This window comes from Triticum urartu, chromosome 7A (assembly GCF_056163025.1).
Source record: "Triticum urartu cultivar PI428250 chromosome 7A, HENAU_Tu73, whole genome shotgun sequence".
NCBI classification, from domain to species: Eukaryota; Viridiplantae; Streptophyta; class Magnoliopsida; order Poales; family Poaceae; genus Triticum; species Triticum urartu.
Window position 1 is genome coordinate 293,226,809 of NC_141879.1, and position 72,089 is coordinate 293,298,897.

At 45.4% G+C, this 72,089-nt stretch overlaps 1 protein-coding gene across 1 annotated transcript; it reads right to left on the reverse strand.

Annotated features, from left to right (window-relative positions):
• Positions 1-31,529: 31,529 nt before the first annotated feature.
• Positions 31,530-33,287, reverse strand: LOC125520480 (BAG family molecular chaperone regulator 2). Its single transcript, XM_048685421.2, has 2 exons — positions 32,528-33,287; positions 31,530-32,409 (listed from the first exon to the last, which is right to left on the reverse strand). The coding sequence occupies exons 1-2, from the start codon at positions 33,014-33,016 to the stop codon at positions 31,927-31,929; spliced, it is 972 nt and encodes a 323-aa protein (XP_048541378.1). The 5' UTR covers positions 33,017-33,287; the 3' UTR covers positions 31,530-31,926.
• Positions 33,288-72,089: the final 38,802 nt, after the last annotated feature.

The following is a 72,089-nucleotide window of genomic DNA, read 5'->3' on the forward strand; positions in this document are numbered from 1 at the left end:
TTCCAATACTTCTTGCAGGTCCTACGTGTTACCCCGGGCCTTGGTATTTTTGTTTGACTGGCGACGGGGTGCGGGCTGGACTTCAGCCTGATATGCCGCTTTGTCTCGGCCACGAGGTGGTCGGTCAGCCGCATCATACGCTGGGAGCGTAGGCTTTAATGCTTCCTCCTCGAGTTGGGGTAGCAACCTGCATTTTGGGTAACTTTTGGTTGGGCGCTCGAGTTCGTATTCCTTGGCTACCAGCACCTAGGTCCATCTATTCGCTAGCAGATCTTGATCAGCTTGAAGCTGCTGTTGCTTTTTCTTCACGCTTTTTGTTGTGGCTATAAGCCGGCGCTTGAAGCGCTCCTGCTCGACGGGATCCTCAGGCATGATAAATTCTTCATCGCCGAGGCTCACCTCGTCCTCAGAGAGGGGCATGTAATTGTCATCCTCTGATTCTCCGTTTGCCACTTGTTCCTTAGTGCTAGCTTGCCCATCCTCCCGCTCGAAGCCTGGCTGGAGGGGATTGTCTTCGTTTTCGGCACTATCCGCAGCGTTATTGTCTCTTGTGTCGGTATTGCTGCATTTGCTATGGCGGGGCTTAGAGCGGCACCAATGACGCCGGTGCTTAGATTGCTTCTTGGGGGGATTATCCTCCGTTGCCTTATTGCCATCGCTTTCTTTGGCGGTGTCCACCATGTATATATCATATGATGAGGTGGTTGTCCAGCGCCCTGTGGGCGGTGGTTCCTGTTCTTCTCCTGCATCGTCATCCATATCGTCGATGTCTTCGGAGTCGAAATCAAGCATGTCGGTTAAGTTGTTGACAGTGGCTATTAAGTGGGTGGTGGGTGGGGAACGAATTTCTTCGTCGTCCTCTTCCCACTCCAGCCGGACATAGTTCGGCCAAGGGCCTCCTGACAAGGAGAGAGACCTTAATGAATTTAGCACATCACCCAAGGGTGAGTGCTGAAAGATATCCGCGAAGGAAAACTCCATGATTGGCGCCCAATCAGATTCGATAGGCACAGACGCAGGTGGTTCGGAGCCCGTGGCCGGGGACGAATCCAAGGATCCGGCAACACAGGTCTCATAGGAGGTGAAGTCCGTATCCGGCTCTATCGCCGCTGAGTGTGCGGCCTCCATGGCGGGGTCCATCCACCGTCCTCAGACGGCATGAACCGCTCCAGATCGAGAGCCGGAGTTGCCACAGGTGTGATCTCCTGAACACTGTCTGGCGGCAGAGCTCAGTCATGCTCGTCGTGACTGTGCGGCGCACCTGACACGGGCCCGAATCCGTCGAAGATCAAGTCTCCGCGGATGTCTGTAGTATAGTTTAAGTTTCCAAACCTGACCTGACGGCCAGGGGCGTAGCTGTCGATCTGCTCCAAATGGCCAAGTGACTTGGCACGCAGTGCGAGAATACGAAGATCTGTCCGGGGAGAAAAACCTCACCCTGGATCGCATCGTTGCCAATGATCGAAAGAGCCATCAAGCCTTATGGTGACGACACAGTGGAACTCTCAATGAAAGCACCAATGTCGGTGTCAAAACTGGCAGATCTCGGGTAGGGGGGCCCGAACTATGCGTCTAAGGCAGATGGTAATAGGAGGCGGGGGACACAATGTTTACCCAGGTTTGGGCCCTCTCGATGGAGGTAATACCCTACTTCCTGCTTGATTGATCTTGATGATATGAGTATTACAAGAGTTGATCTACCACGAGATCGTAGAGGCTAAACCCTAGAAGCTAGCCTATGATTATGATTGTTGTTGTCCTACGGACTAAACCCTCCGGTTTATATAGACACCGGAGAGGGCTAGGGTTACACGGAGTCGGTTATAAGGGAGGAGATCTACATATCGTAATTGCCAAGCTTGCCTTCCACGCAAAGGAGAGTCCCACCCGGACACGGGACGAAGTCTTCAATGTTGTATCTTCATAGCCCAACAGTCCGGCCAAAGGATATAGTCCGGCCGTCCGAGGACCCCCTAATCCAGGACTCCCTCAGCGCCCTCCACCCTGGTGGACCCCTTGTTGCTCCACCGACCTACTTCTTCCTCCTATATATATTGACATACCCCGAAAACATCCAGGAGCACCACGAAGCCCTATTTCCACCGTCGCAACCTTTTGTACCCAAGAGATCCCATCTTGGGGCCTTCTCCGGAGCTCCGCCGGAGGGGGCATTGATCACGGAGGGCCTCTACATCAACTCCATGGCCCCTCCGATGATGTGTGAGTAGTTTACTTTAGACCTTCGGGTCCATAGTTATTAGCTAGATGGCTTCTTCTCTCTGTTTGGATCTCAATACAAAGTTCTCCTCGATTCTCTTGGACATCTATTCGATGTAACTCTTCTTTTTGCGGTGTGTTTGTCGAGATCCGATGAATTGTGGGTTTATGATCAAGTTTATCTATGAACAATATTTGAATCTTCTCTGAATTCTTTTATGTGTGATTGGTTTATCTTTACAAGTCTCTTTTCAAATTATCAGTTTGGTTTGGCCTACTAGATTGATCTTTCTTGCAATGGGAGAAGTGCTTAGCTTTGGGTTCAATCCTGTGGTGCTTGATCCCAGTGACAGAAAGGGAAATGACACGTATTGTATTGTTGCCATCGAGGATAAAAAGATGGGGTTTATATCATATTGCATGAGTTTATCCCTCTACATCATGTCATCTTGCTTAAGGCGTTACTCTGTTCTTATGAACTTAATACTCTAGACGCATGCTGGATAGCGGTCGATGTGTGGAGTAGTAGTAGTACATGCAGGCAGGAGTCGGTCTACTTGTCACGGACGTGATGCCTATATACATGATCATGCCTAGATATTCTCATAATTATTCTCTTTTCTATCAATTGCTCGACAATAATTTGTTCACCCACCATCATACTTATGCTATCTTGAGAGAAGCCACTAGTGGAACCTATGGACCCCGGGTCTATTTTCCATCATACAAGTTTCCAATCTATTTTATTTTGCAATCTTTACTTTCAATCTATATCATAAAAATACCAAAAATATTTAGCTTATTATTATCATCTCTATCAGATCTCACTCTTGCAAGTGGCCGTGAAGGAATTGACAACCCCTTTATCGCGTTGGTTGCGAGGTTCTTATTTGTTTGTGTAGGTAGGAAGTGACTCGCGCGTGGTCTCCTACTGGATTGGTACCTTGGTTCTCAAAAACTGGGGAATAATTACGCTGCTTTACTACACCACCCTTTCCTCTTCAAAGGAAAACCAACACAGTGCTCAAGAGGTAGAAGGGTGTTAATCACATAGCGATGTGAACTAGATTATTGACTGTAGTAAACCCTTTGGGTTTTAGTCACATGGAGATGTGAACTAATCACATAAAGATGTGAAATATTGGTGTTAAATCACACGATGATGTGAACTAGATTATTGACTCTAGTGCAAGTGGGAGACCGGAGGGAATATGCCCTAGAGGCAATAATAAAGTTGTTGTTTATATTTCCTTATATCATGATAAATGTTTATTATTCGTGCTAGAATTGTATTAACCGGAAACTTAGTACATGTGTGAATACATAGACAAACAGAGTGTCCCTAGTATACCTCTACTTGACTGGCTCGTTAATCAAAGATGGTTAAGTTTCCTAGCCATGGACATGTGTTGTCATTTGATGAACGGGATCACATAATTAGAGAATGATGTGATGGACAAGACCCATCCCTTCGCTTAGCACTATGATCGTTTAGTTTATTGCTATTGCCTTCTTCATGACTTATACATGTTCCTATGACTATGAGATTATGCAACTCCCGAATACCGGAGGAACACTTAGTGTGCTATCAAACGTCACAACGTAACTGGGTGATTATAAAGATGCTCTACAGGTGTCTCCGATGGTGTTTCTTGAGTTGGCATAGATCGAGATTAGGATTTGTCACTCTGATTGTCGGAGAGGTATCTCTGGGCCCTCTCGGTAATGCACATCACTATAAGCCTTGCAAGAAATGTGACTAATGAGTTAGTTGCGGGATGTTGCATTACGGAACAAGTAAGGAGACTTTCCGGTAATGAGATTGAACTATTGAGATACTAACGGTCGAATCTCGGGCAAGTAACATATCGATGACAAAGGGAACAACGTATGTTGTTATGTGGTTTGAACGATAAAGATCTTCGTAGAATATGTAGGAACCAATATGAGCATCCAGGTTCCTCTATTGGTTATTGACCGGAGATGATCTCGGTCATGTATACATAGTTCTCGAACCCGTAGGGTCCACACGCTTAACGTTCGGTGACGATTGGTATTATGAGTTTATGTGTTTTAATGTACCGAAGGTAGTTCGGAGTCCCGGATATGATCGCTGACATGACGAGGAGTCTTGGAATGGTCGAGACATAAAGATTGATATATTGGAAGGCTATGTGTGGTCATCGGAATGGTTTCGAGTGAGTTCAGGCATTTACCGGAGTACCAAGGGGTTACCGGAACCCCCCGGGGAGCATATGGGCCTTAGTGGGAGAGAAGAGAAGGCAGCCTAGGAGGGGGCGCCCCCCCCCCCCAAGCCCAATCCGAATTGGGAGGGGGGTGGCCCCCCTTTCCTTTCTCCTTCTCCCTCTTCCTTCTATTCCTAGTTGGACTAGGAAAGGGGGGAGTCCTACTCCTACTAGGAGGAGGACTCCTCCCCCTTGGCGCGGCTAGAGAGGCCGGACGGCCTCCCCTCTCCTTCCTTTATATACGTGCGGAGGGTGGCACCCTAGAACACACAAGTTGATTGTTTAGCCATGTGCGGTGCCCCCCTCCATAGATTTCCACCTCGGTCATATCGTTGTATATCTTAGGCGAAGCCCTGCGTTGGTAACTTCATCATCACCGTCATCACGCTGTCGTGCTGACGAAACTCTCCCTCGACACTCGGCTGGATCTAGAGTTCGTGGGACATCACCGAGCTGAACGTGTGCAGATCGTGGAGGTGTCGTGCGTTCGGTGCTAGGATTTGTCGGATCATGAAGACGTACGACTACATCAACCGCGTTGTCATAACGATTCCGCTTATGGTCTACGAGGGTACGTGGACAACACTCTACCCTCTCGTTGCTATGCATCACCAAGATGGATCTTGCGTGTGCGTAGGAAAATTTAGAAATTACTGTGTTCCCCAACAGTAGGCACCACGGGAACAGTTTTCTCTGATGTGCTACTATCCAATTCGAGAGAAGGTACAATTACCTCATCAAGTTCTACTTTTCTCACACTCACTTCTTTCGAGAAAAACTCCTTCTCTTAAAATGTTCCATTCTTCATGTAACATCCCAAATTCTCAATTTGGAATGTTATACATTAGATCATCACTGCATATCATATTTTATTGCCTTTGACCTGATCCAGAAATTCTACGCCACTCAAGGACCCACGGAGAGAGTTGGGGATATTGTTATATTCATATTTGAGTTTTCTCAAATTTTGAAAATAGGATCATTTGATTTTATTTATTTTATCTTCAATTACTTCTACTATAAAAATATGAGAGAGGGAATAAAATGACTTTCCCAAAATGAAGAAATATTGAGGATTTAATGAAAAGAAAATAAGATTTTTATTTCAGAGTTTTTGGCTAGTTTTATTTGAATTTAGGATAAATTGCACGTTTTTCAAAACTACATTTTTGGGCCAAGAAAATGTTCATCTCGTTCTAAATATTTTGTTTAGGCGGTGAAAATTTATTTTGGCATTTTTAGAATTTTCTTTTATTTTCTAGAATTTTTCTTAGTTTCCATGGGATTTGTTTATCTTAAATAAATAAAAAAGTATCGCGCGCCCGAATGGGCCGAAGGCCCAGCCGAGCCAGGCCAGGCCCGCGCCGCCACCGCCTCCCCCCGCGGGAGTCCGATCCGCCGCCGCCGCGGAGTCCGGCCGGGTCATGCCTCCCGAGGCCGACCCCGACCCGGCGCCCCCTTCCCCAAGCCACCGGCGCCCCCCCCTCTTAAATACCGCCCACCGTCGCTGCCTCACCCCGCCACCCCGACCCGCCCCGCCTCCCGCAGCAGCCTCGCCGCCCGCCGCCGTGTGCCGCCGCCGCCGCGTGCCGCGCCTGCGCCGCCCGCCGCCAACACCACCCCACCCCGCCGGAGCCCCGAGTTCCGCCGGTTTCCGATGAGGTAGCCGCCGCCCGCCGCCGGTTTTTTGAAGAAAACCAATTCGTTTTTTTAAACCCTAGGTTTTATTTTTTTTATTTATTTAGATCAGTTTTTTTATTTTTCTCGGTTCACTTATTTAGCGAGCGTTCGCTCGTTCGTTCGTTTTAACGGACGAGTTCACCATTTAGTTTCAGTTAACAAACGTTCGTTCGTTAATATGTTCGTCAGTTTTCTTTTTCTCGGATTTTCCGTGATTATTTATGATCACGATTTCTGATCCGATTTTCGTTTTAGTATAACTTTTTGCTCGTTTATCAGAATCAGGCGATTCAAGCGCCTAGAGTTTCGTCTCGAAACCCTCTTTCTGTTTAACCAACTCAAACAAGTTTTTGCTTCTGTAAAATTTGACTTAAGTCCAGATTAGTAAACGAAGCTTGTTTCTTTCGCCGTTTGACTTTCGTTGTTCCGTTCGATTTGCTTATTTTTGCAAACCGGAGTTCTTAAGTTGAACTTTCTGGTTAGATCTCTTATTTGACTTTTACCTGTGCATTAGATGAGTGCTTATAATATGCTTGTTTGTTTGCGATAGAGTACCCGGAGTGCGCCGCTTGCTACTTCGAATCCCTACGTTTCACGGATCATCAGCAAGGCAAGTAACACTTTGATCATAACTCTTTACTACCCAGTTTTATTGCATTAGATCAATCCTCAAACAATTGCATGGTTAGGATCTGAATAAATTGTGGGCTGGGAAGTAGATGAGGTAGTACCTATACACCTGTTTATTATCAAACCTTTGGGAGTTACTTCTACGTTTTCTTGTGCCATGCTATGGTAGTAGACGTGGATTGGGTGAGTGTATCCATGACAGATGTGAGATTATTATTTAATGGTTTACTTAAGGTGGAAACTTTAACACACATCTGGGTGGATTGAGGCACCTGGGTATTCCAGCGATTGCCTGTTTTTCTTTATGGACCGCCACACAGGCTCAAAGGGATCATGAGACTATTCATGCTAGAAACTTCCGTGTGCAGCCACAAGCTACTATGGGCTCTAGCATAGTTGATTAAGTCGTGCGAACTCTTACAGTGGTAGACTAGCAGATGTAGGGGAAAGTAGGTGTAACTGTCTACTCGATCGTAAGGTGCTAGCGCTTCTGAAAGACTATGTCTCGGTCATCCGTTTCTCAAACACCATGTAGTGCGAGAATCCCAACGGAGGAGATCGAGTCTTTGGAAAAAGTGCGCAAACCTCTGCAGAGTGTATAAACTAATCATGATTAGCCGTGTCCCCGGTTATGGACGTTTTGAGTATCTAGTACTTGGATTATCATGTGAATCTCATCATGTGACTTTAATTAATTTTGTTGGGTTTTAATGATGATGCTTAATTGGGATTGAGAGGGTGTCAACACTCTCAATGTTTAACAACCACCATGTTAGTTAAATAAAATTTATTCCTTTGCAGTAGGGAAAAATTGGCTTTATGCAAAACTGTAACCATAGAGCTTTCCACCAGCCATATATGCATGTAGTATAGCCTATTTCTGTTCATTACTCTATGTGTTACATTGCCAGCATATTCCATGTGCTGACCCATTTTCGGGCTGCAACGTTCATGTTGCAGATTTTTCAGACGACGAATAAGGTGCCTTAGGTCGTGGTTCTATACTTAGTGATGTCGTTGGAGTTGATGGACTCACTTATCTTCCAAGCCTTCCGCTGTTATCTTTATTAGCTGGCCTTAAGCCATATTATTTGTATTAAGTTCTCTTTGGAGACATTCGATGTAATAAGTGTGTGATTGCTACTCTCTTATAAATCCTTCAAGTACTGTGCGTGTCAGCATTACTGATCCAGGGATGACACTGAAGCATAGAGATCGGACTGTTTGAGGTCTGGTCGCTATAAGATGGTATCAGAGCACACGCTAACTGTAGGACACGACCACTAAGGTAAAGCCCTAGATCACTACTCTCTTCTCATTTCTGACTCATCATCTTTTCTACTCTTTTAGGATGGCGGATGCAAGGAACAAGTTCACGCAACCAGATGAAGATACACCCTTTGGACGCCACCTGAAGGAAGTCACTAAGTACCTGAACATCGGAGTACCAAACTTCACCGGGACCTACAACGCCACTTTACCCAAGGAGGAGCGTTGGATGATCCAAGCTCAAGTTCCAGGAAGGACATTCGCACCAGTCACTGAGCCTATAGAGTTTTCCTTTGATGCACCAACCTGGAGTCTAGGAAAGAGCATGGCAGCCCACATCACCATGGGACGTATTGGAGAAGTTTACCACAATGATCTCAATGATACTATCTACCAGATTTGTGGGCGCCGAGATAAGCAATGGGAGACGATCAGCACCAGGAAGGATAGATCAATTGCAGCTTTCATCTAGGAACTAAACCAACACATTCGACGCCAGGAGAATCAGATGTGCGCCAGCATGATAGATCTGAAGAAGGCAATGACTAGGATTGTGGAACTGGAGGAAGAACTCAAGGCTACACGTTAAGATTATGAGGAGGAAATCGTCGTACTAGTGGAGAAGAATGATGACCTGATTAAGAAGATCAGAATATTCATGGGAGACCCCACACCAGTATAAGAAGACAAAGAACCCAAGGAGATTCGCCTGGAAGACTACATCATCATCGACGACACCGACTCTGACCTGAACGATCATGACTTTGAAGACGAAGCTGGAGCAGATATCATGGATTCTACAACCGAGGAATATTTCTAGTAGACCACCACATCAGTAGTAGTAGTCCACCATGTAAATAGAGTAGTCCGAGCACTTTTGCGATAGTTAGACCGATTGTATGACTTGATTGATTGATTGAGTGAAATGTTTGTGTTTGTCTCATGTGTATATGGGTAGTGCTTTCTCATTAGACCTCATTCTATTCTAATCTCTCCCCTCTAAACCCATCAGATGCCTCCGAGACGTGACAATGGATTTGCTTTCCCACCGGAGCTCACTTAGTTGATCCAGCAGCAGAATGCGTTGATGCAGTTGCTAGTCCAGAATCAGAATCAGGGGAACAACAACCCACCACCACCACCACCTGTTGATCACTTAACCCGTTTCCTTAGACTGAATCCGCCGGTGTTCTCCAGTAGCGCCGAGCCTATAGTAGCAGATGATTAGCTCCGCAAGATTGGAAGGGGGTTAACCACTACAGGATGTACTAACGCTGAGAAGGTGCGTTTTGCCGCACATCAGTTGGATGGACCCGCAGCATCATGGTGGGAAAATTTCACAGCCACTTATCCTATCGACACTGTCACATGGGATCAGTTTCAGCAGGCTTTCTGTACTACCCATGTTTCAGCAGGAGCTATGGCCATGAAGAAGCGTGAGTTTCACAACTTGCACCAAGGAGGACGGACAGTTGGCCAATATGTGGATGACTTCAGTAAGTTAGCATGTTATGCCCCGGATGACGTTGCTACTGATGCAGCTAAGCAGGAGAAGTTTCTGGAAGGACTGAATGATGAGCTGAGCATGCAGTTGATGGTAGCAACTTTCAACAACTACCAGGAACTGGTAGATCGTGCTCTTATGATTGAAGGGAACCAGCAGTAGATTGAGAACCGCAAGAGGAAGTATGGACAAGGGAAGTACAATTTAGGAGCTCAGCAGAATCCACGTTTTACCTCGAAATCGGGAGGACATTTTCAGCATACCCATGGAGGAGGGAATTCGCATAATCATAATGGCCCCAAGAACGGTAATGGGAATAGGGGAAGCAACGGTCAAAACCGTACCAACCCATCAACCCCAGCCAAGAGAGACCTGAGCCAAGTCACTTGCTATAAGTGTCAGAAGACTGGACATTATGCCAATGAATGTCCTGAAGCCCAGAATGGAAATGGCAATGGAAGCTCTGGGAAGAAGCCGAACCCTTTCAACAGGGGACAGGTGAACCACGTTAATGTGGAGGAGGTTGAAGCCCAGCCAGATGCAGTAATAGGTAAGTTTTTGGCTAAGTCATTTACTGCAATCGTTCTTTTTAATACTGGTGCATCGCATTCATACATATCAGGGGGATTTGTGGATAAGTATAAACTGCCCACCAAGGTTCTTAGAACACCTATGTTAGTAAGCTCACCAGGAGCGGAGTATATGGCCAGTAGAGGATGTTTTCAAATGCCATTGAGTATAGGTAGGCATGTGTTCCCCTCGGATTTAATCATTTTGGAATCGCAAGGTCTGGATGTAATTCTGGGTATGGATTGGCTATCGATGTATGGGGGAAACATCGATTGCGTCAGTAAGTCGATTTTTCTTACCACCCCGGAAGGGAGAAGGATCAAGTATGTATCAAGACATGAGCCGAAGAGGACACAAGTAAATACCTTATCAGGAGTTGTGTAGGAGGAAGTACCAGTGGTGAAGGATTTCCCTGATGTATTTACAGAGGAGTTGCCAAGCATGCCACTAGATAGAGACATTGAGTTTTTGATTGAGCTTTTGCCAGGCACAGGGCCGATAGCTAAGAGACCGTACCGGATGCCCGCACAAGATTTGGAGGAAATTAAGAAGCAGATTAAGGAGTTATTGGATAAAGGCTATATTCGCCCAAGTTCTTCACCTTGGGGATCACCAGTACATCTGGTGGAGAATAAGGATGGATCATTGAGGATGGTTGTTGACTATCGAGGATTGAATGAAGTAACAATTAAGAACAAGTACCCACTGCCGATGATCAATGATCTGTTTGACCGATTGCAAGGAGCTAAGGTATTTTCCAAGATCGATTTGCGATCAGGATACCATCAGTTGAAGATTAGAGAGCAGGATATACCCAAGACGGCTTTTACCACCAGGTACGGGCTGTATGAGTATACCGTTATGTCATTTGGTCTAACTAACGCACCTGCCTATTTCATGAACATGATGAACAAGGTGTTTATGGAGTTTCTGGATAAGTTCGTCGTGGTGTTCATTGATGATATTTTGGTCTACTCAAAGAATGAAGAAGAACATAAGGAGCATTTGCGTTTGGTACTGGAGAAGCTCAGAGAACATCAGTTATACGCCAAGTTCAGCAAATGTGAGTTTTGGTTGAAGGAAGTTGGATTCCTCGGACATATTATATCCGGAGAAGGAATAGTAGTAGATCCCACCAAGGTGGACACTGTGACAAATTGGGAAGCCCCAACAACAGTTGGAGAGATCCGGAGTTTTCTTGGACTCGCAGGATACTATCGGAGATTCGTTGAAAATTTCTCAAAGATTGCAAAACCTATGACGGAGTTGTTGAAGAAGGATACCAAGTTCAAATGGACTGAAGAATGTGAGGCCAGTTTCCAGGAGTTGAAGAAACATTTGGTTACATCGCCAGTGTTGATTCTGCCAGATCAGCACAAGGATTATGAGGTATATTGCGACGCTTCACGTCGAGGACTTGGAGCAGTGCTTATGCAGGAGGGAAGAGTTGTTTCATATGCCTCACGACAGCTTAAGCCCCATGAGTTGAATTATGCTACACACGACTTGGAGTTAGCAGTCGTAGTGCATGCATTGAAGACGTGGAGACATTTTCTCATCGGAAACCATTGTGAGGTGTACACGGATCACAAGAGTTTGAAGTACATCTTCATGCGGAAGGAGTTGAATCTCAGGCAAAGGAGATGGTTGGAGCTCATCAAGGATTATGATATGAGGTTGCATTATCATCCCGGAAAGGCTAACGTAGTAGCTGATGCATTAAGCCGCAAGAGCCATGTCAACACACTAATGACTGGAGAGTTACCAAAGGAGTTAGCCGAGGATCTTTGTGAGCTATGTTTGGAGATAGTTCCGAGAGGCTATGTAGAAGCATTGGAGATTCAGTCTACTTTGATGGATAAGATCAGAGAAGCTCAGAAGACTGACAAGGAGATTGCCACTATAAAGGAGAAGGTGAGCAAGGGAAAAGTTAAAGGATTTTGTGAGGATGAATACGATACCTTATGGTTTGAGGACCGCGTTTATGTGCATAATGACCCCGGAGATCAGGAAGTTGATTTTGCAAGAGGCCCATGATTCGTCGTACTCGATTCACCCAGGAAATACCAAGATGTATTTGGATTTGAAAGACACTTTCTGGTGGATCGGAATGAAGAAGGATATTGCGGAGTATGTAGCAGTTTGTGATGTATGTCAGAGAGTGAAGGCAGAGCATCAGAAGCCAGCAGGATTGCTACAGCCATTGCCGATACCCGAATGGAAGTGGGATAAGCTAGGCATGGATTTTATCACGGGATTACCCAGGACCCGTTCAGGCTATGACTCGATATGGGTTGTAGTCGATCGCTTGACGAAGGTAGCTCATTTCATCCTAGTGAAGACCACTTACACCAGTGCTAAGTTGGCAAAGATATACATGAACAGGATCGTATGTCTGCATGGAGTTCCGAGGAGCATTGTATCAGATAGAGGAACCCAATTTACCTCAAAGTTCTGGAATCAGTTGCACAAAACTTTGGGTACCAGATTAGAGTTCAGTACAGCTTTTCATCCGCAGATAGATGGACAGACCGAGAGAGTCAATCAGATTTTAGAGGATATGCTGAGAACTTGTGTGCTAGATTATGGATCTAGTTGGGATGACAACTTGCCATATGCGGAGTTCTCTTACAACAACAGTTACCAATCCAGTTTGAAGATGGCCCCTTTTGAAGCCTTGTACGGAAGAAGGTGCAAAACACCATTGTCGTGGGATGAAGTTGGAGACCGCCAGTTGTTTGGACCAGATTTAATTAAGGAGTCTAAACAGAAGGTGAAGTTGATTCGTGATAGGCTCAAGGTAGCCCAGTCCAGGCAGAAGAGCTATGCAGTTTCTAAACGCGAGGAGACAATTTACGAAGCCGGAGATAGAGTTTATCTTCGTGTATCTCCACTTCGAGGAGTTAAGCACTTTGGAGTTAAGGGAAAGTTAGCGCCACGTTTTGTGGGACCATACAAAGTTTTGTAACGCATGGGAGAAGTTGCTTATAAATTGGAATTGCCTGAGGGATTGTCAGGAGTTCATGATGTGTTCCACGTTTCCCATTTGAAGAAGTGCCACGCAGAGATGGCGGATATACCGGTGAGAGATACAGTGCCGCTGAAAGCGATTCAGTTGGATAGTGATTTGACCTATGAGAAGAAACCAGTCAAGATTCTCGAGTATGCCAGCCGAGTCACCCGCAGCAAGGTTATCAAGTTTTGAAAAGTTCAGTGGAGCCACCACACCGAGGATGAAACCACCTGGGAGCGAGAGGAAGATCTGCTGAAGGACCACCCTCACCTATTTTCTAGCCAACCCGAATCTCGAGGGCGAGATTCATCTTAAGGGGGGTAGGTTTGTAACATCCCAAATTTTCAATTTGGAATGTTATACATTAGATCATCACTTCATATCATATTTTATTGCTTTTTGACCGGATCCAGAAATTCTACGCCACTCAAGGACCCACAGAGAGAGTTGGGGATTTCGTTATTTTCATATTTGAGTTTTCTCAAATTTTGAAAATAGGATCATTTGATTTTATTTATTTTATCTTCAATTATTTCTATTATAAAAATATGAGAGAGGGAATAAAATGACTTTCCCAAAATGAAGAAATATTGAGGATTTAATAAAAAAAATCAAATAAGATTTTTATTTCAGAGTTTTTGGCTAGTTTTATTTGAATTTAGGAAAAAATGCACGTTTTTCAAAACTGCATTTTAGGGCCAAGAAAATGTTCATCTCGCTCTAAATATTTTATTTAGGCGGTAAAAATTTATTTTGGCATTTTTTGAATTTTATTTTATTTTCTAGAATTTTTCTTAGTTTCGTCGGAATTTATTTTTTTAAAAAAAGTACCACGCGCCCGGCTGGGCCGAAGGCCCAGCCGAGCCAGGCCAGGCCCGCGCCGCCGCCGCCTTCCCCCGCGGGAGTCCGACCCGCCGCCGCCGCGGAGTTCGGCCGGGGCACGCCTCCCGAGGCCAACCCCGACCCGGCGCCCCCTTCCCCAAGCCGTCGACGCCCACCCCCCTCTTAAATACCGCCCGCCGCCACCGCCTCACCCCGCCACCCCGACCCGCCCCGCCTCCCGCAGCAGCCGCGTCGCCCGCCGCCGTGTGCCGCCGCCGCCACATGCCGCGCCCGCGCCGCCCGCCGCCGACGCCAGCCCACCCCGCCGGAGCCCCGAGTTCCGCCGGTTTCCGACGAGGTAGCCGCTGCCTGCCGCCGGTTTTCTGAAGAAAACCGATTCGGTTTTTTTTAAAACCCTAGGTTTTATTATTTTTATTTATTTAGATTGGTTTTTTTTATTTTTCTCGGTTCACTTATTTAGCGAGTGTTCGCTCGTTCGTTTTAACGGATGAGTTCACCATTTAGTTTTAGTTAACGAACGTTCATTCGTTAATCTGTTTGTCAGTTATCTTTTTCTCGGATTTTCCGCGATTATTTCTGTTCGCGATTTCTGATCCGATTTTCGTTTTAGTATAACTTTTTGCTCGTTTATCGGAATCAGGCGATTCAAGCGCCTAGAGTTTCGTCTCGAAACCCTCTTTCCGTTTAACCAACTCAAAAAAGTTTTTGCTTCTGTAAAATTTGGCTTAAGTCCAAATTAGTAAATGAAGCTTGTTTCTTTCGCCGTTTGACTTTCGTTGTTCCGTTCGATTTGTTTCCTTTTGCAAACCGGAGTTCTTAAGTTGAAATTTCTGGTTAGATCTCTTATTTGAGTTTTACCTGTGCATTAGATGAGTGTTTATCGTATGCTTGTTTGTTTGCAATAGAGTACCCGGAGTGCGCCGCTTGCTACTTCAAATCCCTAGGTTTCACGGATCATCAGCAAGGCAAGTAACACTTTGATCATAACTCTTTACTACCCAGTTTTATTGCATTAGATCAATCCTCAAACAATTGCATGGTTAGGATCTGAATAAATTGTGGGCTGGGAAGTAGATGAGGTAGTACCTATACACCTGTTTATTATCAAATCTTTGGGAGTTACTTCTACGTTTGCTTATGCCATGCTATGCTAGTAGACGTGGATTGGGTGAGTGTATCCATGACATATGTGAGATTATTATTTAATGGTTTACTTAAGGCGGCAACTTTAACACACATCTGGGTGGATTGAGGCACCTGGGTATTCCAGCGATTGCCTGTTTTTCTTTATGGACCGCCAACCAGGCTCAAAGGGATCATGAGATTATTCATGCTAGAAACTTCCGCGTGCAGCCACAAGCTAATATGGGCTCTAGCATAGTTTATTAAGTCATGCGAACTCTTACAGTGGTAGACTAGCAGATGTAGGGGAAAGTAGGTGTAATTGTCTACCCGATCGTAAGATGCTAGCGCTTTTGAAAGACTATGTCTCGGTCATCCGTTTCTCAAACACCATGTAGTGCGAGAATCCCAACGGAGGATATCGAGTCTTGTGGGGAAAAGTGTGCAAACCTCTGCAGAGTGTATAAACTAATCATGATTAGTCGTGTCCCCGGTTATGGACGTTTTGAGTATCTAGTACTTGGATTATCATGTGAATCTCATCATGTGACTTTAATTAATTTTGTTGGGTTTTAATGATGATGCTTAATTGGGATTGAGAGGGTGTCTACACTCTCAATGTTTAACAACCACCATGTTAGTTAAATAAAATTTATTCCTTTGCAGTAGGGAAAAAATTGGCTTTACGCAAAACTGTAACCATAGAGCTTTCCACCAGCCATATATGCATGTAGTATAGCCTATTTCTGTTCATTACTCTCTATGTGTTACATTGCCAGCATATTCCATGTGCTGACCCGTTTTCGGGCTGCAACGTTCATGTTGCAGATTTTTCAGACGACAAGTATGGTGCCTTAGGTCGTGGTTCTATACTCAGTGATGTCGTTGAAGTTGATGGACTCACTTATCTTCCAAGCCTTCCGCGGTTATCTATATTAGATGGCCTTAAGCCATATTATTTGCATTAAGTTCTCTTTGGAGACATTCGATGTAATAAGTGTGTGATTGCTACTCTGTTATAAATCCTTCAAGTACTGTGTGTGTCAGCATTACTGATCCAGAGATGACACTGAAGCACAGAGATAAGACTGTTTGAGGTCTGGTCGCTACACTTGGCAACAAAGACCTTGCCTTCGGGTCTGTGGTAGAAGGTGTACTGATGCGACTTGAAGCTACGTTGGTATTTCCCCAAAGAGGAAGGGATGATGCTGCACAGCGACGGTAGATATTTCCCTCAGTGATGAAACTAAGGTTATCAAACCAGTAGGAGAACCAAGCAACACTACATAAACAACACCTGTGCACAAATAACAAATACTCGCAACCTCACGTGTAAAAGGGGTTGTCAATCCCTTTCGGGTAATGGTGCCACAAATTGGCAAATGGACGTGAGGGAGTAGTAAATATTGATAGATCAAACGCCAAATTCCTGCGATGTAAAAAACATGCAAAAACAGCAACTGGCACTTGGCAATATGTCAATAGGTTAGTACCAAAAATGATATAAAATGACTATAAAATGATTATGAAACATCCAAGAATGATAATATAACAGCATGGAACAATCAAAAATTATAGATACGTTGGAGACGTATCATGTACCCAATTGTTTCCTTAGGGTGTCCTATGAAGACGCACTTCTCCGATTAGGGTTCGATCTTATCAGGTTGAAGTCTTTTGACATAAGTGTCGCTAACCCCAAACTTTAAGAAACGACAACTTAGTTTTCTTGCCAAACCACAGTTCATACGGTGTCGTCTCAACGGATTTAGACAGTGCCCTATGTAACGTGAATGCAACTGTCTCTAATGCATAACCCCAAAATGATAGTGGTAAATCGGTAAGAGACATCATAGATCGCACCATATCTAATAAAGTACGGTTACGACATTCGGACACACCATTACGCTGTGGTGTTCCAGGTGGCGTGAGTTGTGAAACTATTCCATATTGTTTTAAATGAAGTCCAAACTCGTAACTCAAATATTCGCCTTCGCGATCACATCGTAAAGACTTTATTTTCTTGTTACGATGATTCTCCACTTCACTCGGAAATTCTTTGAACTTTTCAAATGTTTTAGAGTTGTGTTTCATTAAGTAGATATACCCATATCTGCTCAAATCATCTGTGAAGGTCAGAAAATAACGATACCCGCCGCATGCCTCAACACTCATTGGACCGCATATATCGGTACGTATTATTTCCAATAAGTCATTGGCTCGCTCCATTGTTTCGTAGAATGGAGTTTTAGTCATCTTTCCCATGAGGCATGGTTCGCAAGTATCAAATGATTCATAATCAAGTGATTCCAAAAGTCCATCTGCATGGATTTTCTTCATGTGATTTACACCAATATGACCTAAACGGCAATGCCACAAGTATGTTGCACTATCATTATTAACTTTGCATCTTTTGGCATCAGTATTATGAATATGTGTATCACTACGATCGAGATTCAATAAACCATTCACATTGGGTGTATGACCATAGAAGGTTTTATTCATGTAAATAGAACAACAATTATTCTCTGACTTAAATGAATAAACATATTGCAATAAACATGATCTAATCATATTCATGCTCAACGCAAACACCAAATAACATTTATTTAGGTTCAACACTAATCCCAAAGGTAGAGGGAGTGTGCGATGGTGATCATATCAACCTTGGAATCACTTCCAACACACATCATCACCTTGCTTTTAACTAGTCTCTACAACTCCTATTTCGAGTTGCTAATATTAGCAACTGAGCTAGTATCAAATACCCTGGGGTTACTATGAACACTAGTAAAGTACACATCAATAACATGTATATCAAATATACCTTTGTTCACTTTGTCATCCTTCTTATCCACCAAGTATTTCAGGCTTAGGTCTAGCTTGGGGCTTCTTCACGGGAGTGGCAACTTGCTTGTCATTCTTCTTGAAGTTCCCTTTACTTTCCTTTGCCCTTTTTCTTGAAACTAGTGGTCTTGTTAACCATCAACACTTGATGATCTTTCTGGATTTCTACCTTCGCCAATTTCAGCATCGCGAAGAGCTCGGGAATTTTTTCTGTTATCCCTTGCACATTATAGTTCATCACGAGGTTCTAGTATCTTGGTGATAGTGACTAGAGAACTCTGTCAATCACTATCTTATCTGGAAGATTAACTCCCACTTGATTCAAGTGATTGTAGTACCCATACATTCTGAGCACATGCTCACTTGTTGATCTATTCTTCTCCATCTTGTAAGCAAAGTACTTGTCAGAGGTCTCATACCTCTCGACATGGGCATGAGTCTGAAATACCAATTTCAACTCTTGGAACATCTCATATGCTCTCTGGAGTTCAAAATGTTTTTGAAGTCCCAGTTCTAAGCCGTAAAGCATGGCGCACTAAACTATCAAGTACTCATCATATCGAGCTTGCCACATAACGTCTGCATCTGCTCCTGCAATACGTCTGTCACTTAGCAGTGCATCAATGCAAATAATTCATCTGTGCAGCAATAAGGATAATCCTCAGATCACGGACTCAGTCTGCATCATTGCTACTATCATCTTTTAACTTAGTTTTCTCTAGCAACATATCAAAAACATAGGGGAGCTACAACGCGATCTATTGATCTACAACATAGATATGCAAACACTATTAGGACTAAGTTCATGATAAATTAAGTTCAATTAATCAAATTACTCAAGAACTCCCACTTAGATTGACATCCCTGAAGTCATCTAAATGATACGTGATCCAAATCAACTAAACCATGTCCGATCATCACGTGAGATGGAGTAGTCATCAATGGTGAACGTCTCTATGTTGATCATATCTACTATATGATTCACGTTCGACCTTTCAGTCTCCAGTGTTCCGAGGCCATGTCTGTACATGCCCGGCTCGTCAAGTTTAACCCGAGTATTCCGGATATGCAAAACTGTCTTCCACCCATTGTATCTGAACGTAGACCTCTCACACCTGATCATCATGTGGTGTCTCAGCATGACGAATTGTCGCAACAGTGCATACTCAGGGAGAACACTTATACCTTGGAATTTTAGTGAGAGATCATCTTATAATGCTACCGCCGTACTAAGCAAAATAAGATGCATAAAAGATAAACATCACATGCAATCAAAATTTGTGACATGATATGGCCATCATCATCTTGTGCTTTTGATCTCCATCTCCAAAGCACCGTCATCATCTCCATCATCACCGGCTTGACACCTTGATCTCCATTGTAGCATCGTGGTCGTCTCACCAACTATTGCTTCTACAACTATCGCTAATGCATAGTGATAAAGTAAACCAATTACATGGCGTTTGCATTTCATACAATAAAGAGACAACCATAAGGCTCCTGCCGGTTGCCAGTGACTTTAACAAAACATGATCATCTCATACAATAACGTATCACATCATGTCTTGACCATATCACATCACAACATGCCCTGCAAAAACAAGTTAGATGTCCTCTACTTTGTTGTTGCAAGTTTTACATGGCTGCTACGGGCTTCTAGCAAGAACCGTTCTTACCTACGCATCAAAACCACAACGGTGATTTATCAAGTTTGCTGTTTTAACCTTCAACAAGGACCGGCCACACTCAAATTCGATTCCACTAAAGTTGGAGAAACAGACACCCACCAGCCACCTTTATGCAAAACTAGTTGCATGTCTGTCGGTGGAACCAGTCTCATGAGCGTGGTCACGTAAGGTTGGTCAGGGCCGCTTCATCCAACAATACCGCCAAATCAAAATAAGACATCGGTGGTAAGCAGTATGACAATCACCACCCACAACTCTTTGTGTTCTACTCGTGCATATCATCTACGCATAGACCTGGCTCGGATGCCACTGTTGGGAAACGTAGCATGCAATTTCAAAAAAATTCTAACGCTCACGCAAGATCTATCTAAGAGATGCATAGAAACGAGAGGGGGAGAGTGTGTCCATGTACCCTCGTAGACTGAAAGCGGAAGCATTTAACAACGTGGTTGTTGTAGTCGAACTTCTTCTCATTCTGACCGGTCAAGCACCGAACGTACGGCACTGATACGTCTCCAACGTATCTATAATTTATGAAGTATTCATGCTATTATATTATATATCTTGGATGTTTTATAGGCATTTATATGTTATTTTATATGATTTTTGGGACTAACCTATTAACCTAGAGCCCAGTGCCAGTTTTTATTTTTTCCTTGTTTTTGAGTTTCACGGAAAAGGAATATCAAACGGAGTCCAATTGACCTAAAAATGTACAGAGAATATATTTGGAAAATATAAAAAATATTGGAATGAAAAGATACCGGAGAAGAGTCCTAAGGCCACCACAAGGGTGGACGGCGCGCCCTACGTCCTTGTTGTTGCCTCATGGACCCCCCTGGCTTGTTCCCGATGCCAACGCCTCTTTTAAATCCCCAAACCTCCATAACAGAACCTAGATCGGGAGTTCCGCTGTCGCAAGCCTCTGTAGCCAGGAAAAACCAATCGGGAGCCCGTTTCAGCACCCTGTCGGAGGGGGAAACCATCACTGGTGGCCATCTTCATCATCCCGGTGCTCTCTGTGATGAGGAGGGAGTAGTTCACCCTCGGGGCTGAGGGTATGTACCAGTAGCTATGTGTTTGATCTCTCTCTCCCTCTCGTGTTCTTGATTTGGCATGATCTTGATGTACCGCCAGCTTTGCTATTATAGTTGGATCTTATGATGTTCCTCCCCCTCTACCTTCTTGTAATGGATTGAGTATTCCCTTTGAAGTTATCTTATCGGATTGAGTCTTTAAGGATATGAGAACACTTGATGTATGCCTGGCGTGTGTTTATCTGTGGTGACAACGGGATATTCACATGATCTACTTGATGTATGTTTTGGGATCAACTTGCGGGTTATGTGACCTTGTGAACTTATGCATAGGGGTTGGCACACTTTTTCATCTTGGCTCTCCGGTAGAAACTTTGGGGCACTCTTGGAAGTTCTTTGTGTTGGTTTGAATAGATGAATCTGAGATTGTGTGATGCATATCGTATAATCAAACCCGCGGATACTTGTGGTGACATCGGAGTATCTAGGTGACATTAGGGTTTTGGTTGATGTGTGTCTTAAGGTGTTATTTTAGTACGAACTCTAGGTCTGTTTGTGACACTTATAGGAATAGCCCAATAGATCAATCAGAAAGAATAACTTTGATGTGGTTTCGTACCCTACAATAATCTCTTCGTTTATTCTCCGCTATTAGTGACTTTGGAGTAACTCTTTGTTGCATGTTGAGGGGTTGTTATATGATCTAATTATCTTATCATAGTTGAGAGAACTTGCACTAGTGAAAGTATGAACCCTAGGCCTTGTTTCCAAGCATTGCAATACCATTTTCGCTCACTTTTACTACTTGCTACCTTGCTGTTTTTATATTTTCAGATTACAAAAACCTATATCTACCATCCATATTGCACTTGTATCACCATCTCTTCGCCGAACTAGTGCACCTATACAATTTACCATTGTATTGGGGACACAAGAGACTCTATGTTATTTGTTTGCAGGGTTGTTTGAGAGAGACCATCTTCATCCTACGCCTCCCACGGATTGATAAACCTTAGGACATCCACTTGAGGGAAATTTGCTATTGTCCTACAAAACTCTATGCTTGGAGGCCCAACACGAGTCTACAAAGAAGAAGTTGCGTAGTAGACATCAGGCACCTCCGAGTTCTACACACGTTTAGCTCGATGACCTCCCTCGAACTCTTGATCCAGCAAAGTGTTGAGGGAGAGTTTCGTCAGCACGATGGCGTGGTGACGGTGATGGTGAAGTGATCCGCGCAGGGCTTCGCCTAAGCACTACGACAATGTGACCGGAGGCGTAAACTGTGGAGGGGGCACCGCACACGGCTAACAATTGTTGGTGGGAGGGGGAGGGGGACTTCCTTGGGGCGCCCCAAGTAGGAGGAATCCTACTTGGGGCCTAGTCCAATTCGCCCCCCCCCCCTTTCCTTTTACCGGAGAGGGGGAAAAGGGAAGAGAGGGGGGAGGAAGGAAAGGGGGCCGAACCCCCTCCTCCTTCTCCTATTCGGCCTCCTTACTTAGGGAGGGCGCACCACCCCTTGTGGGCTGGTGTGCTTCCCTCATATGGCCCATAAGGCCCATTAATCCCCCGGGGGGTTCCGGTAACCCCCCGGTACTCCGATATGTACCCGTTACACCCCGAAACACTTTCGGTGTTCGAATATCATCGTACTATATATGAATCTTTACCTCTCAGCCATTTTGAGACTCCTCATCATGTCTGTGTTCTCATCCGGGACTCCGAGCAGCATTCGGTGACCAAATCACATAACTCATATAATACAAAATCATCATTGAATGTTAAGCGTGCGGACCCTACGGGTTCGAGGACTATGTAGACATGACTGAGACACATCTCCGGTCAATAACCAATAGCGGAACTTGGATGCTCATATTGGTTCCAACATATTCTATGCAGAGCTTTATCGGTCGTACCGTAATGACAACATACGTTATTCCCTTTGTCATCGGTATGTTACTTTCCCGAGATTCGATCGTCGGTATCTTCATACCTAGTTCAATCTCGTTACCGGCAAGTCTCTTTACTCGTTCCGTAATAAATCATCCCGCAACTAACTCATTAGTCACATTGCTTACAAGGCTTCTTATGATGTGTATTACCGAGAGGGCCCAGAGATACCTCTCCGATACTCGAACTAACAAATCCTAATCTCAATCTATGCCAACCCAACAAACACCTTCGGAGATACCTATAGAGCATCTTTATAATCACCCAGTTACTTTGTGACATTTGAAGCACGCAAGGCATTCCTCCGATGTCCGGGAGTTGCATAATCTCATAGTCAAAGGAATATGTATATATATGACATGAAGAAAGCAATAGCAATAAAACTGAACGATCAATATGCTAAACTAACGGATGGGTCTTGTCCATCACATCATTCTCCTAATGATGTGATCCCATTCATCAAATGACAACACATGTCTATGGTTAGGAAACTTAACCATCTAATGAGCTAGTCTAGTAGAGGCTTACTAGGGACATTGTGTTTTGTCTATGTATTCACACATGCATCAAGTTTTAGGTTAATACAATTCTAGCATGAATAATGAACATTTATCATGATATAAGGAGATATAAAATAACAACTTTATTATTGCCTCTAGGGCATATTTCCTTCAACAACCCACCAGGGCACGGCCAGGAGCCCAGGCGTGCCCAGGGGGGTTGTGCCCCCCACGGAGCCCCCTTGCACCGCCTCTTCGCCCTATAAATTCGCAAATATTCCAGAAACCTTAGGGGAGTCGACGAAACACAATTCCAGCTGCCACAAGTTCCGGAACCATGAGATCCAATCTAACACCATCACGGAGGGGTTCATCATCCTCATTGGTGCCTCTCTGATGATGCATGAGTAGTGCACCATAGACCTACAGGTCCGTAGGCAGTAGCTAGATGGCTTCCTCTCTCTCTCTTTTGATTCTCAATACAATGGTCTCTTAGAGATCTATTTGTTGTAACTCTTTTTTGCGGTGTGTTTGTTGGGTTCCGATGAACTTTGAGTTTATGATCAGATCTATATCCATGAATATTATTTGAGCCTTCTTTGATCTCTTATATGCATGATTATTTATGGCCTCGTATTTCTTCTTCGAACCTTTGGTTTAGTTAGGCCAACTAGATTGATTTTTCTTGCCATGGGAAGAGGTGCTTTGTGATGGGTTCAACCTTGCGGTGTTCTATCCCAATGACAGAAGGGGCAGCAAGACACGCATGTATCGTCGCTATTAAGGATAACAAGATGGGGGCTATTCCTACATGTCCCGTCTACATCATGTCATCGTTCTTATTGCATTACTCTGTTTCTCCATGAACTTAATACACTAGATGCATGCTGGATAGCGGTCGATGTGTGGAGTAATAGTAGTAGATGCAGGCAGGAGTAGGTCTACTAATCTTGGACATGATGCCTATATGTTGATCATTGCCTTGGATATCATCATAATTATTCGATCTTCTATCAATTTCCCAACAATAATTTGTTTACCCACCGTGTGCTATTTCTCGAGAGAAGCCACTAGTGAAATCTATGGCCCCGGGTCTATTCTTTATCATATTTGCTTTTCGATCTATTATTTGCCTTCAGATGTATTTTTATTCGCTTTTTATTTTCAGATCTATTATTTCAAAAACTCAAAAATACCTTGCTGCACTTTTTTATTACTTATTATATTTTGCGTTTTATCGAGAGCAATTTATCCAATCTATCACAAATTTTCTACCATCAACTTGCCAATTTCTGGCGTCGTTACCTAGGAGGGATTGACAACCCCTCTTACGTGTTGGGTTGCAAGTATTTGTTCTTTGTGTGCAGGTACTGTTTACATAGTGTTGTTTGGTTCTCCTACTGGATTGATACCTTGGTTTCATAACTGAGGGAAGTACCTACCGTAGCTTTACTGCATCATCCCTTCCTCTTTGGGGAAATACCGACGCAATTTCAAGCGACATCAATCGGCCACACCGAACTATTAAATCTTAGGTGTGGCCGACTTTTGGTCGAGTGGACGGAAGTTGAGCTTGCTAGAGAGCATAGAACATACTCCCACATGACCATGTACTTAAACGGCTCCAAAATTCTCGCCGGACTAGGAGCAGGGGTGGTTCCCACCTCACTAGCTGGGGATAATATCAAGTATGTACTTCAAATTTTGCACACTGGTTCTAATAATGCAACAGAGTATGAAGCACTGCTACACGGTCTTCAGATGGCCATATCTATGGGAATCTGGCGTCTTGAGGTCCGAGGAGATTCGAACCTCACCATCTCTCAAGTTAATGGAGAATTTGATGCCAAGGACCCGAAAATGATGGCTTCATAGCAATTTCAGCCAGATTCAAGGGAGTGCAATTCCATCACATCCCTAGAGACACCCATCAAGCTGCCGAAATCCTTGACAAGATGGGTGCCAAGCATGACCTTGTGGCAAAAAACACTTTTCTGGAATGATTGTTTAAACCTTCTATGACCTGGCAAGACGACACGCAGGCTACCGAGCATTCGGTTCCCGAAATGATCACCCCTTCGGCTATTGAGCCAGATGAGGGGATAGTTGGGGGCTGGGCAATAGAAGAGACTTCATGAGATGGATGGATGGACATAAAGTCAAGGCTGCAAAGAGCCACCGACACAGTGGTGGCCTAGGAGCTCCTTGCGGCGACTGGAGATGGCCTTTGGCGAGCGGCTCGCCTCCGAGGCATAGGTCACTAGCGTCGGCGTCGGTCTCCTGCAGGGGGCGGCGGAGGTTGCAAGGCACGCCGATGCAGTGGACGAACTTGAGCGCATCCATCCGTGGCGGTTCAGGCGACGCCCGTGCCTTCTCGCACACCCTTCAACTCGGTCTCCTCCAAGGATGACGGGTCGGGAACGGTTCCATCGGCCACCGCCGCGCCACTGGGAGCGCCAGCCAAGCCATGACAAGGAGAGCACGAGGTCCGTGGGATTTGGTTCGGGGATGAGAGGAGAAAAAGGTGCTCCCTGTTTTCGCCATTCGTGAGTGTGGTGAACGCCTGCACAAAATGACGTGGCGACCACCATTGCTCCAAGATCACTATAACGCCCCGGACACACCCGCCGGTGGTCGTTACTCCTGCGGGATCTAGACTGGCCCCACAAATCAATACTAGTCGTTTCTGTGCACTTTGTCCTCACCCGTGCGCACCCGGGAGCAATTTCCCGGTCGGTCACCCGTCCTGAAATTACTCCAAGCTGAGCACGCTTAACTTTGGAGTTCTGTTCGAATGGGATTTCGAAAAAGAAGGAATTCCTTATTGATATGAGTAGTCTATCATCCCTATTAAGCCAGGCTATCACAATCACTACACTACATCCGACGGCACATAAAACGTTCGCTGGAAGATACTCCCTCCGTTTCTTTTTAGTCTGCATATAAGGTTTGGTCAAAGTCAAACTTGATGAACTTTGACTAAGTTTATAGAAAAAAATCAAGATTGACAATATGAAATCAATATTGTTAGATGCATCATGAAATTAATTTTCATACCATATAGCTTTAGTATTGTAGATGTTCATATTTTTTCCCATAAGGTTGGTCAAACTTTACAAAGCATGACTTTGACTAAATCTTATATGCAGAGTAAAAAGAAACGGAGGGAGTACCAAAAATCTAATTTCAGAGAGATAACATTTCTCACAAAAAAACATGCTAACCAGCGACGAAGTCAGGATCCTTTTGAGGGCACGTACAATGGTTCTATCTTAAGAGTGCCACGTAGGATAATTGGTGAGGTGGAAGAGAGAGAGAGAGACGCTATAAAAAATTGTTTGCCTTCTCTTAATTAAGAGATGATCTCTTAGCAACAATGGTCTCACTGTTATGAAAACAACTTGTATTACTAGGAGGCCAAAGCCACCATATAGATGATGTACATGAGGATGCCAAAAGGCAAGAATACAAAAGGCCAAAGGCCATAATCAATATAACTCTAACACTCCCCCCTCAAACTCATGGTGGATCCACAACACTGAGTTTGGAGAGGTGAAATCTATGTTGTGCTCTAGTCTGTGCCTTCGTGAAGAAGTCAGCTAGCTGTAACTCGAAAGGCGCATACTGAAGAGCAATAACATGATCCTGCATAGCAGCACGCACATAATAAGCATCAACACCAATATGCTTGGTAAGCTCATGCTTCATGGGATCCCGCGCAATACTGATAGCACCTATACTATCAGACAAGAGGGTGGTACGTGTAGTAACAAAAACACCAAAATTCTCCTGCAGCCATCGTAACCAAGTCACCTCTACCTTCAGAAAAGCCAGAGCTCTCAACTCGATCTCTGCACTCGAACGGGAAACTGCAGGTGTTTCTTCGTCTTCCAGACAATGGGAGAACCACCAAGAAAAACACAATAAGCAGAAAGTGAACGCGGATCCAAAGGATCACTAGCCCACGTAGCATCTGAATAGGCCTGGAGCTTTAAGGAGCTGGAACGGGGGAAAAGAGACGATGAGAGATCGTGCCACAAAGATATCATAGAACACGAAGAAGATGACTATAAGTCGAGTGAGAGGAGGAAGATGGCCCACCAGAAGTAGAGGGTCGTTAGTAGATTCATTCACAACACATGAACGCCGAGTATAATGAAACAGAAAGGACAGAAGAGGTCGAATCACTGGAGGGGGAGACGAGGAATGTATCAGTGATGAAGATGGAGAAGGGGTAGGTGTCGGTGATGAAGGTGGATATCCATGCGATGAGGAAGGAGAAGAAACCGTAGGAGAGGACGACGATGGATCTGCAACAGCGGGACGAGGAGTAGGAATACCGGGCACGGAAGGAGGTGTATCCGGAAACATAAGAAATGAGATGTCCTCCGTGGAAAAGGCCAAGGAGGATGGGCATGGGTAGAACAGACGAGATTCCTCAAAGGTCACATCCCGAGAAATACGCATCCAGCGACCGACAGGATCCCAACACCGATAGTCCTTATGCTCGTCACTGTATCCGAGAAAGACACACTCAATAGACTGAGCGGTTAGTTTGGTGCGTTCACGAGGGGCAAGAAAAACATAGCAAACGCAACCAAGCAAACGAAGCACCGAATAATCAGGAGAACGGCCAGAAAGACGCTTGAGAGGAATACCACCCTGTAGAGCAGCAGATGGTTGAATGTTGATGAGATAGGTGGAAGTAGTAACAGCCTCAGCCCAGCAGTGAGGCAGAAGAGATGTGGTGATCATCATTGCACGCGTCGTCTCAAGAAGGTGACGATGCTTGCGCTCGGCCACAGCATTTTGAGCATGAGAGCCAGCGCAAGAGAAATGAGTAAGAGTACCCTGATCAGCAAGAAATCCGCGCAGCGCATGGGAGATATACTCACCAGCTGAATCTGTGCGAAAAACACGATTAGGAGTGGAAAACTGGGTATGAACCATGGCAGGAAATTTTTTGTATATAGATAAGACCTCACTACGAGAAGACATGAAATAGATCCAAGTGTACCGAGAAAAATCGTCTATAAAGATAATATAGTAGCGATGACCCCCTTTCGAAGCAAAGGGATCCGGACCCCAAACATCAGAGTGAACGAGATCAAAAGGACGCTCAGACACTAACTCACTGTGAGGGTAGGGTAGCTGAAGCTGCTTACCAAGCCTACAACCCAGACAATCCAACGAAGCATTGCCGGAGACAGACCCCAGAACACCACGATGAACCAAAGACGAGAGACAAGAACCACATAAATGGCCAAGACGATGATGCCACTGCTGAAAAGAGCTGGTAAATGCAGCAATAGGGGTTGTGAGACTGGCGATGGTGGCAGCAGAGGGAAGACGAAGCCACTCAAGCTCCCAGAGACCATCAGAGCGTCGAGGGCCAGCACCAAGCAGAGCACTCGCGCGATGATCTTGAACGGAACATGAATCATAGTCGAGAATGACCCTACAACTAGAGTCAACAATGTGACCACCAGATATGAGCTGCATGGTAAGTCAAGGAACATGAGTGACAGAGGGAACATGAAATGAAGAAGTGCTAAGAGTGCCTCGACTAGCTACAGTGAGGGGAGTGACATGAACAGTAAGAACGTGAACAGGAGACTCGATAGGTCGAACGGAGGTCAAAGTGGAAGAATCATAAGTCATATGAAAAGATGCTCCAGTATCAAGAATCCATGGGGATGTACCTGAATGAGTAGAAAATGGTTTCTTGGTGCCAGAAGAGTCAGTCACGGAACCTGCAGAACCTGTCGGTGAAGAATCCCAAGCAGCAAGTAGGCATCGCAGCTGCGCAATCTCACGCACAGATAGGGACACGACGAAAGAGGTCGACGTAGAGCCGCACGTGGAAGCCACCAGGGAAGTCGGCGCAGAGCAGTCACCGCTGCGCGCGGAAGCCGTGAGAGGAGTCGAGGTAGAGCGATCACCGCCGCGCCCGGAAGCCACGAGAGGAGTCGACGTAGAGCGGTCACCACCGCGCGTGGAAGCCGCGAGAGGAGTCGGCGTAGAGCGGTCACCGCCGCGGGCAGAAGCCGCGAGAAGAGTCGATGAACAGCGACTAGCACAGCCTGTTGAAGACACCGAAGGGGACAACGTCGTAGACGGATGAGCACCAAGCACCGAGCAATGGTGTATGTGCGATATAGAATCAATATAGGGAACACCTTCAAAAGTCCGCGGGTAGCGACGAAGACGCAGGCCCGATGAAAACATCATACTTGTGTGTGTGTGTGTTGAAAAGGCAATAGCGGAATGATCATGCAACAGCCAAACGCATCAGCACGAGTTGCGTGTGTGGAAAAAAAGATATCTAAAGCTCTGATATCATGTTATGAAAGCAACTTGTATTATTAGGAGGCGAAAGCCATCACATGAGGATGCCAAAAGGCAAGAATACAAAAAGGCAAATGTCATAATCAATATAACTCTAACACTCACCACATATTTAGGGATATCTAGTTATTGAAGACAAGACTAAGAATAACCTATTGTACATCACTTTCTATGTCTTGTCACACAATGAGTATAAGATAAGACAACTTTATCGATCATTGTACATGCCGTGAGGCCTTCGCACTTGGGAAGAATATGTCGGGATCGGTGGACACATGATCGCCCCCGTTTGGCTGCGCAAAGTCAACTACTCTGGCACCAACTCAAGAAGGCCATTGTTAATCACCGATCCAGCAGTCCAGCACTCGATATATGTACGACCCCAAACGTGTCCTATTAACGGGGAACGCGGCACATGCGTGCTGCAACGCGTACAGATGCACACTCCTAATGGTATATTGACCATACAGTACTTAGCACTGGCACTAGTAGGTTTTTTTGCTCGTGAAGAATACCTCTTCGACTTTTAGGTATCTGCATGCAGTCCCGCACACGTAAGGTCGGCGTCTGAGTGACAGAGGGCCGCGAGGAAAGGAAAGACCAGCAGCAGCAGCAGCTTAAATAACAAGTCAATGCAACGTTTCCTTCCTCCACAGGTCGACCAAACTCACACCGCACGCCTGGCTTTGCACCTAACGAGCTGTTGAGGCGCTACCGACAGGGCGACGCCTCAGTTCTAACTGCAAAATATGTGCAGCTGTACACGTGAATCCGTGCGCTCACCAAGAGATGATCTCTCACCCCATCTGTTTCTGTACAAGCTACGAGATGTGCAAGGCAAGGAAAAAGGACGGAGGCTTGTAGCGAACGAACTCATGTCAAATTAAGCTGCCTTGTGCCGGCCCTTGTCGCCGTCGCCGTCGCCGTCGACGGCGACCATGCACCGGTGCTGAATTGATAGGTGAAAAACAGCTAGCCGCGTGCATGGAACAAATACAGCTCATTTGCATCTGGCCAATAATTAAGCTACTATACTTCATGGGTGCGCTCCTAGACTGCTATTCCTGCTCTTCCAACATACTCCTACTTGCCCGCATTTGCTTGGATTTTATTTCTATTTTCTTTCTTCCATTGATTCTTTGTGTGCAAGGAAGAAGCAGACTCTGAAACTACCAACCACTTGTGATGCAGATGCTCTGCACACTGCACGCGACCCCAAACAAATTGTCCTAAAATAAGACAAGTGTTCATAGTAGTAGTAGTATATCTGAATGATGGCTGCGATCTTGCCGTAGCAGTTAACACGGATGTTTATAAATCTTCCATTTCTCTTTTAAGGCTGTTCTTCCTACTAAGTTTCTTTCTCTTCAGGCCGTTGTTTGTTCCTACTACTACTTTCTTAGTGCCCAAAGTAGGTCATCTTCTAGTACTAGTTCCAGTGAACAGACTCTTACAATCGTTAGCATGGAACAGAATGAAGGTATGTAATGATCAGGTCATTAATACCAGAAGATCATTGTAAGGAATCAGCCTGTAATAATAGTAGTAATACTATGAGTATTGTTGTTTTTGCCGTACCATTCAATCACAGCTAACACGCACTGACCTAGCAACCACATGCATGGAAAGCATGCATGGAAGCTTCAAGCTTATACCAAGCACGCAAATATATGTATATCTCCTCAGCCCTGAGTTCCCAACGGCTAATGATGCCTGTCATGCCGACACGACAAATTCAGCATATACTAGAGGACACCGCATCCGCATGGAAGAAAGGGGGAGGAAGCCAGAGGTGAAGAAAAGGTACTATCCTACATTAAGGGATGGACAAACAAAGCCACCACTAGTGTAGTAGTGAATGGAACCTTTCGAAGAGACAAAGCTAACTACCCTGCCCTGGCAGATGCCTAAATAATTGCAACCCGATTGGTCAATCAGTGCTGCATTTGCACCTGCAATTAATCAATCCCCATCATCATTTTCCCTCTTGAATCAATACACCAGCTAGCATTTGTTTGTACAATGTTGGATCGATGGATCATAGTACAAGTACATCCCTCACGTATAAGACAGGCACATATAATGGTAATTGATGATTTGATGTAGTACACTGTACAATACTATACACAAATTTCCCGTGGAAATTCCTTCATCAACATAAGGCCACCACTTATTTGCAGCACAGCACACCCGATGCATGCATGCCTAGAGATCATGGGTGTGTGTGTGTATCTTCTTCGTGTGGATTTGGGAGTCGCTGGGCACAATCATATCACTGGAGCTGTTGCCTTTTTTGAGGAGATCAATATACACTCGAAAGAGAAAAAACAAAGATGGAAGGAAAGAATGGAGAGAGAGAGAGAGAAGAAGGGAACAATGTGACAGTTGATGCGCGCCATGACCGAGATGAGGCTGATGAACGTTTACACGCATGTGGCTGGTGGGCGGGCCTGTCCCAACCTCTAGAAGAGCTCCCACTCGAACCTCGGGGACGGCGAGGTGGTGGTCGCCAGCGCCATGGTGGACACCGGCGCCGGTGAGGAAGAAGAGGGCGTGGAGGACAGCAGGTCGAACGTATCCCAGCTCGCCGTCGCGGTCTGCGGCGCGGGGGCGGTCGCCGTGGTGGGCGCAGCGGGCTGGAACTGCCGGCGCTGCTGGTGCTGCTGCGCCGGCGGCGGACGAGGGGGCAGGTGCGGCGCCCGGGCCTTATTGGCCGTTGCAGCAGGTGTACTGTTTTTCTTGGTCATCTTGGCGCGGATGGCGTCCAGCGTCTCCACGTTCTTCTGCACCCGCTTCTCCTGGATCCGGCGCTGGTCCTTGACGTCGCCCTCGGCGACGATGGCGTCCAGCTTGAGCAGCTCGCTCATGAGCGCCTCGGTGAGCGTGACCAGATCGGCCTCCACCACCTTGCCGCCCTTGCTAACGATCGTCTCCAGCGCCGACACCTGCCACGCGCGCACGCCAAGCCATATCAACTCAACAGCCCATGGAACGGAAGCGCCGGCCATCCATGAATATCAACAAATATGGAGGAGGAGCTAGCGGTAAAGAAAAGAAGGTTACCTTGGAGGCGAGCTTGTCGACGTCGAGGCTGACGCGCGAGATGGCCTTGGCGGCGCGCTGGGCCTTGGCATTCCGGCGCTCTTCGATGAGGCGCTTGGCCTGGGCGGTGGGGTCCTCGAGCAGCGTCATCTTGGAGCGGTCCTTGACGCCGACCATGTCGAGGAAGGCCTTGGAGTCGCGCTCCCTGTCCTTGTACACCACCTTCTGGTCGTCCGGGTGCAGCCCCGTCTTCTCTGACATGAGCTTCTTGAGCTCCCCGAAGGAGGCCTGGGAGTTGATGTACACCTCGTGGTACACGCCGGCGTACTTGACCTTGACGCGGATGGTGGGGACGGGCGCGCCGCCGGGGGGCGGGTCCGAGTCCGGGGTGCGCTTCTGCACCAGCATGCCGCTGGGCCGGACCTCCCACACCTCCTCCTGCACCGCCGCCGCCACCGACTCCCTCATCGGGGAGAATGCCGCGGGCCGCTGGTCCTTCCCGCGCATCATCTTGGCTTCGATCTCCTCCCAATCAAGCTTGTATACTTCTCTGGTCAGAGCCGCAGCAGAGGCTAGCTAATCTATCTACCTAGCCTAATCAGCTTGCTATCGATGCTCTCTCTATGTGCAGGAAGAGGCTAATACAAGGAACCAAAATTGCGAGCCCAATTCGAGAAATCGGGAGGAGGGGGAGGAAGAAGAAGCAAGTGGGTGTCAGGTTGTGTGGGAGGGAGGGACAGGGTACAACTAATAGTAAGAGACAGGGCGGGGCGTGGCAGGGGGAGCAGAGAAATATTTATAGTGATAAACAAAAACGAAGCAAGCGAGCAACATGCAATAAAACAGCTGTTGGTGTGGGGCAAGATCTGGCAATTGCACATTTTCACCTGATCTCGCTGTAAATTGGCCTGGAAATTACGGATACCCAGGTTTTCACCCTGTGATGAGTGTCATCGATCGTACGGCTGGGCTGGGTGCGCAGGACCGGACAGGAGGTGGTACTCGCGCGCGGGCTGGGCGGTTGAGGTGGCGCGTTTCTGTGTGCGTACGCTTGGTCGATGGACGCGTCCGCTCCGGGTTGGTGAGGGGTTCGGGTGGGTGGCTCGGGTTGGTGGTTGGTTGCAATTGGCTTGCTCTGGACGGCTCCATCCATCGATGGATCTCCTCATCTGCTCCTCCTCCTCGCCGTCGTTGCCGGCCTTCGCCTCCAAGCAAAGCCAGGCCAGCCGCCTCTTTGTTGGCTTTCTTGAGGCGATGGAGCTCGCCACCTCACCGCTCCTATTCGTTCTCCTCCTACCTACCAGATTTCAATTGAATATACATATTTTTTTCATAGGGCACCAAGGATCGGTATATGCATGCTTCATGTGCACACCATTGTAAAGTCTTTTCTCCTTGTGAATCTTGGAGTGTACGTGGGAGTACGTACGTGGGTGTAGATCCAGCCCAAGTGTCGGTCTCTGGGAGGTGCCAGCGGGAGGAGCATCGCTCATTCGCCAATCATGCATGGCTTGGAAGTTGGGACATTCACACTTGTTTGCATGATCTGATTGTATACTAATTGTCCCTGCTATGATGGAACCTGGAACACTTGCCCTTGGTGTGCATGCGCACAGTACAGTAGACCTGACCTGATCGGTTCGTTCCGTCAGGCTGTAATCCAATTGCATGGTGTGCATGCGTGCATGTCCCATGCGACCTGAGTATGCTGCATGCACATGTGCCCGCCTACCAGATACTCTACTACCATCAGTACGTGGCTTTGGCCGCTGGCAACCAGCTACAGTGTAGTAGACAATAACGCAAAATGCTGCACCGCGGCCGTTCATTTAACCATGTTTCGCTAGCACTAAGCTGGCTCGGTCGCCCGGCCCCACCCCGAGAATATGGTGAGGGGCGAACACCCCGGAAGAAGACCAAACAAAGCGTGCGCCTCGCGGGCATGCAGCTGTGCCCAGCGCGCAAAACACGTGCAACAGTATGTTGGAGTTCATCCTCCTAATCAACGTGTCAGCAGAAAGCTCACTCACGATTGACAAATAATTAACCCGGCCTCGCATACCTCGACGCTAGAAATGAAAAAAAAAAAGAGTTTTTACCCGCGCCCCTAACGTCGCGTGGAAAGGAGCGAGAATAGGCCAGCGAGTGCGCGTGGGGGCAAATCCGTACCGTCCTCTCCGCTGCCGGGCTGCCGCCACGTGGGGACATGAATCCTCCTCCCAGGGCCCACCTGTCATGCTCGGTTGATGCTACGTTCTTTCCCGCCGCGAAGCAAGAGCACCGACAGACGGGCGCATCGCAGGATCCTGCTACGCCTCCGCGGCTTCCCAGATACGTGATCGGAAAGGGACGGCGTAACCTACGGGAGACTCTGACCGCCCCGGAGGAGAGGTCGAGAGTCGAGACCGCGACGCTCGGGTGGCCCCCCTCGCCGGCGACGCGGCAACCACCGCCTCGATACGTACACACCGCAGAGCCCGTGCGCGACACGCCGGCCGGCCGGCCGGCCGTAACCTTTCACCTACGTACATCAGCGAGGGTCGTGTGTATGAGAGTTTTTTTTTTCTTTGGAAACATACGTGATGATTGTTTCTTTCTGGAACGGACGACGACGAGGGACCTAATGTAAGGTGTCAGGCTTGCAAGTTGCAACTCGGACCTACCACCCATTTTGTTTTCGTCGGTGCTCGATCGTTACCTTGCTAGCTCACGACTACGCACATGAATTGTATCCCCAAAAAAGGAAAATAATTGCAATTTTCAGTGCTGTCTTATCTTAAACCTGCGACATAATATAGAGGTAATAAAATATATTGTATCAAAAAAAGACTTTCGCCCCGTCTTATATATAAAACAAACCGCTCGAACCAATCATCCAACAAGGTTCATACCACACACGCGCGAAGAGTCAACACAGACAAGAGTACAGAAAAAAGGTTAATGCTGAGGGCACAGCTCAACAAGCCCTGAAAGCAGAAAAAGCACAAGGCACAACATGCAAGGTCCCAAGGAGCGAGTCACGGATCCAGCTCCTCAGTGAGGCCACGGGCCTAGTCGGGCTCCGGGGGTGGGGGCGGAAGAGGTGGCGCCACTCGGAAGGCCATCGCATGAAGGTCGGCGATGAGGGTGTCGATGGCGTCTCGATTCTGGGGGAGGCTAAGCGGCCGCCAGAGCTGCAAGTAACCACACAGTTTGAAGATCACGTCAGTTGCACGTCGAAGAGGTGTTCTTTGTATGACAAGCTTATTGCGGATGGTCCAAAGCGTCCATGCGAGCACCCCAACGCACAACCACCTAATGTGGCGGTGGCGGGGGGCGGAAGCGTTAATTTCCGCTAGCAGGTCCGGGAAGTTGGTGTTACACCAACGACCACCGACCGTATCGCGGAAGCACGTCCACAGGAATTGGGCCGTAACGCAAGAGAAGAAAATGTGGTTCACGTCCTCCGCCGTTCCACACAGGGGACACATCCCATCTCCCGGGCCATTGCGCTTGAGGACCTCAACCCCAAAAGGGAGGCGGCCACGAATCCACTTGCACAAGAAGATCCGGATATTCAATGGAAGGTGGATGTCCCAAATCAGGCTGAACGGCTCAGGGGCCGAGGAGGGTGTCGGTGTCAAAACCAGCGGATCTCGGGTAGGGGGTCCCAAACTGTGCGTCTGAGGTTGATGGTAACAGGAGACAGGGAACACAATGTTTACCCAGGTTCAGACCCTCTCGATGGAGGTAAAACCCTACGTCCTGCTAGATTAATATTGATGAGTATGGGGGTTACAAAAGTTGATCTACCTCGAGATCGTAATGGCTAAACCCCTAGAAGTCTAGCCTATCTGATTATGATTATGGTTCCCTGTCTCTACGGACTAAGCCCTCCGGTTTATATAGACACCGGGGGGGGGGGACTAGGGTTGTACAAAGTCGGTTACAGAGAAAGAAATCTTCATACTGGGACGCCAAGCTTTCCTTCAGAGTCCCATCCGGACACGGGTGAGAGTCTTCGGTCTTGCATCTTCACAGTCCATCAGTCCGGCCCACGTACCATAGTCCGGACGCCCGAGGACCCCCTAATCCAGGACTCCCTCGGTAGCCCCTGAACCAGGCTTCAATGACGAGGTGTCCCGCGCGTAAATTGTCTTCTGCATTGCAAGGCGGGTTCCTTCTCCGAACACTCCAACACAGTCTTCGGACGCAACGAACGTGTCCGGCTCTACAAAACAAATACCACACACCATCGCTGAGGAAATAATATTTTGCGAGTCCAATCCGCTGACAAATTTTCTGTGACGTGATATCACGTTCCGAGACGCGGTTTCATTGGCACGTCTTGTCGAAGCAGAGATCGTGTCCCCTTATTGCGGGATCCTCATCAACACGGACGTGGGTATTCCAACCGTCCGGTTGGCATGATTCCTTAAGAATAGGCAGGTTTCAAGGTCGAAGAGTAGGCGTTCGATAGTTATTACCTTTATAAAGGGACTACGGCCCGTCTGGCTTCTTTACGCCAAACCTTTCGTCATCCTCTCCAACCTCGAGCTCCAGCGCCCAAAGTTTCGATTGTTTCAAGCTTCCCAGTCATGGCCAGCCCCAGTCCTCAAGGTCGGTGGGTGCCTTCCTTCATCACAGAGGAGGACATCGTGAAGCTCCGGGCGGCCAGATACCTGACCGCGGAAATCCCCCACAGGCTTCCTGCTCAATGGCAGGTTATTCCTACTCCCAGATCCAACGAGAGGGTCGTATTCATCTCCCACTTCCTCCGAGGGCTAGGGTTTGCCCTCCACCCCTTTGTTCGAGGGCTTATGTTCTATTATGGGCTAGATTTTCACGATCTAACTCCGGACTCCTTCCTTCACATCTTGGCGTTCATTATCACGTGCGAGGCTTTTCTCCGTATTCCTCCACACTTCGGCTTAAGACCTTTAATGTGAAGCCGAAGGTAGTCAACAGGGTACGAGCAGAGTGCAGTGGTGCTACAGTGGACAAACTTATCAACGCTCCCTAGCTAAAAGGATCCTTCACAGAATCTTTCGACTTATGGCAACGGGAGTAGTTTTACATCACTGAACCCCGTGGCACCAAGTGGGCAGCTATACCCGCGTTCCGATCTGGCCCTCCAATTCAGCTCGCATCATGGGTCAATAAGGGGTTGGACTAGGGATCAACCGATGAAGTGCAGACTCTACAGAGCCGCATCCGGAGTCTCCTTGAGAAGAACACCAAACTCATCGACGTGATTCAAGTAATGCTAGTCCGCCGGGTCCTCCCATGACAAAGACGGCCCCTCCGTATGTGGGAGTTTAATCCAGAAGGACCACGAACCCTTCAACACTTCTTCTGTGCGACGCACAGAGGAATGTTGAAGTTATTTTCCGAGAAACGAAAACAGTGGCCGGATACTATAAAGGACATCAGCCTTGACCGCGACCATCCGGATACCTTAGTAAGCACTTGACTCTCGAATACATCTTAGACACGCAACTCATAATAAGATGCTGAGAAAACCATCTTCTTCCAGGGCTGGATAAAGAAGGCGGAGTGAATCAGGTGTTCGGCTCCTCTTCCTGAAGACTCATCTAGTCCCGTACTAACAAGGATGCTGGTCCCGGCGCCATACCAGGCGCCGGTGGAAGAGGAGAATGAGGAGAGTGGGGGAGCCAAAGGTGGCTTCCATCCTGGAGGCAAACCACACACTGTGTCCGAGGAGACTAGGGATCCCTCTTCCGAAGATAAAAGATAAGGAGAAGCTGACATCCCTTCTTCCTATGGTAAGAAAAGGGCCGCCTCTGAGAGTTGGGAGGTAAGGGCTCCTAAGCGGGGAAAAACGCCCCTGTTGGGTGGTTCAGGCTCGGAAGGTGTCGTTGTCGCACAATCCCTTCGTAAGGACAAGCCTCCAGCCGAATCGTAAGTGAACAAAGATATTTTAAACATACCCCGTTCCTTTTTTCTTTGCAAAGGTAACATCTAGAATATGCGTTTTGTAGTCCGGCAGACAGTCTTCCTCAACAATCCTCCTCCTCGGGGGACCTTCTGCCAGAGATGATGGAAAGCGAAACGCCCCCACAAGCTTCCTCACCCAATAGGGCGGACGACGTCGAGGTGTCGTCCCAGAGGGTCTCTCCCGATCAGGGGATAATGGAGCCGGCGCCCCAAGGTGAAACTTTGGCCGCCCAGGGTCCGAAGTGTGCGATCCCTACAAGGGTTAACAATAAAGGTTCCGGACTATCCGATTTACAGCCGGAGATGACTCTAGGGTCGAGTAGACATACCCTTTCAAAGGGAGTTCGTACTGCCACAGCTGCTTCCGGGAATCCGGATGCGCCGGATACATTGACGAACATGTTATGGTATTCGTCAATTTCAGAGGAGCATCGTACCTTGATGGGCGGTGGTTGAGAGGATTCTGTCCGCGAAAGGAGGATTGAATGAAGCCTTCATGGGCCTGTGATAACCCACAAGTATAGGGGATCACAACAGTTTTCGAGGGTAGAGTATTCAACCCAAATTTATTGATTCGACACAAGGGGAGCCAAAGAATATTCTCAAGTATTAGCAGCTGAGTTGTCAATTCAACCACACCTGGAAACTTAATATCTGCAGCAAAGTGTTTAGTAGCAAAGTAATATGATAGTGGTGGTAACGATAGCAAAAGGTAACAGTAGTAAAAGTAGTGTTTTTGGTATTTTGTAGTGATGATAGCAATAACAACGGAAAAGTAAATAAGCGAAGAACAATATATGGAAAGCTCGTAGGCAATGGATCGGTGATGGAGAATTATGCCGGATGCGGTTCATCATGTAACAGTCATAACCTAGGGTGATACAGAACTAGCTCCAGTTCATTGATATAATGTAGGCATGTATTCCGAACATAGTCATACATGCTTAAGGAAAAGAACTTGCATGCCATCTTTTGTCCTACCCTCCCGTGGCAGCGGGGTCCTTACGGAAACTAAGGGATATTAAGGCCTCCTTTTAATAGAGAACCGGAACAAAGCATTAACACATAGTGAATACATGAACTCCTCAAACTACGGTCATCACCGGTAAGTATCCCGATTATTGTCACTTCGGGGTTAACGGATCATAACACATAATAGGTGACTATAGACTTGCAAGATAGGATCAAGAACACTCATATATTGATGAAAACATAATAGGTTCAGATCTGAAATCATGGCACTCGGGCCCTAGTGACAAGCATTAAGCATAGCAAAGTCATAGCAACATCAATCTCAGAACATAGTGGACACTAGGGATCAAACCCTAACAAAACTAACTCGATTACATGATAGATCCCATCCAACCCATCACCATCCAGCAAGCCTACGATGGAATTACTCACGCATGACGGTGAGCATCATGAAATTGGTGATGGAGGATGGTTGATGATGATGATGGCGACGGATTCCCCTCTCCGGAGCCCCGAACAGACTCCAGATCAGCCCTCCCGAGAGGTTTTAGGGCTGGACGGCGGCTCCATATCGTAAAACGCGATGATTTCTTCTCTCTGATTTTTTCTCATCGAAACTCAATATATGGAGGTGGAGTTGGAGTCGGAGACGCATCTGGGGGCCCACGAGGTAGGGGGCGCGCCCTAGGGGGGCAGGAGCGCCCCCACCCTCGTGGCAAGACGGTGGGCCCCCTGGCCTTCATCTTTGGCAGGTATTTTTCTTATTTTCTGAAAAGTGTCTCTGTGAAGTTTCAGGTCATTCCGAGAACGTTTGATCCTGCACATAAATAACACCATGGTAGTTCTGCTGAAAACAACGTCAGTCCGGGTTAGTTCCATTCAAATCATGTAAGTTAGAGTCCAAAACAAGGGCAAAAGTGTTTGGAAAAGTAGATACGTTGGAGACGTATCAACTCCCCCAAGCTTAAACCTTTGCTTGTCCTCAAGCAATTCAGTTGACAAACTAAAAGTGATAAAGAAAAACTTCTACAAACTCTGTTTGCTCTTGTTGTTGTAAATATGTAAAGCCAGCATTCAAGTTTTCAGCAAAGATTATAACTAACCACATTCGCAATAATGCATAGGTCTCAAGTTACTCGTATCAATAGCATAATCAACTAGCGAGCCATAATAATAAAACTCAATGACAACACTTTCTCAAAACAATCATAATATGATATAACAAGGTGGTATCTCGCTAGCCCTTTCTAAGACCGCAAAACATAAATGCAGAGCACCTTTAAAGACCAAGGACTGACTAGACATTGTAATTCATGGTAAAAGAGATCCAGTCAAGTCATACTCAATGTAAACTAACAATAATGAATGCAAATGACAGCGGTGCTCTCCAACTGGTGCTTTTTAATAAGAGGATGATGACTCAGCATAAAAGTAAATAGATAGGCCCTTCGCAGAGGGAAGCAGGGATTTGTAGAGGTGCCAGAGCTTGGTTTTGAAACAGAGGTGAATAATATTTTGAGCGGTATACTTTCATTGTCAACATAACAACCAAGAGATGGCGATATCTTCCATACTACACACATTATAGGCGGTTCCCAAACAGAATGGTAAAGTTTATGCTCCCCCTTCCACCACAAGAATCAATCCATGGCTTGCTCGAAACAACGAGTGCTTCCAACTAACAAGAGTCCCAGGGGGAGTTTTGTTTGCAATTATTTTGATTTAGTTTGCATAAAGCATGGGACCGGGCATCCCGGTGACTAGCCATTTATCTCATGAGTGAGGAGCGAAGTCCACTCCTCTTGAGAATAACCTGCCTAACATGGAAGATACAGACAGCCCTAGTTGATACATGAGCTATTCGAGCATACAAAACATGATATTTATTTGAAGGTTTAGAGTTTGGCACATACAAATTTACTTGGAATGGCAGGTAGATACTGTATATAGGTAGGTATAGTGGACTCATGTGGAATAACTTTGGGGTTTAAGGAGTCTGGATGCACAAGCAGTATTCACGCTTAGTACAGGTGAAGGCTAGCAAAAGACTGGGAAGCGACTAGCTAGAGAGCGACAACAGTCATGAACATGCATTAAAATTAATCAACACCGAATGCAAGCATGAGTAGGATATAATCCACCATGAACATAAATATCGTGAAGGCTATGTTGATTTTGTTTCAACTACATGCGTGAACATGTGCCAAGTCAAGTCACTTAAATCATTCAGAGGAGGATACCACCCTATCACACCACATCACAACCATCTCAATAGCATGTTGGCACACAAGGTAAACCATTATAACTCATAGCTAATCAAGCATGGCACAAGAAACTATGATCTGTAGTTGTCATTGCAAACATGTTTATTCATAATAGGATGAATCAGGAACGATGAACTAATCATATTTACAAAAACAAAAGAGGTCGAATTCATACCAGCTTTTCTCATCTCAGCCAGTCCATCATATATCATCATAATTGCCCTTCACTTGCACGACCGAACGACGTGAATAATAATAACAGTGCACGTGCATTGGACTAAGCTGGAATCTGCAAGCATTCAATAAACAGGAGAAGACAAGGCAATATGGGCTCTTTTGTCAGATCAACAATAATGCATATAAGAGCCATTTCAAGAATTTAATTATAGTCTTCTCCTATCGACCCCCAAAAAAAAGAAAAGAAATAAAACTATTTACACAGGAAAGCTCCCAACAAGCAAAAGAAGAATAGGAAATATTTTTGGGTTTTCTTTTTAATTACTACTACAAGCATGGAAAGTAAACTAATTAAAAGCTACAACTAATTTTTTTGGTTTTTCTTAAGGTTTATTAAACACACAAGAAGAAAGCATAAAAAGGAAAATAAACTAGCATGGATGATACAATGAAAAAGTATGAGCATCGACATCTAGCAATGAGTGTGTGAGCATAAATGTAATGTCGGTGAGGAATACGTACTCCCCCAAGCTTAGGCTTTTGGCCTAAGTTGGTCTATGGCCACGGCTGGCCTGGCTGATATCCATAATAATAGTTGTTGGGGTCGTACTGTGATGCAGCAGCTATCGCCTGCTGAGCTGCAGCGTGGCAACGAGCGGCCTCCTCTCTCCTCTCGTACTCATTTGCCTCCTCTCTGGTAATAGTATATCCTCCTCTTGCCTGATAATCAAAGAAGGCAGGGGCAGGGAGAGTAATACGGACAGCACGACATCTGTCAAAGATTAGTCGGTACTGGAGAGGTGATTCATTCCTCTCAACAAACTGGTGATGAACCATAGCATTAAAATCTAGATAGGCAGGAGGTAATTCAATATCATCTTTGCGCACATCTATACCAAGAAAATTAGCTACGCGGGTTGCATAAATCCCCCCAAAGAAATCTCCATTACGTCTATTAAGATGCAACCTACGTGCAACAATGGCTCCCAAATTATATGATTTGTCTCCTAACACAACACTCCTAAGAATACTGAGGTCAGGGACACACACGTGACATGCCTCATCTTTACCATTTATGCATCTACCTATGAAGAGAGCAAAATAATGTATGGCAGGAAAGTGAATGCCCCCTATGGTAGCTTGTGTAACATCCCTAGATTCTCCCACAGTTATATCGGCAAGAAAATCTCTAAATTCATATTTGCGAGGATCCCTTATACTACCCCATTGTGGAAGTTTGCATGCAGTGGTAAAATCCTCTAAGTCCATGGTATAAGATTTATCATAAAGATCAAACAGGACAGTTGGAAAATTACATGAAGTGGAAAATTCAAACCTCCTCACAAAGGAGCTAGTGAGCTCATGATACTGACTGCACTTCTCTTCCTCGAAGCTCACGAGATCAGCGTTACGCAAATATGCGTTGAATTCTTCTTTTATTCCCGCTTGATCCATAAAATTTTCAGAAGGACACTCACAAGGACGCACTGGAGCGTCTCTTGGTGGCTCTTCGTCAGCATCACGCATTGCAAGCCTGGGTCCTTGCTTCTTTGAAGAACCACCTTGGAACATTTTCCTAAGCATTTTTCTTCCTCTGAAAAATTCTGATTTTTTTAGTAACTTCGAAATAAAAGTAAACCAAACTCAATAATATTGATAGCAACTACTCCTACAAGTGCCTAGGGCCTATATCATGCATCAAAACTACTTTTGACCATATAAATTTGACATGCAAGCTCAAGAACAGGGTCATCTAAGCAGAAAAAATTTGCAATGAATAAAGCACTAGAACAAAAACTAATTGGACCAATGGAGGAGTCACATACCAAGGAACAACCTCCCCAAGCAGTTTTGTGAGAGGTTCTTTGAGCAAGGAGATCGAAAATGGCAGCAAGATGAGCCAGAACTCGTGCTTGAGCTGGTTATTCGTGTTTGTGGGAGGAAGATGAAGTGTGTGGGTGCAGAAATAAGTGGAAGAGGGCCACCATGGGCCCACGAGGCAGGGGGCGCGCCCTAGAGGGGTGGGCACGCCCTTCACCCTCGTGGCAAGGTGGTTGGCCCCCCTGGTGTGTTCTTTGTTCCATAAATCCTCAAATATTCTAGAAAAATCATATTTAATTTTCAGGGCATTTGGAGAACTTTTATTTTTGAGGTATTTTTATATTGCACGGATAATCAGATAACAGACAGAAAAATATTTATTTTTATTTTATTTAATATAAATAACAGAAAGTAAAAGTGGGGTACAGAAGGTTGTGCCTTCTAGTTTCATCCATCTCATGATCATCAAAAGGAATCCACTAACAAGGTTGATCAAGTCTTGCTAACGAACTCATTCCGAATAACATGGAACCGGAGAAATTTCGAATAACACTATGTTACCTCAACGGGGATATGCACATCCCCAATAATAAGAGAATATCATATTTCTTCTTGACAGTAGGAAGAGGAAATTCAAAACCTCCAAATATAATCGATGGAATTTTTCCAATAAAGTTGATACTATGAACTTGAGGTTGTTTCCTCGGAAAGTGTACCGTGTGCTCATTACCATTAACATGAAAAGTGACATTGCCTTTAGTGCAATCAATAACAGCCCCTGCAGTATTCAAAAAGGGTCTTCCAAGAATAATAGACGTACTATCGTCCTCTGGAATATCAAGAATAACAAAGTCCGTTAAAATAGTACGTTTGCAGTACAATAGGCACATCCTCACAAATACCGACAGGTATAGCAGTTGATTTATCAGCCATTTGCAATGATATTTCAGTAGGTGTCAACTTATTTAAATCAAGTCTATGATATAAAGAGAGAAGCATAACACTAACACCGGCTCCAAGATCACATAAAGCAGTTTTAACATAGTTTCTTTTAATAGAGCATGGTATAGTGGGTACTCCTGGATCTCCAAGTTTATTTGGTATTCCATCCTTAAAAGTATAATTAGCAAGCATGGTGGAAATTCCAGCTTCCAGTATCTTTCTTTTATTTATAATAATATCTTTCATCTACTTAGCATAAGGATTAGTTTTAAGCATATCAGTTAATCACATACGTAAAAAGATAGGTCTAATCATTTCAGCAAAGCGCTCAAAATCCTCATCCTTTTTCTTGGATGGTTTGGGAGGAAAAGGCATGGGTTTCTGAACCCAAGGCTCTCTTTCTTTACCATGTTTCCTAGCAACAAAATCTTTCTTATCATAACGTTGGTTCTTTGATTGTGGGTTATCAAGATTAACAGCGGGTTCAATTTCTATGCCATTATCATTACTAGGTTGAGCATTATCATGAACATTATCATTAACATTATCACTAGTTTCAGGTTCATTACCAGATTGTGTTTCAGTATCAGAAATAGAAATATTATTTGGATTCTCAGGTGTTTCAACAATAGGATCACTAGAAGCATGCAAAGTCCTATCATTTTTCTTTTTCTTCCTTTTAGAAGAGCTAGGTGCATCTAAATTATTTCTCTAAGAATCTTGCTCAATTCTCTTAGGGTGGCCTTCAGGATACAAAGGTTCCTGAGTCATTCTACCAGTTCTAGTAGCCACTCTAATAGCATTATCATTATTTTTACTATTCAATTCATTGAGCAAATCATTTTGAGCTTTAAGTACTTGTTCTACTTGAGTGGTAACCATAGAAGCATGTTTACTAATAAGTTTAAGTTCACCTTTAACATTAGCCATATAATCACCCAAGTGTCCAAGCATATTTGAATTGTATTTCAATTGTCTACCAAAATAAGCATTAAAATCTTCTTGCTTAGCCATAAATTTATCAAACTCATCTAAGCATGGGCTAGCAATTTTAGTAAATGGGATTACAACTTTATCATATCTATAGAGAGAATTTACCTTTACTACCTGTGTCGAGTTATCAAGACCATGAGTTTCTTCGATAGGTAAAGGATTTGGATTATATGTTTCTTCAACAGTTGGTAAATTAAGACCATGTATTTCTTCAATAGGAGGTAAATTCTTAACATCTTCAGCTTTAATATCTTTTTCTTTCATAGATTTCTTTGCCTCTTGCATATCTTCAGGACTGAGAAATAGAATACCCCTCTTCTTCAGAGTTGGTTTAGGAATAGGCTCAGGAATTGGCTCCGGAGGTGTCCAATTATTTTCATTTGTCAACATATTATTCAATAGAATTTCAGCTTCATCTGGTGTTCTTTCCCTGAAAACAGAACCAGCACAACTATCCAGGTAATCTCTGGAGGCATCGGTTAGTCCATTATAAAAGATATCAAGTATTTCATTTTTCTTAAGAGGATGATCATGCAAAGCATTAAGTAATTGGAGAAGCCTCCCCCAAGCTTGTGGGAGACTCTCTTCTTCAATTTGCACAAAATTATATATATCCCTTAAAGCAGCTTGTTTCTTATGAGCAGGGAAATATTTAGCAGAGAAGTAATAAATCATATCCTGGGGACTACGCACACAACCAGGATCAAGAGAATTAAACCATATCTTAGCATCACCCTTTAATGAGAACGGAAATATTTTAAGGATGTAAAAGTAACGAGTTCTCTCATCTTTAGTGAACAGGGTAGCTATATCATTTAATTTAGTAAGATGTGCCACAACAGTTTCAGATTCATAACCATGGAAAGGATCAGATTCAACCAAAGTAATTATATCAGGATCAACAGAGAATTCATAATCCTTATCAGTAACAAAGATAGGTGAAGTAGCAAAAGCAGGGCCAGGTTTCATTCTATCATTTAGAGATTGCTTACTCCATTTAGCTAATAATTTTTTAAGTTCAGTTCTATTTCTGCAAGCTAAAATAGCTAAAGAAGCATCTTGATCAAATACATAACCCTTAGGAATAGCAAGTGGTTCTTCATCATCACTTTCATCAGTATCATCAGATTCAATATTTTCAATTTCTCTAGCCCTAGCAAGTTGTTCATCAAGAAAAGCACAAAGTGGCACAGTAGTATCAGGCATAGAGGTAGTTTCATCATAAGTATCATGCATAGCAGAAGTGGCATCATCAATAACATGCGACATATCAGAACGAATAGCAGAAGTAGGTGTAGGTGTCGCAAACTTACTCATAATAGAAGGTGAATCAAGTGCAGAGCTAGATGGCAGTTACTTACCTCCCCTCGTAGTTGAGGGATAGATCTTGTTTTTGGATCTCTCAAGTTCTTCATAATAATAAGCAGATATATATCCCAAGTGACTCAAAGAATAGAGCTATGCTCCCCGGCAATGGCGCCCGAAAATAGTCTTGATAACCCACAAGTATAGGGGATCGCAACAGTTTTCGAGGGTAGAGTATTCAACCCAAATTTATTGATTCGACACGAGGGTATCCAAAGAATATTCTCAAGTATTAGCAGCTGAGTTGTCAATTCAACCACACCTGAAAACTTAATATCTGCAGCAAAGTGTTTAGTAGCAAAGTAATATGATAGTGGTGGTAACGATAGCAAAAGGTAACAGTAGTAAAAGTAGTGTTTTTGGTATTTTGTAGTGATGATAGCAATAACAACGGAAAAGTAAATAAGCGAAGAACAATATATGGAAAGCTCGTAGGCAATGGATCGGTGATGGAGAATTATGCCGGATGCGGTTCATCATGTAACAGTCATAACCTAGGGTGACACAGAACTAGCTCCAGTTCATTGATACTCCCTGCATTCCTTTATATAAGGTGTATTTGTTTTTTCAAAAGTCAACCGAGTGCAAGTTTGACCAAGTTTTTAGAAAAATATATCAATATTCACAATATGAAATTTATATCATTTGATCGATCATGAAAGGTAGTTTCATAGTTTACCTATTAGGTATTGCAGATGTTTCTATTTTGTTCTATAATCTTGGTCAAACATTCAAATGGTTGACTTGCACGGAAATCAATACACCTTATATTCTGGAACGGAGGGAGTATAATGTAGGCATGTATTCCGAACATAGTCATATGTGCTTAAGGAAAAGAACTTGCATGCCATCTTTTGTCCTACCCTCCCGTGGCAGCGGGGTCCTTATAGAAACTAAGGGATATTAAGGCCTCCTTTTAATAGAGAACCGGAACAAAGCATTAACACATAGTGAATACATGAACTCCTCAAACTACGGTCATCACCGGTAAGTATCCCGATTATTGTCACTTCGGGGTTAACGGATCATAACACATAATAGGTGACTATATACTTGCAAGATAGGATCAAGAACACTCATATATTGATGAAAACATAATAGGTTCAGATCTGAAATCATGGCACTCGGTCCCTAATGACAAGCATTAAGCATAGCAAAGTCATAGAAACATCAATCTCAGAACATAGTGGACAATAGGGATCACACCCTAACAAAACTAACTCGATTACATGATAGATCCCATCCAACCCATCACCGTCCAGCAAGCCTACGATGGAATTACTCACGCACGGCGGTGAGCATCATGAAATTGGTGATGGAGGATGGTTGATGATGACGATGGCGACGGATTCCCCTCTCCGTAGCCCCGAACGGACTCCAGATCAGCCCTCCCGAGAGGTTTTAGGGCTGGGCAGCGGCTCCGTATCATAAAACACGATGATTTCTTCTCTCTGATTTTTTTCTCATCGAAACTCAATATATGGAGGTGGAGTTGGAGTCGGAGACGCAACAGGGGGCCCACGAGGTAGGGGGCACGCCCTAGGGGGGCAGGCGCGCCCCCACCCTCGTGGAAAGACGGTGGGCCCCCTGGCCTTCATATTTGGCAGGTATTTTTCTTATTTTCTGAAAAGTGTCTCCGTGAAGTTTCAGGTCATTCCGAGAACGTTTGATCCTGCACATAAATAACACCATGGTAGTTCTGCTGAAAACAGTGTCAGTCCGGGTTAGTTCCATTCAAATCATGCAAGTTAGAGTCCAAAACAAGGGCAAAAGTGTTTGGAAAAGTAGATACGTTGGAGATGTATCAGCCTGCTAAGAGGCTTTGAGGTATGTAACGTTATATTTTCGATTGTGCTCTATACACAAAAATGTACCTGTGTATAGATAGTAGCCCTTGAGGCTCTGATTGGCGCCCAAAGGTAGGCAATCATAGGATCGAAAAAGATGTCCTCGGGTAATAATCTAATGACTGGAAACACAGGATGTTACCTCCATGACGACTTCCCACGCTACAGAGGTTGCAGGTCTGGAGCATAAGCTTGACGTGGCGGATAACGACATCACGCTTATTAATAGGCGACTCGACGAGGTGCAAGGTATGTGTTAGAGTATGTATAGTAACATGAGCACGAAGCTAGAATTATGTTCTGAGACATGCGTATCTACAGATGGTGTTGCCGCGGTTGAGACCCTTCGGTCTGAACTTGACGGAGCCAAGGAGCAAGCCCGGATGAGTAATGTGGCTGCCAAGAAGGCAGCTGATGAGTTAGAAGCTAGACAGGCTGCTCAACGCCAGTGTGAGGAGAGAATGGCCACTATGGCGCACGAGCTGAAGGAAGCCACTGTCCGGTGTGAATTCCTCGAGAAGGATAACAAGGCCAAAGCAGCCGAACTTGACAAGGCATTATAAGAGGCAAGAGAAGCACGATCTGAGTCTAGAGCGGTTCGGGAAGAGATCCGGCAAGTTGGGGAGATAGCAGCCGGTAAGCCTTTCTTATTACAGACTAAGTTCGGTGATCTGAAGTATGCCCTGCTTAATCAAATGTGGAGCTCCCCAGACGCCTTTTTGGACTTGCCGAAGAGTGCCTCCGATGCGGCGCAGTTTTACGAAGCGCAGGAAGGGCATGCAAGAGAGAAGCTTTTATCATCACAATTCGGCATGCCGAAGCGCCCACTGTTGCTGAACGAACAGATGGCCTAGTGTGCCGAGCTCCACAAGATATCTGGTTCTGCCATGAAGGACGTCGTAGTCCAGCTGTGGCCGACTGAGCCAGTTCCGAAGAGTTATTTCGGTTTGGTACGGCGACTAGGTGATGCGGTGTCGCATATCAACGATGTTAAGCGGTCCACGTGCATTGAAGGTGCACGGATCGCCCTTGCCCGTTGAAGACGTACTGGGAAAAATATGAAGGCCACCGATGTTGCAGCGAAAAGTCCACCCGAGGGCAAGGAGTATTGATACGTCTCCAACGTATCTATAATTTTTGATTGCTCCATGCTATATTATCTACTGTTTTGGATATTATTGGGCTTTATTATCCACTTTTATATTATTTTTGGAACTAACCTACTAACTGGAGGCCCGGCCCAGAATTGCTATTTTTTGGCCTATTTTAGGGTTTCAAAGAAAAGGAATATCAAACGGAGTCCAAACGGAATGAAACCTTCGGGAACGTGATTTTCTCAACGAACAAGACCTAGGAGACTTGGACCCTATGTCAAGAAACAAAAGAGGAGGCCACGAGGTAGGGGGCGCGCCTACCCCCCCCCCCCCCCCCCCCCAGGCGCGCCCTCCACCCTCATGGGCCCCCTGTTGCTCCACCGACGTACTCCTTCCTCCTATATATACCTATGTACCCCCAAATGATCAGATACGGAGCCAAAACCCTAATTCCACCGCCGCAACTTTCTGTATCCACGAGATCCCATCTTGGGGCCTGTTCCGGAGCTCCACCGGAGGGAGCATCGATCACGAAGGGCTTCTACATCATCACCATAGCCCCTCTGATGAAGTGTGACTAGTTTACCTCAGACCTACGGGTCCATAGTTTTTAGCTAGATGGCTTCTTCTCTCTTTTTGGATCTCAATACAATGTTCTCCCCCTCTCTTGTGGAGATCTATTCGATGTAATCTTCTTTTTGCGGTGTGTTTGTTGAGACCGATGAATTGTGGGTTTATGATCAAGTCTATCTATGAACAATATTTGAATCTTCTCTGAATTCTTTTATGTATGATTGGTTATCTTTGCAAGTCTCTTCGAATTATCAGTTTGGTTTGGCCTACTAGATTGATCTTTCTTGCAATGGGAGAAGTGCTTAGCTTTGGGTTTAATCTTGCGGTGTCCTTTCCCAGTGACAGTAGGGGCGGCAAGGCACGTATTGTATTGTTGCCATCAAGGATAACAAGATGGGGTTTTCATCATATTGCATGAGTTTATCCCTCTACATCATGTCATCTTGCTTAAGGCGTTACTTTGTTTTCATGAACTTAATACTCTAGATGCATGCTGGATAGCGGTCGATGAGTGGAGTAATAGTAGTAGATGCAGGCAGGAGTCGGTCTACTTGTCTCGGACATGATGCCTATATACATGATCATACCTAGATATTCTCATAACTATGCTCAATTCTGTCAATTGCTCAACAGTAATTCGTTCACCCACCGTAGAATACCTATGCTCTTGAGAGAAGCCACTAGTGAAACCTATGGCCCCCGGGTCTATCTTTATCATATTAATCTTCCAATACTTAGTTATTTCCTTTGCTTTTTATTTTGCTTTTATTTTACTTTGCATCTTTATCATAAAAATACCAAAAAATTATCTTATCATATCTATCAGATCTCACTCTCGTAAGTGGTCGTGTAGGGATTGACAACCCCTTATCGCGTTGGTTGCGAGGATTTATTTGTTTTGTGCAGGTGCAAGGGACTCGCGCATAGCCTCCTACTGGATTGATACCTTGGTTCTCAAAAATTGAGAGGAATACTTACGCTACTTTACTGCATCATCCCTTCCTCTTCGGGGAAAACCAACGCAGTGCTCAAGCGGTAGCAAATATCACACGCCAGAGTATTATTTTGAGGATGTCTTAGAGGGTGCCCGCTTGATAGAGGGTCAGTGCTCAAAAGAGATGATGTTCGAGTGAAATGTATTGAAATTGTAAAAATAATATTATTATATTTTAAGATTATGCCTAGAAGTTGTGGCTCCTCCTGTGCGGCCGTTTTTGTATAATCCGGAAGTTTTCCAGTCGTCGGCTTCAGCCCCCTCGCATAAAATACGGGGGTGTTCGGAAAATCACTTGATCACTCTTGATCCAACGTCTTGGTCTGTGAAGGAGGTGTCAATGCGGTGAACTAGGCAATCAGACTATAGGGCTTTAGCACTTTCACTTAGCCATAGGAGTTTGACGGTGGGTCTATGATATAGCCCCTGGTATGTACGCAGTTATCCGAATACAACGCGTTACATGAGTGACCAGAAGAACGGTCCTTCGTGCAATACGGAAGGAATCGCGAAAGATTCTAATAAGTCATCGAGTGGTTGACCAGCTCTCGCCGCATCATGACAGTCTGTTTTCGGCTTTCTCTACGGAGGTGCTCATCCGGATAAACCGGGACACAATCGCAGTAGTTCTCCCTTTACTACCCTAGCCGATATAGCGGAACGTATGTTAGTAAGCACAGGAGCCGTGCAACCCAACTATTGACCAAAGACATAATTCGGAGCTGATGCATATAAGGTCAAACTCGCGATGCCGAAGTGTGTTATAAAGTTGTTCGGACTTGTCGGCAATTCATTTGTTCCCATATTGAGCCCCTCGCAAGCCGTGCCGAGGTGCGAGTGTGAAACAACCGGAGAAATTCAGCTTTTTTCAGAAAAAGCGAATACTGGATATGGATTATGTTTACTGGGATCTAATCGATATGTCAATTGCGATTTTACAAATAATAATGCCACGAACCAGGCTATTTGACATGCCGGTGGTCGAAGGCTGAGGGAGAAGGCACTTTACAGGCTCAAAATAGAGAGTGCGATCTACAAAATTATTTGAACCTCCTGTCGCACGTCTGCGCCGCCTTGCCTCGGTTAAATGATTCCTTCAACAGGAACAACCTTGGGGTAAGTGTATGAAGCCGAACTCCGAAAGAGTCTGTGAGATGACCAATATTTTGCGTCACCTGTGATAAGATAAAAAGAAATAGTTAGAAACGAAAAGGAGGAAATGTGAGTGCTTGTAGGTTTGCCCGTGTTGTGCCTCCGCCGATGGCCAGGGTATTTTAAGTGCATAATTATGCTTGCGCGGTATAAACTTCACGTGATTGTGAGGCGAACGGCGGAGGCTGAACTGATAATCCTGCTCTGAGACAGATTGGTTCCATTTAATGGAAACCGGCGGCTTAATGGCCGATGAGTTGTGCGGCTTGACGAGGCCGCTTTGTGCTTCAGTTGTAATGGCGTAGTACAATCTCCTGTACAGAAGGAGTGTCCCGTATTTCCATTTATTGTTATGACGCCGCGCGGACCGGGCATTTTAAGTTTTGCGAGGGCATAGAGTGGGACCGCATTAAATCGAGCAAAAGCGGTATGCCCCAGAAGTGCGTGGTAGCCACTGTGGAACGGGGCAATATCAAAGGTCAAGCCCTCGCTTCAGAAGTTGTTTGGTGAACCGAAAACGACTTCCAGTGTGACGGAGCCCGTGCAGTGAGCTTCTATGCCGGGTACTGGTCCTTTGAGGATTGTTGTGGTGGGTTTGATTCTAGAAGGATCAATGCCCATTTTGTGGACAATGTATTGGTACAGTAGATTAAGCCTACTGCCGCCGTCCATAAGGACTTTCGTGAGATGGAACCCATCAATAATTGGAGCGATGATCAGAGCTGCCGATCCTTCAGGATGGGTATGACTAATTTTTGGGGGAACCCTCTCTATGGCGTATGTGTTCGTAGTGCGCGCGTGTGCTCCCCTGTAGGGGTGTGCGTTGCATATACCATATTTACGATTTTCACTTCGGGGGGGGGGGGGGGATTGCTTCTGAACCCCGGTATTCGACTGGCGAGTCTCTTCGTCATCGCTGTCACTGGGCGGCCCCTTCCCCTTGTGTTCGGCTTTTAGCTTGCCGGCTTGTTTGAAGACCCAACATCTTTTGTTAGTATGAGTAGCTGGTTTATCGGGGGTCCCATGAATCTGGCAGGGCCGATCCAATATCTTATCGAGGTTGGATGGTCCGTCTCTATTTGCCTTGGATGCCTTTTTCCGTTGACCAGGCTTGGAGCCGCTGAATCCGGCGTTAACTGCTGTGTCCTGTGTTATTTCATCATTATTACGACGCTTGTGTTTATTGCATTGTGGCTTTCCGGTGCCGTCTTGGACTTCGGAAGTGCCCGGGTCGTTGGCACCGTTGCTCCTACGAGCAAGCCAGCTGTCTTCTCCTGCGCAAAAGCGGGTCATTAGACCGGTAAGGGCTGTCATGGATTTTGGTTTTTCTTGACCGAGGTGGCGAGCGAGCCAGTCATCCCGGACGCTGTGTTTGAAGGCTGCAAGGGCTTCGGCGTCCAGACAATCGACAATTTGGTTCTTTTTAATTAAGAACCTAGTCCAGAGCTTTCTAGCTGACTCTCCGGGCTGCTGGATGATGTGACTTAAGTCATCGGCATCTGGTGGCCGGACATATGTACCTTGGAAGTTATCGCGAAAGGCGTCTTCCAGATCTTCCCAGCTGCCAACGGAGTTCTCTGGAAGGCTGTTTAACCAGTGCCGAGATGGTCCCTTTAGTTTTAGTGGTAGGTATTTAATGGCATGGAGATCATCACCGCGGGCCATGTGGATATGGAGAAGATAGTCCTCAATCCATACTGCGGGATCTGTTGTTCCATCGTATGATTCGGTATTCATGGGTTTAAACCCTTCTGGGAATTTGTGGTCCATTACTTCGTCGGTGAAGCAACATGGGTGAGCGATGCCTCTATATCGCGCCATGTCGCGACGTAGCTTGGATAGACTCCGTCTGCAGTTCTCGGCCCGGGCGTGAGTATGGCTATTGCGTCCGGCTAGATAGCCGTTATCGCGTGTCGGGGCACGTCCCCGTGATCCATAGATCGATCTGTTCTGACCCGCTCTACCATCCAAGTCCTGCCGTAGGTCATATGTGAGTCCTCGAGCTGTTTTATCTCTGCCTTTACGGTGAGGTAGGGCAGGCTGGTGTTCGGCTTGAGATGTCGTTTTATCCCGACCGCGTGCTGGTCGGTCAGCCGCATTGCGCGATGATGGTATGGGCTCCAACGCCTTGTCATTGAACTGAGGTAGCAATTTGCACTTCGGGTAACTTTTGGCTGGGCGCTTAAGGCCGTATTCCTCGACTGCCAGGACATCAGTCCATCTATAATTGAGTAGATCTTGATTAGCTTGAAGCTGCTGCTATTTCTTTTTCGGTCTCCTTGCAGTGGCTATTAGCTGGTGCTCGAAGCGCTCCTGCTCGAGAGGTTCCTCAGGCATGATAAAATCCTCGGTGCCGAGGCTTGCCTCATCCTTGGAGAGCGGAAGATAATTACTGTCCTCCGAATCTTCATGTGTGGCCTGTTCATCAGGGCTAACTTGCCCGTCTTCCCGTTCATCTTGTTCGGAAGTTGCCTCAATGGGGTCTTCATTGTCTTCGGCACCGCCCGGAGTGTTATCTTCTCCTGTGCCAGTGTTGTTGTCTTTGCTGCGGCGTGACTTAGAGCGGCGCCGCTGACGCCGGCGCTTTGGTTGTATCTCAGGAGGTTTATCATCAACTAGATCTTCCTTGTCATCGCTGCTATTCTCTTTTGGTGCATCCACCATGTATACGTTGTACGAGGAAGTGGCCGTCCAGCGTCCGGTAAACGCCGGGTTTTGGGCCTCTTCTTCTCAGGCATCGTCGTCCATACCGTCGATGTCGTCGGAGCCATAATGGAGCATGTCAGTTAAGTCTTCGACAGTGGCTATTAAGTGGGCGGGGGGTGGGAAGCGAAATTCTCCGTCATCAGCCTCCAGTTCGAACCGGATATAATTCGGTTGTGAGTCCCCTGCTAATGAGAGTGTTTTAATGAGTTTAGCACGTCGCCTAAAGGCGAGTGCCGGAAGATGTCCGCGGAGCTGAATTCAATGATCGATGCCTGATCAAGCTCATCATGCGCAGATGCACATGCTTCAGAACCTGTACTCGGAAACATGTCCGAGGTTCTGGTAACACAGATCTCACTTGAGGTTGGGTCTATGTGCGGATCCAACGCCGCTGAGTCTGTGGCCTCCGTGGCGGAGTTGAGCCCCCTGTCCTTGGATGGCGTGATCTACTCCGGATCTAGAACCGGAGGAGTTGTAGGTTCTATCTCCTAGGTGTGGTTCGATGATAGATTTAAGTCATGTTCATCGTGGTGACAGGGAGCGGCTACTGCAGCGGTCTCGGATCCGTCAAAGATCAAGTCTCTGCGGATGTCCGCGACATAGTTCAAGCTTCCAAATCTGACCTGATGGCTAGGGGCGTAGCTATCGATCTTCTCTAGATGGCCAAGCGAGTTGGCCCGCAGTACGAAGCCGCCGAACACGAAGATCTGTTCGGGGAGGAAGGTTTCTCCCTGGGAAAAGTTGTTGTGGATGATTGACGGGGCCATCGAACCTCTTGACGATGACACAATGGAACTCTCAATGAAAGCACCAATGTCGGTATCAAAACCGGCGGGTCTCGGGTAGGGGGTCCCGAACTGTGCGTCCGAGGTTGATGGTAACAGGAGACAGGGACCACAATGTTTACCCAGGTTCGGGCGTTCTCGATGGAGGTAAAACCCTACGTCATGCTAGATTAATATTGATGAGTATGGGGGTTACAAGAGTTGATCTACCTCGAGATCGTAATGGCTAAAACCATAGAAGTCTAGCCTATCTAATTATGATTATGATTCCCTGTCTTTACGGACTAAGCCGTTCGGTTTATATAGACACCGGGGGGACTAGGGTTGTACAAAGTCGGTTACAGAGAAAGGAATCTTCATATTGGGACGTCAAGCTTGCCTTCCACACCAAGGAGAGTCCCATCCGGACACGGGTGAGAGTCTTCGGTCTTGCATCTTCACAGTCCATCAGTCCGGCCCACGTACCATAGTTCGGATGCCCGAGGAGCCCATAATCAAGGACCCCCTCAGAGGGGGCAATGGCCGGATATAGGGACTTCATGGAAAAACGTTCCAGGGGCTCCAGAAGCCACGACACGGGGTCAGGCACGCCATCCATGTCTAACGGTTGGAGAGCGATGGCCTGGAGGAGGGTATCCCATGCGGCCACCTCGAGAGGGCCGAAGTGTCGTCGGAAGGCGAGCCGCCCTAAGTCAATAAGGGTCATCTCGATGGAGACCCAGGGGTCAACCGCGATGGAGAATAACTTCGAGAAACGAGCGGCAAGGGGGGAGTCCCCAACCACCGGTCCAACCAGAACAACGTTGCGGATCCAAAGCCCACCGAGATGGAGGTACCAACTCGGAGGACAGGAAGGAGCTGAATCACTACCTACCAAAATTGGGATCCATCAGTGCGCTGGCAGAAGGCTAGGGGCTAACCACGGAGGTATTTATTTCGGATGAGGGTTAACCAGAGTCCCCCCTCCCCATTGGTGATCCTCCAAAGCCAGCGCGTCAGGAGAGCAATATTCATGCGCCTGGAGGACATGATCCCAAGGCCACCCTGGTCTTTGGGTTTGCAGATGTCGGGCCAGCTCACCATATGTTATTTTTGTTTCTCCCCCTCGCCTGCCCAGAAGAACCGAGACTGGTATTTGGCAATCTCCTGATGCAGGGTCAAGTGAAGGCTATAGAAGCTCATGAGGAACCATAGGAGGCTGGACAGCGAGGAGTTAATGAGGATCGCCCTGGCTGCCTTCGAAAGCCACCTACCCCACCACGGTTTGAACCGGTGCTGCATCCTAGTGACCGTTGGGCGGAGGTCCGCAACGGTCATCCTAGAGTCACTAATGGGAATCCCCTGGTAGGTGGTGGGCAAAGAGCCCAGCCGACAGTTCAAATTGTCGGCTATGGCCTAGGCCTCCTTAGGAGAATAGCCAAGGATCATCACTTTGCTCTTATCGAAGTTGATCGTGAGACCCGACATTTGTTGGAAATAGAGGAGGAGGAACTTTAGGTTGGCGATGTCGGAAGCGGATCCCTCCACCATAATGATGGTGTCATCTGTGTATTGCAGGAGGGAGACCCCTCCCCCTCCCACCAGATGAGGGACTACGCCGTGGATATGGCCGGTAGATTTGGCTTTATCAAGGATGGCGGCAAGGGCATCAACCACCATGTTAAACAGAAACTGGGAGAACGGGTCACCCTGGCATACCCCATATAGGGTGGGGAAGTAGGGTCCAATCTCGCCGTTAATGTTAATCGTGATCCGGCCGCAGGTGACCAGTTGCATGACCCTACTCACCCAATGGTCACCGAAGCCCTTACGGATCAAAACATCCCGAAGGAACGGCCAAAGAACAATGTCGTAGGCTTTGTGGAAGTCGAGCTTCAGGGAAACCGGTCCCTAGTGCATGGAGCGGACTTCATGTAGCACCTCATGGAACACCAAGACCCCATCCAGAATAAAACACCCTTGGATGAAAGCCTATTGATTGGGGTGGGTAATGACGTCCACGGGAAGGGTCACCCTATTGGTGTAACCCTTCGCAAGGATCCGGAATATCACGTTGATCACGGTGATAGGGCGGAACTGGCGGATGTCAGAAGCGCTCAAAACTTTGAGGATAAGTGTGATGATCCCGTAGTTCAGGTGCCCAAGGTCCATGGACCCAGTGTAGAATTCGTCAAACCGGGTAATGACCTCCGGCTTGATGGTCTGCCAGAATGTTTTGAACAACATCACCAGAAGGCCATCAGGCCCGGGGCCAAGGAAGAGTTCATGCCTTGGATGTCCAAGTGCACCTTCTCCTCGGAGAATGGGGCTGTAAGGGCGGCATTTGCCTCGTCCGATACTAGCTGGCGGCCTAACCAAGTGTCTGGGGCTAAGGAAGTCCCACCCCTAGGGGTGGGGGAGAATAGGGCTTTATAGAAGCCATCAACGTGAGCCCGGATATCCGATGGGCAATGGAGAGGGGTGTCCCCGTCCCACAGGCATTGGATGGAGTTCTGAGGCCTCCGCTCATTAGCGATCGCCTGGAAGTACCTCGTATTAGCATCTCCACGGAGGACCCACTGTTTGGTGCCGCGGAGCCGCTAGTAAGCTTCTTCATCGGTGTAAATGATCGAGAGCTGGTCCTCAAGATCATATCTCAGCATCCACCCATCAGGGGAGATCCCGGAGGTGTCGGCGCGGGAGTCAGGTGCTTGGATAGCCGGCAGGAGGGTTTTCTTGCGCTCGCAGAAGTCCTTCCCGAGGTTAGCGCCCCATCCCTTCATAAATTGGCGGGCAAGCTTGGCGTAGAACTGCCACGAGTCCACCACGGAGATGGAGCGGTGGGGGGAGGTCCGAGCGCAGGCCCACCTAGTCCGGACCGCCTCCACAAACCCTGCCTGGTTGAGCCAGAAGAGATCAAAGCGGAACTGAGGGGGGTGGGGGCCAATCGTCGGAGGAGGAAAGAAGGAGGGGGATGTGGTTGGACCCAATCCGGGTAATTGCACAGAGCGAGGCCAGAGGGAACCGGAGCTCCCATTCTAGGGAAACTAGGAAGCGATCTAGAACAGAGCATGTCGGGTGAGCTTGACGGTTAGTCTAGGTGAACCTGGCTCCAATCCTATCTAGTTCGCGGAGGCCAAGCTCCGCGATGCAGTTATTAAACATCTACATATGGGGAAGGTTGACACGGTCATTGTTCTTCTCATCGGGGGATTGGATGAGGTTAAAGTCGCCACCCACCACCACGGGCAGAAGTGAGGCGGAGACCTTCCTCTGAAGTTCGTCAAGGAAGGTTGACGAGCGACGGTGGTCGGCCGGCCCGCACATGATCACAATTTCCCATTTGAAGTTGAGCGCTCGTTCGAAGATCTCCATACTAACGTAGAATTCACCCCTGTCCATGCCGCCCACATCAAAGGTGGCATCCTTCATGCCTAAAAGGATGCCTCCCGAGTGTCCTGTGGTCCACTAGAAGGGAGTCAATGCCAGGCAAACAGGTGGGGGCTCAGGCCATCGCGGGAAGGAAGAACTCTATACGCATTGTTTCTTGGATGGCTATGATGTCAATGTGTTCGTCTTGCATGTATTCGATCAATTGGCGGCGCCATCCATCATGGCCAAAGCCGTGGATGTTCCAGAAGAGGATCCACATCAAGGCGCCATCAGGTGGCTGCTTGACCCCAGGACACGGGAGGCGCTCTGAGCCCGAAGGGCAGTAGTACGGGAGCGGGTTCGACCATGGATCTCCTTCTCATGCACCGTTGGGGCCGCCACACCAGAGGAGGCGGACGGCTCCACAGGTGTGCGGAGGAGGCGTGCTTGGGTCTCGGCAAGTCTTCCATCAAGGATTCCGCGGATGAGAATAGCCTCGATCTACTCTAGGGGGCTACTTCCCCTCCGAAGATGATGGCCGAGTCGGTGGACACCTTAGCGAGGTGGCCTAGGTGAACGGCCTCAAGTGTGGAGAAAGAATAACTGGAAGAACTGGGGGGGATGTCGTCTGAACGTAACTCGAGGTTCCTAGCCATAGCCCAGAGCTCTACCCGCTCGAGGATGGACGGAGCCGGGAAGTCTGACGGACGAGCCGCGTCGATGCGGACACTGCGGCGGGAGGCAGTCACCGGCGTCAAAGTGGAGCGGGCCCGACAGGCCTATGCCACCGTCCGTGGCGGGTGCGAGGTGATAGCGGTGGTCACCACGTTGGGCACCACCATGGACAGCGGCATCGGGAGTCGGGAGAATCCTCGACGGGCATACGGGTCGGTGGCGGTGTATGATACGTCTCCAACGTATCTACTTTTCCAAACACTTTTGCCCTTGTTTTGGACTCTAACTTACATGATTTGAATGGAACTAACCCGGACTAACGTTGTTTTCAGCAGAACTGCCATGGTGTTATTTTTGTGCAGAAATAAAAGTTCTCGGAATGACCTGAAAATCCACGGAGACACGTTTTGGAATTAATAAAAAATACTAGCAAAAGAATCAGCATCAGGGGGCACACCCTGTCCATGAGGGTGCAGGGCGCCCCCAGGGGCGCGCCCCCTGCCTCATGGCCCCCCTGAGACTCCACCGACCTCAACCCCAACTCCATATATTCACTTTTGAGGAGGAAAAAAAATCAGAGAGAAGGATTCATCGCGTTTTACGATACGGAGCCGCCACCAAGCCCGATCTTCCTCAGGAGGGCTGATCTGGAGTCCGTTCGGGGCTCCGGAGAGGGGAATCCGTCGCCATCGTCATCATCAACCATCCTCCATCACTAATTTCATGATGCTCACCGCCGTGCATGAGTAATCCCATCATAGGCTTGCTGGACGGTGATGGGTTGGATGATATTTACCATGTAATCGAGTTAGTTTTGTTAGGGTTTGATCCCTAGTATCCATTATGTTCTAAGATTGATGTTGCTATGACTTTGCTATGCTTAATACTTGTCACTAGGGCCCGAGTGTGATGACCCACAAGTATAGGGGATCTATCGTAGTCCTTTCGATAAGTAAGAGTGTCGAACCCAACGAGGAGCAGAAGGAAATGATAAGCGGTTTTCAGCAAGGTATTCTCTGCAAGTACTGAAATAAGTGGTAATAGATAGTTTTGTAATGAGGTAAATTGTAACGAGCAACAAGTAACAGAAGTAAATAGGGTGCAGCAAGGTGGCCCGATCCTTTCTGTAGCAAAGGACAAGCCGGAACAAACTCTTATAATAGGAAAAGCGCTCCCGAGGACACATGGGAATATCGTCAAGCTACTTTTCAGCACGTTCATATGATTCGCTTTCGATACTTTGATAATTTGATATGTGGGTGGACCGGTGATTGGGTGCTGTTATTACTTGAACAAGCATCCCACTTATGATTAACCTCTATTGCAAGCATCCACAACTACAACAAAAGTATTAAGGTATACCTAACCATAGCATGAAGCATATGGATCCAAATCAGCCCCTTACGAAGCAACGCATAAACTAGGGTTTAAGCTTCTGTCACTCTAGCAACCCATCATCTACTTATTACTTCCCAATGCCTTCCTCTAGGCCCAAATAATGGTGAAGTGTTATGTACTCGACGTTCACATAACACCACTAGAGGCTAGACAACATACATCTTATCAAAATATCAAATGGATACCAAATTCACATGACTACTAATAGCGAGATTTCTCCCTTGTCCTCAGGAACAAACGTAATTACTCACAAAGCATATTCTTGTTCATAATCAGAGGGGTAATAATATGCATTAAGGATCTGAACATATGATCTTCCACCAAATAAACCAACTAGCATCAACTACAAGGAGTAATCAACACTACTAGCAACCTACTAGCACCAATCCCGGACTTTGAGACAAGAATTGGATACAAGAGATGAACTAGGGTTTGGAGATGAGATGGTGCTGGTGAAGATGTTGATGGAGATTGCCCTCTCCCGATGAGAGGAGCGTTGGTGATGACGATGGTGATGATTTCCCCCTCCCGGAGGGAAGTTTCCCCGGCAGAACAGCTCTGCCGGAGCTCTAGATTGGTTCCGCCTCGGTTCCGCCTCGTGGCGGCAGAGTCTCATCCCAAAAGGTTGCTTCTTATTTTTTTCTCATCGAAAGACTTCATATAGGCGAAGATGGACGTCGGAGACCCACCAGGGGGCCCACGAGGTAGGGGGGCGCGCCCCCCACCCTCGTGAGCAGGGTGTGGGCCCCCTGGACTTCATCTTTGGCGAGGATGTTTCTTTATTTATTTTAAGATATTCCGTGGAGTTTCAGGACTTTTGGATTTGCACAGAATAGGTCTCTAATATTTTCTCCTTTTCCAGCCCTAGAATTCCAACTGCTGGCATTCTCCCTCTTTATGTAAACCTTGTAAAATAAGAGAGAATAGCCATAAGTATTGTGACATAACGTGAAATAACAGCCCATAATGCAATAAATATCGATAGAAAAGCATGATGCAAAATGGACGTATCAACTCCCCCAAGCTTAGACCTCGCTTGTCCTCAAGCGAAAAGCCGATAACAATAAATATGTCGCCATGTTTAGAGGTAGAGGCATCGATAAAAATAAAATACGGACATGAAGGCATCATGATTATTCTCATAACAACAACATATATAGATTTTGTCATATGATTACTTATGTTCAAGCGATGATCTATTCACAATGCAAAAGTATGAATCATAAACCTTATTGGGCTCCAACAAACTATAATCTCAGTCATCGAAACAATTGCAATTTATCATAACATCAAAAAGAGTCTATATCAGAGCTTAAAAGCAAGTCCACATACTCAACTATCATCTAGTCCTTCATAATTGCTAACACTCACGCAATACTTGTGTTTATGGAGTTTTAATCGGACACAGAGAAAGATAGGGGCTTATAGTTTTGCCCCACAACCTTTTACCTCAAGGGTAATGTCAACAATAATGGTTCATGCTCCCCTACATCCAATTAGATATATATACCATGTTCTTTCCAACATGCTAAGCTTGCCAAAGGATAAAGTGAAAAAGGAAAGGTGAAGATCACCGTGACTCTTGCATAAGGTGGAAGATAATAATAAAGGATAGGCCCTTCGCAGAGGGAAGCATAGGTTGCCATGCGATTTTATGGTTGGATGCACAAAATCTTAATGGGAAAGAACGTCACTTTATATTGCCCCTTGTGATGTGAACCTTTATTATGCAGTCCGTCGCTTTTATTACTTCCACATCACAAGATCGTATAAAGCTTATTTCTCCCACACCAATCAATCATACATATTTAGAGCAATTTTTATTACTTTTCACCGATGACAACTTACTTGAAGGATCTTACTCAATCCATAGGTAGATATGGTGGACTCTCATGGCAAAACTGGTTTAAGGGTATTTGGAAGCACAAGTAGTATCTCTACTTAGTGCTGAGAATTTGGCAAGCATGAGGGGGAAAGGCAAGCTCAACAAGTTAGAGGATCCATGACAACATACTTTATCTCAAATATAAGAAAGACATAACTCATTACATTGTCTTCCTTGTCCAACATCAACTCTTTAGCATGTCATATTTTAATGAGTGCTTCCAATCATAAAAGATGTCAATGATAATATATCTATATGTGAAACCTCTCTTTCCTTATTACTTCCTATTAATTGCAACAATGACCAAAGCTATGTCTGCCAACTCCCAACAACTTTTAATCATCATACTCTTTCTATGTGAAGTCATTACTCTCAATAAGATCAATATGAACTTGTTGTTTCTTTTTATTCTTTTTCTCTTTTCTTTTATTCACCCAAGATCATGGCAAAATAATCAGGCCCTTAACTCAACACTAATCTTTATTATATATAGCTCACGGACTCGATTACAAAGAGAGATCATAAAGCAAAACTCAAAACAAGATCATGCCATAAACTTTATTCTACTAGATCAAGATACTACTAATAGGATCGAACTAAGAAAAACGGTAAAGATAGGAGATGTGATTGTGATACGATACCGGGGCACCTCCCCCAAGCTTGGCAGTTGCCAAGGGGAGTGCCCATACCCATGTGATTATGTCTCCTTCTTTGTTGTTGAAGAAGGTGGTGAAGGTTTTGTCGATGATGCTGGCTTAGACTTCTCCCTTAATTTGCGCTTGAGAACAGCATTTTGATCCCTCAGATCATCAATCTCCCATTCCAGGGTTAATATCTTTTTGCATAAGTCCTACTTGTTTTCCTGCAAGAGACGAAAAGGGATAAACTCGAACTTGGGTTTCTTCACCCTATCGGGGAGACTTGACTTTTTGAACTCCACGTGCATGTCCCCGGGTTGAGGTAATGGGGCTTCGTCTTCATCTGAGTTCATCTCCTCCTTCCCCTTGGGTTCATAGTCCTCTTCTTCCTCCGTGGTCCAACCATCGTGCTCCACATCTCCATAGACATTGGGATTTGCTAAATAATCATCCACGTAGCTTTCTCCCTCCGAATCCTGGGAAGACATGTTGATCCAATCTGCAGCGGGACAGCTCGAAATGAAAACAGAGGAGATTTGCGTGATACTGGAGTCCAAACCTTCGGGAGAATATATAATGATTTTTTACCGACCAAAATATGTATCGTACAAGAAAACGGAGTCCGGAAGGCACACGAGGTGCTCACGAGGTAGGGGGCGCGCCCAGAGGGGTAGGGCGCGCCCACCACCCTCGTGGGGCCCTCGTGTCCTTCCCGGACTGCTACTTATTTTTCTATTTTTCTAAATATTCCAAAACGGAGAAATATTTCCTTAGAAATGTTTTGGAGTCGGTTTACTTACCGTACCACATACCTATTCCCTTTCGGAGTCTGAAACGTTCCGGAAAGTGTCCCTTATGTATTCCTCCGGGGTTACGGTTTCAATAATATTGGTTTCAACATTTATGGGATTACCTGAGATATAATGTTTGATTCTTTGACCGTTTACCACCTTCGGATTTGTGCCTTCGAAGTTGTTGATTTTTATTGCACCGGAACGATAGACCTCCTCGATAACATAGGGGCCTTCCCATTTAGAGAGAAGTTTTCCTACAAAAAATCTTAAACGAGAGTTGTATAGCAATACATAATCACCTACATTAAACTCACGCTTTTGTATCCTTTTGTCATGCCATCTTTTAACCTTTTCTTTAAATAACTTGGCATTTTCATATGCTTGGGTTCTCCATTCATCAAGTGAGCTAATATCAAATAACCTCTTCTCACCGGCAAGGTTGAAATCATATTTGAGCTCTTTAATAGCCCAATATGCCTTATGTTCTAGTTCGAGAGGTAAGTGACATGCTTTTCCATATACCATTTTATATGGAGACATACCCATAGGATTTTTGTATGCAGTTCTATATGCCCATAATGCATCATCAAGTTTCTTGGACCAATTCTTTCTAGACCTATTAACAGTCTTTTGCAAAATTAATTTGAGCTCTCTATTGCTCAATTCTACTTGACCACTAGATTGTGGATGATAAGGAGATGCAATTCTATGATTAACATCATATTTAGCAAGCATTTTAGGAAAGCACCATGAATAAAGTGTGAACCACCATCAGTCATTAAATATCTAGGGACTCCAAACCTCGGAAAAATAACTTCCTTAAGCATTTTGATAGAAGTGTTATGATCAGCACTACTAGTTGGAATAGCTTCTACCCACTTAGTAACGTAATCAACAGCTACTAAAATATGTGTATATCCATTAGAGGCAGGAAAAGGTCCCATATAATCAAAGCCCAGACATCAAACGGTTCAATAACAAGAGAATAATTCATAGGCATTTCTTGACGTCTACTAATATTACCAATTCTTTGACATTCATCACAAGACAAGAAAAACTTACGGGCATCCTTGAAAAGAGTAGGCCAATAAAAACCGGATTGCAATACCTTATGTGCAGTTCTGTCTCCAGCGTGGTGTCCTCCATAAGCTTCGGAGTGACACTTGCTAGGACCTGTTCCTGTTCATGCTCAGGTACACAATGTCTAATAACACCATCTACTCCTTCTTTATAAAGATGTGGGTCATCCCAAAAGTAATGTCTCAAATCATAGAAGAACTTTTTCTTTTGTTGGTATGTGAAGCTAGGTGGTATAAACTTAGCAACACTATAATTAGCATAATCAGCATACCAAGGAGTACTACGAGAAGTACTTATAACATTTAATTGTTCATCAGGAAAACTATCATTAATAGGTAGTGGGTCATCAAGAACATTCTCTAACCTAGACAAGTTGTCTGCTACGGGGTTCTCGGCTCCTTTTCTATCAACAATATGCAAATCAAATTCTTGCAGCAAGAGAACCCATCTAATAAGTCTAGGTTTAGCATCTTTCTTTTCCATAAGGTATTTAATAGCAGCATGATCAGTGTGAATAGTTACTTTAGAATCAACAATATAAGGTCTGAACTTATCACAAACAAATACAACTGCTAAAAGTTCTTTTTCAGTAGTAGCATAATTTCTTTGAGCATTGTCTAGAGTCTTACTAGCATAATGGATAACATTTAATTTCTTATCAACTCTTTGCCCTAGAACAGCAGCTACAGCATAATCACTAGCATCACACATAATTTCAAAGGGTAAATTCCAATCAGGTGGCTCAACAACAGGTGCAGAGACTAATGCTTTCTTAAGTATTTCAAATGCTTCTACACAATCATCATCAAAGACAAATGGTATATCTTTTTGCAATAAATTAGTCAGAGGCCGAGAAATTTTTGAGAAGTCCTTCATGAACCTCCTATAAAATCCGGCGTGACCAAGGAAACTTCTTATACCTTTGATGTCCTTGGGACATGGCATCTTTTCAATATCATCAACTTTGGCTTTATCAACTTCAATACCTTTTTCGGAAACTTTGTGCCCCAAAAAATACCTTCATTAACCATAAAGTGGCACTTTTCCCAATTCAAGACAAGATTAGTTTCTTCACATCTCTGCAACACTCGATCAAGATTACTCAAGTAATCATCAAAAGAGGAACCATAGACGGAAAAGTCGTCCATGAAAACCTCGCAAATCTTTTCACAAAAGTCAGAGAATATAGCCATCATGCATCTTTGAAAGGTAGCAGGTGCATTACATAGACCAAAAGGCATACGTCTATAAGCAAAAGTACCAAAAGGGCATGTAAAAGTAGTCTTTGATTGATCTCTAGCCGACACAGGTATTTGAGAGAAACCAAAATAACCATCTAGAAAGCAATAGTGTGTATGTTTGCATAATCTTTCTAGCATTTGATCAATAAAAGGTAAAGGGTAATGATCTTTCTTAGTAGCTTTATTTAATTTGCGGAAATCAATTACCATCCTATAACATGTGATAATTCTTTGTGGAATCAATTCATCTTTATCATTAGGGACAACAGTAATACCTCCCTTCTTAGGGACACAATGGACATGACTTACCCACTGACTATCAGCAACAGGATAAATTATACCTGCCTCCAGAAGCTTGAGTATTTCTTTTCTTACCACTTCTTTCATTTTAGGATTTAGACGTCATTGAGGATCATGAACTAGTTTGGCATCTGCTTCCAAAATTTATTTTATGTTGACATAGAGTGGGACTAATGCCCTTAAGATCATCAATAGTATATCCAATAGCAGCACGATGCTTCTTCAGAGTTTTCAATAATCTTTCTTCTTCATGCTCTGAAAGGTTAGCACTAATAATAACAGGATATATCTTCTTTTCATCAAGATAAGCATATTTATGATTATCAGGTAAAGGTTTAAGCTCAAACACGGGATCACCCTTGGGTGGAGGGGGATCCCCTAAAATTTCAACAGGCAAATTGTGTTGCAGAATAGGTTCCTGTTTAAAGAATACATCATCTATTTCCCTTCGTTCGTTCATGAACATATCATTTTCATGGTCTAGCAAATAGTGTTCTAAAGGATCACTAGGAGGTACGACAATAGAAGCAAGACCAATAATTTCATCCTTACTAGGTAATTCTTCCCCACGATGTTGTTTACTAAATTTAGAAAAGTTAAACTCATGAACCATATCATCCAAGCCAATAGTAACAACATTGTTTTCACGATCTATCCTAGCATTAACAGTGTTCAAGAAGGTTCTACCAAATATAATGGGACAAAAGCTATCTTGTGGAGAAGTAAGAACAAGAAAATTAGTGGGATATTTAGTTTTCCCACACAAGACTTCAACATCTCTAACAATCCCAATTGGTGAAATAGTATCTCTATTGGCAAGTTTAATTGTGACATCGATATCTTCTATCTCAGCAGGTGCAATTTCATTCTTAATTTCTTCATACAAGTCATAAGGTATAACACCAGCACTAGCACCCATATCACATAAGCCATGACAACAATGATCTCCTATTTTAATAGAAATAACAGGCACGCCTACCACAGGTCTATGTTTATCTTTATCACACGGTTTAGCAATTCTAGCAGTTTCACCATCGAACTGAATAACATGCCCATCAATATTATCAGACAAGAGATCTTTAACAATAGCAATATTAGGTTCTACTTTAATTTGCGCAGGGGGTACATAAGTTCTGATATTGCTTTTACGAACAACAGTTGAAGCTTTAGCATGATCCTTTACTCTAACAGGGAAATGTGGTTTCTCAACATAAGAAGTAGGAACAATAGGATCATTATAAGTGACAGTCTTTTCTTCAATTTTAATAGGTGCAGCTACTTTTACTTCTATGGGAGGATGATATTTAAACCACTTCTCCTTAGGGAGATCAACATAAGTAGCAAAAGATTCACAGAAAGAAGCTACTATCTCAGAGTCAAGTCCATATTTAGTGCTAAACTTACGGAAAATATCGGTATCCATAAAAGATTTAACACAATCAAACTTAGGTGTCATACCTGACTCCTTACCTTCGTCGAGGTCCCAATCTTCAGAGTTGCGTTTAACTCTATCCAATAAATTCCATCTGAATTCAATAGTCTTCATCATAAAAGAGCCAGCACAAGAAGTATCAAGCATGGTGCGATTGTTTTCAGAAAGCCGAGCATAAAAACTTTGCATAATTATTTCTCTCGAGAGCTCATGATTGGGGCATGAATATAACATTGATTTAAGCCTCCCCCAAGCTTGAGCGATGCTTTCTCCTTCGCGAGGCTAGAAATTATATATATTATTGCGATCACGATGAACAAGATGCATAGGGTAATACTTTTGATGAAATTCCAATTTCAATCTTTTATAGTCCCACGATCTCGTATCACATAGCCTATACCATATCAATGCGTCTTCCTTCAAAGATAAAGGAAAGACCTTCTGATTAGCAACATCATCGGATACACCTGCAAGCTTAAATAATCCACAAACTTCATCCACATATAATAAGTGGTCATCAGGATGCTTTGTTCCATCTCCTGTAAAAGGATTAGCGAGCAGTTTTTGCATTATGCCCGAAGGAAATATAAAAGGAGTTTCATTTTCAATAGGTTCAGTAGGTTGAGGAGCAACTATTTGCTCTACTGGATGGGGTGAAGATACCCCGAACAAGCCCCTCAGAGAATTACTTTCCATAGTAACAAGTGACAGTAAATTTCAGCACACTATATAAATTTTTCCTTACCAAATTCCACCTACCAGAAGCGCTACACTCCCCGGCAACTGCGCCAGAAAAGAGTCTTGATGACCCACAAGTATAGGGGATCTATCGTAGTCCTTTCGATAAGTAAGAGTGTCGAACCCAACGAGGAGCAGAAGGAAATGATAAGCGGTTTTCAGCAAGGTATTCTCTGCAAGTACTGAAATAAGTGGTAACAGATAGTTTTGTAATGAGGTAAATTGTAACGAGCAACAAGTAACAGAAGTAAATAAGGTGCAGCAAGGTGGCCCAATCCTTTCTGTAGCAAAGGACAAGCCGGAACTAACTCTTATAATAGGAAAAGCGCTCCCGAGGACACATGGGAATATCGTCAAGCTAGTTTTCATCACGTTCATATGATTTGCGTTTGATACTTTGATATTTTGATATGTGGGTGGACCGGTGCTTGGGTGCTGTTATTACTTGAACAAGCATCCCACTTATGATTAACCTCTATTGCAAGCATCCGCAACTACAACAAAAGTATTAAGGTAAACCTAACCATAGCATGAAGCATATGGATCCAAATCAGCCCCTTATGAAGCAACGCATAAACTAGGGTTTAAGCTTCTGTAACTTTAGCAACCCAGCATCTACTTAATACTTCCCAATGCCTTCCTCTAGGCCCAAATAATGGTGAAGTGTTATGTAGTCGACGTTCACATAACACCACTAGAGGCTAGACAACATACATCTTATCAAAATATCAAACAAATACCAAATTCACATGACTACTAATAGCGAGACTTCTCCCTTTTCCTCGGGAACAAACGTAATTACTCACAAAGCATATTCTTGTTCATAATCAGAGGGGTAATAATATGCATAAAGGATCTGAACATATGATCTTCCACCAAATAAACCAACTAGCATCAACTACAAGGAGTAATCAACACTACTAGCAACCTACTAGCACCAATCCCGGACTTTGAGACAAGAATTGGATACAAGAGATGAACTAGGGTTTGGAGATGAGATGGTGCTGGTGAAGATGTTGATGGTGTCTCGTCCCGAAAGGTTGCTTCTTATTTTTTTTCTCATCGAAAGACTTCATATAGGCGAAGATGGACGTCGGAGACCCACCAGGGGGCCCACGAGGTAGGGGGGCGCGCCCTGGTAGGGGGGGCGCGCCCCCCACCCTCGTGAGCAGGGTGTGGCCCCCCTGGACTTCATCTTTGGCGAGGATGTTTCTTTATTTATTTTAAGATATTCCGTGGAGTTTCAGGACTTTTGGATTTGCACAGAATAGGTCTCTAATATTTGCTCCTTTTCCAGCCCCAGAATTCTAGCTGCCGGCATTCTCCCTCTTTATGTAAACCTTGTAAAATAAGAGAGAATAGCCATAAGTATTGTGACATAACGTGAAATAACAGCCCATAATGTAATAAATATCGATATAAAAGCATGATGCAAAATGGACGTATCAGAGTGCCATGATTTCAGATCTGCACCTATTATGTTTTCATGAATACATGTGAGTTCTTGATCCTATCTTGCAAGTTAATAGTCACCTACTATGTGTTATGATCCGGCAACCCCGAAGTGACAATAATCGGGACCACTCACGATGATGACCGTAGTTTGAGGAGTTCATGTATTCACTAAGTGTTAATGCTTTGGTCCAGTACTCTATTAAAAGGAGGCTTTAATATCCCTTAGTTTCCAATAGGACCTCGCTGCCATGGGAGGGTAGGACAAAAGATGTCATGCAAGTTCTTTTCCATAAGCACATATGACTATATTCGGAATACATGCCTACATTACATTGATGAACTGGAGCTAGTTTTGTGTCACCCTATGTTATAACTGTTGCATGAGGAATCGCATCCGACATAGTTATCCACCATTCATCCATTGCCTACGAGCTTTTCACATATTGATCTTTGCTTAGTTACTTTTCCGTTGCCACTATTATGATTGCTACAAAAACTGCTATTGTTACTTTTGCCACCGTTACCGTTACTTCCATACTGCTTTGCTACTAAATACTTTGCTGCAGATATTAAGTCTTTCAGGTGTGGTTGAATTGACAACTCAACTGCTAATACTTGAGAATATTCTTTGGCTCCCCTTGTGTCGAATCAATAAATTTGGGTTGAATACTCTGCCCTCGAAAACTGTTGTGATCCCCTATACTTGTGGGTTATCAAGACTATTTTCCGGCGCCGTTGTCGGGGAGCATAGCTCTATTCTTTGAGTTACCTGGGATTTATATCTGTTGTTCACTATGAGGAACTTGAAAGATGAAAGAACCAATATTTTTCCCTCAACTACGAGGGGAGGTAAGGAACTGCCATCTAGCTCTGTACTTGATTCTGCTTCTGTTTTGAGTAAACTTGCGACACCCACTCCTGCTATTGATTCTGATATGTCGCATGTTATTGATGATGCCACTTCTGCTATGCAT

What these genes read in the sequence shown, in the direction of transcription:
- LOC125520480 (XM_048685421.2), bottom strand. Translation starts at nt 33,016, where the DNA reads ATGATGCGCGGGAAGGACCAGCGGCCCGCGGCATTCTCCCCGATGAGG. An exon ending in TCGACAAGCTCGCCTCCAAG is followed by an intron (nt 32,410 to 32,527) that starts GTAACCTTCTTT and finishes CGCGCGTGGCAG; the next exon opens with GTGTCGGCGCTGGAGACGAT.